The 70595-nt window shown below is 46.2% G+C and overlaps 6 protein-coding genes across 6 annotated transcripts; 4 read left to right on the top strand and 2 right to left on the bottom strand.

Moving 5' to 3' along the window:
* The first annotated feature begins 24861 nt into the window (after window positions 1–24861).
* Window positions 24862–29010, top strand: LOC127327272 (sulfite reductase [ferredoxin], chloroplastic). Its single transcript, XM_051354051.2, has 8 exons — window positions 24862–25142; window positions 25585–26364; window positions 26462–26758; window positions 27082–27279; window positions 27538–27672; window positions 27768–27884; window positions 28009–28167; window positions 28675–29010. Exons 1-8 carry the CDS (start codon window positions 24975–24977, stop codon window positions 28732–28734), a joined length of 1914 nt encoding a protein of 637 aa, XP_051210011.1. The 5' UTR covers window positions 24862–24974; the 3' UTR covers window positions 28735–29010.
* Window positions 29011–37668: 8658 nt separating this feature from the next.
* LOC127338634 (protein ALP1-like) lies at window positions 37669–39605 on the bottom strand. The gene is made up of 3 exons (XM_071825116.1): window positions 38985–39605; window positions 38674–38899; window positions 37669–38593 (listed from the first exon to the last, which is right to left on the bottom strand). Exons 1-3 carry the CDS (start codon window positions 39483–39485, stop codon window positions 38136–38138), a joined length of 1185 nt encoding a protein of 394 aa, XP_071681217.1. The 5' UTR covers window positions 39486–39605; the 3' UTR covers window positions 37669–38135.
* A 1417-nt stretch (window positions 39606–41022) lies between these two features.
* Window positions 41023–42687, top strand: LOC127338644 (protein ALP1-like). Its single transcript, XM_071825114.1, has 3 exons — window positions 41023–41719; window positions 41805–42030; window positions 42111–42687. The coding sequence occupies exons 1-3, from the start codon at window positions 41219–41221 to the stop codon at window positions 42566–42568; spliced, it is 1185 nt and encodes a 394-aa protein (XP_071681215.1). The 5' UTR covers window positions 41023–41218; the 3' UTR covers window positions 42569–42687.
* On the top strand, window positions 42645–43727 carry LOC139834210 (uncharacterized). The gene is made up of 2 exons (XM_071824646.1): window positions 42645–43050; window positions 43176–43727. Exons 1-2 carry the CDS (start codon window positions 42742–42744, stop codon window positions 43725–43727), a joined length of 861 nt encoding a protein of 286 aa, XP_071680747.1. The 5' UTR covers window positions 42645–42741.
* A 1669-nt stretch (window positions 43728–45396) lies between these two features.
* On the bottom strand, window positions 45397–46718 carry LOC127327273 (uncharacterized). Its single transcript, XM_051354052.2, has one exon. The coding sequence runs from the start codon at window positions 46487–46489 to the stop codon at window positions 45659–45661; it is 831 nt and encodes a 276-aa protein (XP_051210012.1). The 5' UTR covers window positions 46490–46718; the 3' UTR covers window positions 45397–45658.
* Window positions 46719–60111: 13393 nt separating this feature from the next.
* On the top strand, window positions 60112–69205 carry LOC127327275 (secretory carrier-associated membrane protein 3). Its single transcript, XM_051354053.2, has 12 exons — window positions 60112–60293; window positions 63577–63675; window positions 64189–64248; window positions 65171–65204; window positions 65688–65810; window positions 66919–66981; window positions 67078–67171; window positions 67262–67307; window positions 67410–67477; window positions 68298–68346; window positions 68655–68720; window positions 68831–69205. The coding sequence occupies exons 1-12, from the start codon at window positions 60240–60242 to the stop codon at window positions 68915–68917; spliced, it is 843 nt and encodes a 280-aa protein (XP_051210013.1). The 5' UTR covers window positions 60112–60239; the 3' UTR covers window positions 68918–69205.
* Window positions 69206–70595: the final 1390 nt, after the last annotated feature.

Raw genomic sequence — 70595 nt, 5'->3', positions numbered from 1 at the left:
AGTGTATTAGGTGTGTTGGGGACACAAGAGACTTCTTGCTTTGTGGTTGCAGGGTTGCTTGAGAGGGATATCTTTGACCTCTTCCTCCCTGAGATCGATAAACCTTGGGTGATCCACTTAAGGGAAACTTGCTGCTATTCTACAAACCTCTGCTCTTGGAGGCCCAACACTGTCTACAAGAATAGAAGCTCCCGTAGACATCAACGCGCTCCGAGAATATATTGTCGAGTGCCTTTTGTTCGGCTGATGGAATGCTCCATCCTTTGTGTTTGAACCATTTCTTCGGGTTGCTATCTTTTGTCGAATAGGATCTTGATGCTCCTTCTATATTGACTTGCTATATTGAATTTTATTTCTTCGGGTGCGCGACCAGCGCTCCCGATGGGAGTAGCCCCGAGGCTACAGCCGAGTGTTTGCACTTGGGTGTGGGCTGAACTTTCTTTATCGACTTCCTTGAAGTATGTTTTTTAGTTCCTCCTTGAAGAAAATTTCTTCGGGTCCTCCTTGAAGAAGATTTCGTCGGGTCCTCCCTGAAAAAGATTTCATCGGGTTCTCTCTTGATAACAATTTCGCCGGGTCCTCCCTGAAGAAGATTTCTTTGGGTTCTCTCTTGAAGATAATTTTGTCGGGTCCTCCCTGAAGAAGATTTCTTCGGGTTCTCTCTTGAAGAAATTTTTGTAGGCACAGTTCTTCTTTTGTCAACCTGAGATGTATAGTGAAGAAGTATGGCGCAGCCCCCGAGTGTCGGGTACGGCGAAAGTAAATGATAATCAACTTTATGTAAAACAAAGGAACACTTAGCTTATTGGGCACGACGAAGTCGATGTGATGGAGTCTTCGAGTGCCGAGAAGAAGTCGAGCTGAAGTAGAAACCACCAGATAGCGAAAGTAAATGCCGCCATATTGTTGATGAAGAAATAGCCGAGCCCCCGAGTGCTGCTAGGGTGACGTCATTATTGTTGCTTAGACGTTGTGTCACAGTTGTTACTCGAGACGAAGTTGTTATTGAGCCCCCGAGGGTTAATCGTGACGTTGGAAGAATTTGACGGAGTCGCGGCGTCATATAAGGTGAAGCCATTTAGGATGACCATTGACAATAATATAATATGAATCCATTGGAGATGAATCCAAGATGAATCCACATTGAAGATACGCTAGTAAACATGAAGCATATATTGAAGATGAATTCACTGATATCATAAAGGATGAATCCGTTTGTCGTTGCCTATTCGACGGTACCTCGGAGGAGGGATCCTCACGAGGGGGAGAAGAAGTAGGGGCCATAGGGCGGAGTGCACACGGGACGGTGGTACGCGATTTACCCAGCTTCGGAACACCTGCACGATGACAGGGCCTACTGCTGCTTGTCTGGAATTATCTGGGCGCTTTCGCGTTATTACAATGAGTTGTGGTTGTGCCTCTAGGGCTCCCGGGATCCGGCTTATATAGGCGCACGGATCTAGGGTTTACATGGAGAGTCCTAGCCGGAATACAAGTTACCTAACTACGGTACAATATCTTGCCGTGTACGTCAAGGATCCGCCTTCCTTCTAGGCCGTGCTGGATCCGGATACTTTATGGGCCTCCACGGATCGGGCCTCCTTCGTAGGTCGGTTAAGATCCGGCTCCTCGTTCCTGGGCTGGACTTCATCCTTCACGATCAATAGCAACTGGGCCGCCCGATGGGCCACATGCCACCATCACCGTCGGTGGGCCACCCTGGCTTGCCGGATCCAAGCCATGTCGTTGATATACCCATAAAGTATACCCACAACAGTAGCCCCCGAAGTTCTCCGAGATTCATCATTCCTCCGACTTCATTCAGCTCGGAAACGAAGAGAATCTTGAAGAGCTTCAAAACTTTTTACTTGATTCCGGGTTCATTCATTCGGAAATCCTTCGTCTTCAGATTAGGTATTGCAACGGAGACTCTGTTTTTCCCGCGCACACCTTCCTTTTTTCCCGCGCTAAATTTTCGCAGATGCAAATCTTTAGCCGGAAATCTCGGGAGTGCATGGTTAAGTTACCTCCACGTCATTTTACCGCACTTGACCTAAGACACGTGTCATCCATCCAACGGTGCGACCGTTCCGTTTCCACCGTTGGATCCGAATCCCGAATCTCCGCGCGTGGCCTATATATAACCCTCGCCCGCGGTAATTTCTCATTCTTTCACCTTCTCACCCACGTCGTCTTCTTCCTCGCGCCGCGCCGCCCGACAGATCTCATCTCCGGCGAACTTTGCCACGGTGAGCTTCACGCGCTGCCAGCTCAAGCCTCTCCTCGCGCCAAGATTCCCTCGGTTGAACGGGAAATCCTTCCCGCCGCCGATTTGTGGTCACGCGAAGCGATTCCCTGCAAGTCCGGCGACCTCGACTCCACCGGAGCTCCGTCGAGCCACCGCGCCATTAACGGTACGTGCGCCGGCCTCGTAGAAGATAAACTTAGTGTAGATCCGGATACTCAACTTAGCTCGCATGGGTGCAGCCGGAAGCATGTCTCACGGTTCTCCTCACTGCACTGGTAGTTCTCCGAGTAGCCCGTATCCCAGTGCCGTGGAACCAATTTGCCCGGATCCCATTGTGTATCTACCACCATATGTTTCCGACGTTAGACTTGCTCAACCGTTCTCCGCCTCTTCCGGTACTTTACTAGGCCGGATCCCATCAGCCCAAGAGCTCGAAGAGGAGCTACAAGGCCAAGCTAGAATGGCAGCCAAGGTACAAGAAGTGGAAAACAAGAAAGCTTCCAAGGCCCGGAGCCGTGAAGGGGTGCGGGGTCAATGGTGGCCCTGCGAGACAACTGACGCGGAGCTCCGGGAGCTTCAAAACGAAGGCATGATCTCCGAGCATTGGAGTTTCACGCGCGACTCCGACATTCCCAAACCCGACGCGGATGAACGCGTTATGACAAAGGCGTGGGTCGAGCGCGGATTATCACTCCCTTGCTCGGAGTTCTTCCTCTCCGTCCTCGACACGTACGGGCTCCAGCCCCACAACATCTGCCCCAACTCCTACCTCCTGCTCTCGAACTTCGCAACTCTTTGCGAGGGGCATCTCGGAATCCGACCCGACATCAAACTATGGCAATTCTTTTTCCGGGTGAAGAAAGAGACGAAGGACAAGGCCATGCTAAACTGCGGAAGTATGATGTTCATGCTCCGCTCTGGTCGGATGTATCCTCCTCACGACTCCCACGAATCCGTCCGGTACTGGAACGACGGATGGTTTTATGTGAAGAACGCGTCAGTTCCGAGCATCCACGATGGACTCCCGCCCTTCAGCAACACGCCTCCGGAAGAATTGGCGAGCTGGAGCTTCATCCCCACGCTTGCCCAAACACCCATACTGGAGAAGGCCGCGCGGAGGATTTCCTGGTTAGTTCATGATGGACTAACCGGGGCCCAGCTCACCCTCAGCTGGTTTACCCGGAGGATCCAGCCCCTGCGCTACAACGCACGCCTGATGTGCGCTTACACTGGGGCGGACGATCTCCTCCGAGTCACTCGCCACGATCTTCCGGCCGACTCCCTCAAGAGAAGGTTCAAGACGTTGGTGAAAATTCCTAGGGGCCAACAGGTCCCGGAACTGATTAAGGATATTAGCACACACGACAAATGTCCTCCGGTAAGCACTTAATCCTTCGCATTCCTTTATCCTTTCACAATTTTCTAAGTGTTTAACTTGTTCTGCTCACCCTTTTCGCAGCTTGACTCTTTGGCGGAAGAAAACCTACGCACCATACTCCGAGTTCCCGTTAGCGGTGACTCGGTGGAAGAGGATCCGGAAGACCCTGAGGAGGAAGAAGAACGAGTGCCCCGAAAGGCTGCTCCTCGACCTACAAAGCGTTCCCGCGCCAAAGTCTCTGGCTCCGACGCCGGAGGCAGCGGCGAGGCTTCCGCCAAGAAACCCAGGGTGGTCAAACCACCTCCGCTTGACTCCAGGAAGGCGGAGCGCCAGCGCCTGAAGATGCTTTCGACAGCAGGGAAACCCTCACGTCCCAACATTCCGGGCGCAGCGTAAGCTTCCGAGTAACATGCGTTGTTTATCTTGGTAAGCTGTGTTATGTATACTTTTCTTTTACTTGCTCACAGGAATCCGAACCCTACCACCGCGCGGACCAATGTTCAGGAGCATATCACTAAGTATATGCAGAAGAAATCTCCCGCCGTTGGTCCTTCGACGCCAGCTCCGCCGAGCGCTCCACAAGCCCCCCTGCAGCCTTCTCCTCCTCCCGCGGACCAGTCTCCAACTCCTGCCGCACCCACTCCACCGGAAGTAATTCCGGTTAGCAGCGACAGAGCGAGCGGAGATGGTTCCGGCGGCAAGGGTCCCATCAACGACGAAACTGAAGGACGAAACCAGGGGGATGCAGAAGTTAATTCCTCTGGCAAAGCTGAAGCCACCACAGGTGATATGGTCCTTTTCCCCAAAAACTTTGGAGATCCGGCTGATCTTACTTCCACCCCAAAAGCCTATGCCACGAAGTTTTTTAACAAACTAACGGAGGCAGAGAAGTGGGAGCTGGAGCAAGATTTGCTCAATGCTATGCTGAACAATGCCTGGGGCAAACCGGACGTTGAAACGTCGGAGATCCAGGACGTCAAGAAAAACATTGGCGAATTCTTCGACAAGCTTGTTTGCAAGCAAAAGGTAACTCCCCAGTAGCCCCCAAGTATTTAGGCGGAAACTTTATCATTTAGCGTCTGAATACTTTTAGAGAACTCAATCTGAAAGGAAAGTTTTAAATGTCGTGGTAGCCCCCAAGCATGATGGCGAAAAGAATTTCCAGCGACAATGCTTTAGAAAGACTTAAACCATGATGGCGGAACTCACTCCATTTCTGACTGTGTTTGCAGGAACAAAAAGCCCTGCATTACGAGTTGCACAAAAACATTGCGCTGCAGCGTCGTGTGACCATCAGCCAGGCGGAGAAAATCCAGCACTTTCAGGCGGAGAATGCGGATCTGAAGAAACAACTTTCAGAAGCTCAAGGTTGGTTTCCGACTATCTGACGGCTGTGGGTTATGTTCCGCATTTTCCGACCTTGATGCTTTATATAACTATGAGTAGGTGCCTCCTCTTCTCTCGCTGCAGCTTCCTCTGAGTTGGAAACTCTACGTGCTTCACAGAAGAATCTTGAAGCAAAACTCGCAGAGGCAGAACAGAAAATTTCTGAGAAGAACTCGGAGCTTGCTCGAAAAACTGGTGAGTTTGAGCTGAAAAGACAAACTGACAGCGACATCATCCAGAAGCAGCAAAAAGAAATTGGAGGTCTTCGCAAGTATATGAAAACAGCAGAGAGCTGCTGGGACCTGCTCAACTCCGACGTCATGGGTACGTCCTCGAAACTCATACGACAGCATATGTGTAGCTTGTTGTATTTAACAAAATTTGCATCTTCCAGATCCACTTGGATATGATGAGAAACGTCGGAGCCAGTTCCCGCGCGATGACCTGCTTCAGCTGGCCGGAGAAGACTGCAAGGATCTCATCTCCGCCTCCAGGAAAATCTGTCACAACCTCAACATCAAGAAGAGCCGAACCTGCGATGTGCGCAAGCTCATCAAGAGGATGGATTTGCTTCCGGAGCTGGTTGTGGACCTGCAATCCTCTTCAGCACGGGGTGCAGCTGCCATGTCCTTGGCTATGTGCTTAGCGCATAATTCGAGTTTAAACCTGGACCGGGTGACTTCTGGCGTTCCTCCGGAATGTGATGTCAATGCGCTGCTTGACGCGGTTAGCGGCTATGATACACGCATTGCTCGGAGGATCCGCCATGATGAATTTTATGAGAAGGTGGTTCTTCCTGCTGACGAATCTCTCGAAGCTGAGCTTTTGGAGGATCGCGAAGCGGAAAACAGGCCCGCCCAATCCGGAAGCCAGTATACGTGGACAAGCTCCAAGAACCAAGGTGGCGCTGCTTCTCCGACTGCAGCTGGAGCGGAAGAAGATGAAGATGTCTCTTCGCCCGCCAAAGACGCAGAGAAGGAAGCTCCGACTGACGCAGGGGGAGCTGATGCCAACGTGGAAACTTCTCCGGTTAAGGAGAAGTAAAAACTTAGTCCTGCGGAAAAACAATGCATCATTTTGGCCCCAGCGAGGGTTTGTAATATAACTTTAATTCTTAAGTATCTAGGGACGAAACAATTATGCGTGGGCGGAAAACTTATCCTGCTATCCGGTAGAATTATTTGCATGTTTCGTTTGTTGAAAGCAAGTGCTGGTTTGTTAATTTTCCGGCTTGCTCGTTTGACCTTCCACGAGCCGGAAAACCTTTGGCCGGAAACGCTCACCTGCGGCGACGAAACCCAATGGCATCCGTCCATAACCGCGGAAACAAGCCCCCAGCCTAGGTGCCGGAAGTCGCTACCAGGAATCCACGAGCTCGCAACAAAAAAAATTTCCACCAGAAAACTTAGGCTTACGTCTTAAAGGACGATTTTGAAAATCACAACTTTTATACACGCCTAGGCGAAAACATCCAGCTCTGCGGTTTTAGTCGGAAAAACATACACGATCTAAAATGAACAAGTAAAGGAGGTAAAAGACTCAAAGAGTGAACCATAAGCTTTATTTCATTGATCATGTATAACTATTACAGAGTTTGTAACTCAGAAAAAATATGCTAAGTGTAGAAAGGACGTAGCTGTGCGATGTTCCAAGGGCGATCTGTCTCGTCGTAGATGTCATCCGGATCCTCACGCTTGCGTTTCCGGTGCCAATTAGCAGGTCTATCCTTCAGCTCGCGGAAATCAACAAGGTAGTACGACCCGTTATGAAGCACTTTGCAAACGACGAAGGGTCCTTCCCATGGAGATTGCAGCTTATGGTCTTTCACCTGTCGAAGGCGGAGGACCAGGTCTCCTGCCATGAAAGAGCGATTCCGAACTCGACGGCTGTGATAGCGTCGGAGCTTTTGCTGGTAGATGGCGGAGCGTTGGTCAGCTAAGTTCCGAGCTTCCTCGATCAGGTCCACAGATAGCTGTCTGGCCTCGTCAGCTGTTTCTTCATTGTAGGCGGAAACTCGCGGTGAATCGTGAATGATGTCGGAGGGAAGCACGGCTTCGGATCCATATACCAGGAAAAATGGGGTAAACCCTGTTGACCTGTTAGGGGTAGTTCGCAAACTCCACAAGACAGCTTCCAACTCGTCAGCCCAAGCTCCAGCTGCTCGTCGCAGCGGTTCTTCAAGGCGTGGCTTAATTCCTGATAATATTAGGCCGTTAGCCCTTTCAACTTGACCATTGGATTGTGGGTGAGCCACAGATGCAAGGTCCAGCCGAATCCCTACTGTCTCACAATAATCCCTCAACTCTCCTTGAGCGAAGTTTGTGCCATTATCTGTGATTATGCTGTGTGGGATGCCGAATCTCATCACGAGGCTGCAGACAAATTTTAGTGCCGTAGCACCGTCGGCTTTTCTCACTGGCTTAGCCTCGATCCATTTGCTGAACTTGTCAACAGCGACCAAAAGGTATTCAAAACCGCCAGGAGATGATCTTTTTAACTTACCAACCATATCGAGCCCCCAGACCGCAAACGGCCAGGTGATAGGTATGGTCTTCAGCTCTTGGGCTGGAGCATTTGGTTGAGTAGCTGATGCGTGTGGTTGACACGTCCGTTGGGAACCCCAAGAGGAAGGTGTGATGCGCACAGCGGCAAGTTTCCCTCAGTAAGAAACCAAGGTTTAATCGAACCAGTAGGAGTCAAGAAGCACGTTGAAGGTTGATGGCGGCGGGATGTAGTGCGGCGCAACACCAGAGATTCCGGCGCCAACGTGGAACCTGCACAACACAACCAAAGTACTTTGCCCCAACGAAACAGTGAGGTTGTCAATCTCACCGGCTTGCTGTAACAAAGGATTAACCGTATTGTGTGGAAGATGATTGTTTGCGAAAACAAGTAGAACAAGTATTGCAAGAGATTGTATTTCAAGATAGAGAATTGGACCGGGGTCCACAGTTCACTAGAGGTGTCTCTCCCATAAGATAAACAGCATGTTGGGTGAACAAATTACAGTTGGGCAATTGACAAATAAAGAGGGCATGACCATGCACATACATATTATGATGAGTATTGTGAGATTTAATTGGGCATTACGACAAAGTACATAGACCGCTATCCAGCATGCATCTATGACTAAAAAGTCCACCTTCAGGTTATCATCCGAACCCCCTCCAGTATTAAGTTGCTAACAACAGACAATTGCATTAAGTATTGCGCGTAATGTAATCAGTAACTACATCCTTGAACATAGCACCAATGTTTTATCCCTAGTGGCAACAGCACATCCATAATCTTAGAGGTTTCTCACACTCCCAGCATTCACGGAGACATGAACCCACTATCGAGCATAAATACTCCTCTTGGAGTTACAAGCATCTACTTGGCCGTAGCATCTACTAGTAACGGAGAGCATGCAAGATCATAAACAACACATAGACATAAATTGATAATCAACATAACAAGTATTCTCTATTCATCGGATCCCAACAAACGCAACATATAGAATTACAGATAGATGATCTTGATCATGTTCGGCAGCTCACAAGACCCGACAATTAAGCACAATGGGGAGAAGACAACCATCTAGCTACTGCTATGGACCCATAGTCCAGGGGTAGACTACTCACTCATCACTCCGGAGGCGACCATGGCGGCGTAGAGTCCTCCGGGAGATGATTCCCCTCTCCGGCAGGGTGTCGGAGGCGATCTCCTGAATCCCCCGAGATGGGATTGGCGGCGGCGGCGTCTCTGGAAGGGTTTCCGGATCGTGGCTCTCGGTACTGGGGGTTTAGCGACGGAGGCTTTAAGTAGGCGGAAGGGCAGGTCAGGGGGCCACACGAGGGCCCCACACCACAGGTCGGCGCGGCCAAGGGCCAGGCCGCGCCGCCCTAGGGTTTGGCCGCCTCGTGGCCCCACTTCGTCTCCTCTTCGGTCTTCTGGAAGCTTCGTGGCAAAATAGGACCCTGGGCGTTGATTTCGTCCAATTCCGAGAATATTTCGTTACTAGGATTTCTGAAACCAAAAACAGCAGAAACAAAGAATCGGCTCTTCGGCATCTTGTTAATAGGTTAGTTCCAGAAAATGCACGAATATGACATAAAGTGTGCATAAAACATGTAGATATCATCAATAATGTGGCATGGAACACAAGAAATTATCGATACGTCGGAGACGTATCAGCATCCCCAAGCTTAGTTCTGCTCGTCCCGAGCAGGTAAAACGATAACAAAGATAATTTCTGGAGTGACATGCCATCATAACCTTGATCATACTATTTGTAAAGCATATGTAGTGAATGCAGCGATCAAAACAATGTATATGACATGAGTAAACAAGTGAATCATAAAGCAAAGACTTTTCATGAATAGTACTTCAAGACAAGCATCAATAAGTCTTGCATAAGAGTTAACTCATAAAGCAATAATTCAAAGTAAAAGCATTGAAGCAACACAAAGGAAGATTAAGTTTCAGCGGTTGCTTTCAACTTATAACATGCATATCTCATGGATAATTGTCATCATAGAGTAATATAATAAGTGCAATATGCAAGTATGTAGGAATCAATGCACAGTTCACACAAGTGTTTGCTTCTTGAGGTGGAGAGAAATAGGTGAACTGACTCAACAATGAAAGTAAAAAGAATGGTCCTCCATAGAGGAAAAGCATCGATTGCTATATTTGTGCTAGATCTTTGATTTTGAAAACAAGAAACAATTTTGTCAACGGTAGTAATAAAGCATATGTATCATGTAAATTATATCTTACAAGTTGCAAGCCTCATGCATAGTATACTAATAGTGCCCGCACCTTGTCCTAATTAGCTTGGACTACCGGATCATCGCAATGCACATGTTTTAACCAAGTGTCACAAAGGGGTACCTCTATGCCGCCTGTACAAAGGTCTAAGGAGAAAGCTCGCATCGGATTTCTCGCTATTGATTATTCTCAGCTTAGACATCCATACCGGGACAACATAGACAACAGATAATGGACTCCTCTTTTATGCATAAGCATGTAGCAACAATTAATTTTCTCATTTGAGATTGAGGATATTGTCCAAAACTGAAACTTCCACCATGGATCATGGCTTTAGTTAGCGGCCCAATGTTCTTCTCTAACAATATGCATGCTTAACCATAAGGTGGTAGATCTCCCTTACTTCAGACAAGACGGACATGCATAGCAACTCACATGATATTCAACAAAGAATAGTTGATGGCGTCCCCAGAAACATGGTTATCGCACAACAAGCAACTTAATAAGAGATAAAGTGCATAAGTACATATTCAATACCACAATAGTTTTTAAGCTATTTGTCCCATGAGCTATATATTGTAAAGGTGAAGAATGGAATTTTAAAGGTAGCACTCAAGCAATTTACTTTGGAATGGCGGAGAAATACCATGTAGTAGGTAGGTATGGTGGACACAAATGGCATAGTGGTTGGCTCAAGGATTTTGGATGCATGAGAAGTATTCCCTCTCGATACAAGGTTTAGGCTAGCAAGGTTATTTGAAACAAACACAAGGATGAACCGGTGCAGCAAAAATCACATAAAAGACATATTGAAAACATTATAAGACTCTACACCATCTTCCTTGTTGTTCAAACTCAATACTAGAAATTATCTAGACCTTAGAGAGACCAAATATGCAAACTAAATTTTAGCATGCTCTATGTATTTCTTCATTAATGGGTGCAAAGTATATGATGCAAGAGCTTAAACATGAGCACAACAATTGCCAAGTATCACATTATCCAAGACATTTTAGCAATTTACTACATGTATCATTTTCCAATTCCAACCATATAACAATTTAACGAAGAAGAAACTTCACCATGAATATTATGAGTAAAGCCTAAGGACATACTTGTCCATATGCTACAGCGGAGCGTGTCTCTCTCCCACAAAGTGAATGCTAGGATCCATTTTATTCAAACATAAACAAAAACAAAAACAAACCGACGCTCCAAGAAAAGCACATAAGATGTGACGGAATAAAAATATAGTTTCAGGGGAGGAACCTGATAATGTTGTCGATGAAGAAGGGGATGCCTTGGGCATCCCCAAGCTTAGACGCTTGAGTCTTCTTGATATATGCAGGGGTGAACCACCGGGGCATCCCCAAGCTTAGAGCTTTCACTCTCCTTGATCATGTTGCATCATACTCCTCTCTTGATCCTTGAAAACTTCCTCCACACCAAACTTAGAACAACTCATTAGAGGGTTAGTGGACAATAAAAATTAACATGTTCAGAGGTGACACAATCATTCTTAGCACTTCTGGATATTGCATAAAGCTACTGGACATTAATGGATCAAAGAAATTCATCCAACATAGCAAAAGAGGCAATGCAAAATAAAAGGCAGAATCTGTCAAAACAGAACAGTTCGTATTGACGAATTTTATCGAGGCACCAGACTTGCTCAAATGAAAATGCTCAAATTGAATGAAAGTTGCGTACATATCTGAGGATCACTCATGTAAATTGGCATAATTTTCTGAGTTACCTACAGAGAAAACAGCCCAGAGTCGTGACAGCAAAGAAATCTGTTTCTGCGCAGTAATCCAAATCTAGTATGAACTTTACTATCAACGACTTTACTTGGCACAATAAAACACTAAACTAAGATAAGGAGAGGTTGCTACAGTAGTAAACAACTTCCAAGACACAAAATAAAAACAAAGTACTGTAGTAAAAACCATGGGTTGTCTCCCATAAGCGCTTTTCTTTAACGCCTTTCAGCTAGACGCAGAAAGTGTGTATCAAGTATTATCTAGAGATGGTGCATCTACAGCGGGATGCGGAGTTTTCTCAACCAGGCATAGTATATTAGATACATAAGTTTTAGCGTCCCCCTTTTCATTAGTCTTGGGCTTGCTACTCTCATCAAACAAATTTTCAGGAACAAGCCAAGCATAATTATTTTCTAGTGCATCATTCATCGCTAGGAGCTTACATGGTATTGGTGCTTTGATCTCCCCACCATCATTAATATTATTAGTGTACTTTATTCTATCCATATCCATCTTTTCAAGGAGACTAACAAAATTGGTATAAGAACCAAGCATATTATATTTAGCAAAGACCTTTCTAGCCTCTCTTGCTATACCACCAAATTCTCTAAGAAGGGTTTCTAAAACAAAGTCTTTCTTTTCCCCTTCTTCCATATCACCGAGTGTAAGAAACATGTGTTAGATTATAGGATTGAGGTTAACAAATTTAGTTTCCATCATACGAACTAAAGCAGCAGCGGCAATTTCATAGGTAGGAGCAAGTTCTACCAAGTGTCTATCTTCAAAATCTTCAACGGTACTGACATGATTGAAAAATTCTTCTATATTATTTCTCCCAATTATAGACCCACGTCCTACCGGTATGTCTTTCGTGGTAAAATTAAAAGGAAACATGATGAATCAAGTAAAGTAAATGCAAGTAACTAATTTTTTTGTGTTTTTGATATAGCAAACAAGATAGCAAATAAAGTAAAACTAGCAACTAATTTTTTTGTATTTTGATTTAGTGCAGCAAACAAAGTAGTAAATAAAACTAAGCAAGACAAAAACAAAGTAAAGAGATTGGGAAGTGGAGACTCCCTTGCAGCGTGTCTTGATCTCCCGGCAACGGCGCCTTAAATTTGCTTGATGCGTGTGGTTGACACGTCCGTTGGGAACCCCAAGAGGAAGGTGTGATGCGCACAGCGGCAAGTTTCCTCAGTAAGAAACCAAGGTTTAATCGAACCAAAGTAGGGAGTCAAGAAGCACGTTGAAGGTTGATGGCGGCGGGATGTAGTGTGGCGCAACACCAGAGATTCCGGCGCCAACGTGGAACCTGCACAACACAACCAAAGTACTTTGCCCCAACGAAACAGTGAGGTTGTCAATCTCACCGGCTTGCTGTAACAAAGGATTAACCGTATTGTGTGGAAGATGATTGTTTGCGTAAAACAAGAGAACACGTATTGCAAGAGATTGTATTTCAAGATAGAGAATTGGACCGGAGTCCACAGTTCACTAGAGGTGTCTCTCCCATAAGATAAACAGCATGTTGGGTGAACAAATTACAGTTGGGCAATTGACAAATAAAGAGGGCATGACCATGCACATACATATTATGATGAGTATTGTGAGATTTAATTGGGCATTACGACAAAGTACATAGACCGCTATCCGGCATGCATCTATGCCTAAAAAGTCCACCTTCAGGTTATCATCCGAACCCCCTCCAGTATTAAGTTGCTAACAACAGACAATTGCATTAAGTATTGCGCGTAATGTAATCAGTAACTACATCCTTGAACATAGCACCAATGTTTTATCCCTAGTGGCAACAGCACATCCATAATCTTAGAGGTTTCTGTCACTCCCCCAGATTCACGGAGACATGAACCCACTATCGAGCATAAATACTCCCTCTTGGAGTTACAAGCATCTACTTGGCCGTAGCATCTACTAGTAACGGAGAGCATGCAAGATCATAAACAACACATAGACATAAATTGATAATCAACATAACAAGTATTCTCTATTCATCGGATCCCAACAAACGCAACATATAGAATTACAGATAGATGATCTTGATCATGTTCGGCAGCTCACAAGACCCGACAATTAAGCACAATGGGGAGAAGACAACCATCTAGCTACTGCTATGGACCCATAGTCCAGGGGTAGACTACTCACTCATCACTCCGGAGGCGACCATGGCGGCGTAGAGTCCTCCGGGAGATGATTCCCCTCTCCGGCAGGGTGTCAGAGGCGATCTCCTGAATCCCCCGAGATGGGATTGGCGGCGGTGGCGTCTCTGGAAGGTTTTCCGTATCGTGGCTCTCGGTACTGGGGGTTTCGCGACGGAGGCTTTAAGTAGGCGGAAGGGCAGGTCAGGGGGCCACACGAGGGCCCCACACCACAGGTCGGCGCGGCCAAGGGCCAGGCCGCGCCGCCCTAGGTTTTGGCCGCCTCGTGGCCCCACTTCGTCTCCTCTTCGGTCTTCTGGAAGCTTCGTGGCAAAATAGGACCCTGGGCGTTGATTTCGTCCAATTCCGAGAATATTTCGTTACTAGGATTTCTGAAACCAAAAACAGCAGAAAACAAGAATCGGCTCTTCGGCATCTTGTTAATAGGTTAGTTCCATAAAATGCACAAATATGACATAAAGTGTGCATAAAACATGTAGATATCATCAATAATGTGGCATGGAACACAAGAAATTATCGATACGTCGGAGACGTATCAGTAGCATAGTACTGGCAACCTCGGCAGGTTTTTACCAACTTGTCAGCATCTTCTTTAGCTGTGAGCCAGTAAAATCCTAGCCGGAAAGCTTTGGCAACGAGGGACCTGGGGGCAGCATGATGCCCGCAATCCCCTGCATGGATCTCTCTGAGGATTTCAATGCCATCTTGATTGGAGACGCATTTAAGAAATACCCCTGTTGCACTTCGTTTGTAGAGCTGTCCATCAACAATTGTGTAGGATCTTGCTCGTATGACGATCTGTCGCGCGAAGACCTCGTCCTCTGGCAACTTCTGATCGATGAGGTAGTCCAGGAAAGGCTGGGTCCAAGCCGGAATGATAACCATCACTTCCTTTGCCGGAGATACTGCCACCTCTGGGTTTTCCGGGTTAGCGCCCTTAACTGAGGGTATCCGTAGGTGCTCCAGGAAAATGCCAGGCGGAATTTGCTTCCTGCCGGATCCGAGCTTGGATAGCATGTCTGCCGCTGTGTTATCGTCTCTCCTGACGTACTTGACTTCGTATCCGAGGAAGCACTTGGCGATCTCGTCAACTTCGTCTCTGTAGGCCGCCATGACGGAGTTTCTGGCGTTCCAGGTTCCGGCTACTTGTTGTGCCACCAGGTCAGAATCTCCACAACATATAATGTGCTTGATCCCGATTTCCTTAGCGATGCGTAGACCGTGTAGTAGAGCCTCGTATTCCGCCATATTGTTTGTAGCTTCGAAGTGGATCTGCAGAACATACTGCAGTTCTTCTCCGGTAGGGGACTTCAGGGTGACTCCGGCTCCTGAGCCTTGATGCTGCTTGGACCCATCGAAGTGCATGACCCATGTTTCTGGTTCCGGCTCCAGACTTGCATCCGGAGCTTCTGTCCAATCTGCGACGAAATCTGCCAAGACTTGGGATTTAACCGCAGTCCTAGGCTTGTAAGCGATGTCGAAGGCGGATAATTCGATGCCCCATTTAGCCGTACGCCCTGTTGCGTCAGCGTTGTTGAGAATTGTTGACAGCGGAGCCTTGCTCACAACTGTTACTGGGTGCTCTTGGAAGTAATGTCTCAGTTTCCGGCTGCCTAGGAACACTCCATAAGCTAGCTTCTGAAAGTGAGGGTATCTTTGCTTTGACTCCGTCAGTACCTCGCTAATGCAATAGACAGGTCTTTGGACGTCATATTCATGACCTTCTTCCTTTCGCTCCACCACGATGACGAGGCTGATGACTTTGTTGGTAGCCGCCAGATAAAGGAGCATTGGCTCTGACTCTGCTGGGGCTGCCAAGATAGGTGGGGAGGTGAGTATTTCCTTCAACCCCCGAAGAGCTGCGTCGGCTGCGTCGTCCCAGACGAATTTGTCTGTTTTCTTCAGCAGCTTGTACAAAGGTAGCGCCTTCTCGCCAAGACGGCTAACAAACCTACTGATTGCTGCGACGCAACCCGTTAGTCGTTGCACATCTTTAAGACAAGTTGGCCGTTTGATACACATGATTGCCTTGATTTTTTCCGGGTTAACCTCAATACCTCTGTGAGAGACTATGAAGCCAAGGAGTTTTCCGGCTGGCACGCCAAAGATGCACTTCAGCGGATTCAACATCATCTTGTACCTGCGGAGGTTGTCGAAGGTTTCTGTGAGGTCGCTGATCAAGTCGGATCCTTTCCGGGTCATGACCGCGATGTCGTCGACGTAAGCGTGCACGTTTCGGCCGATTTGGTCCTTCAGGCACCGCTGCATCGTACGTTGGTAGGTGGCACCTGCATTTTTCAAACCAAAGGGCATGGTGACATAACAGTAAGTGCCGAAGGGGGTGATGAACGAAGTTGCCTTTTGGTCAGACTCCTTCATCCGGATCTGATGATACCCGGAATACGCATCAAGAAAACACAAAAGTTCCGCCCCCGCCGTCGAATCAATGACTTGGTCAATGCGCGGCAAGGGGAACGGATCCTTCGGGCAATGCTTGTTCAAGCCGTAGTAATCGATGCACATTCTTAGTATTTCAGTGTTCTTTTTGGGTACAAGGACGGGATTTGCGACCCAATCTGTGTGGATAACTTCTATTACAAAACCTGCCTCTAGTAACTTAGCTAGTTCCATTCCTATGGCGCGGCGCTTCTTATCTCCAAAGCGTCGCATAGCTTGCTTCACCGGTTTAGCCCCCGGATTTATGTTGAGGTAGTGCTCGGCGAGTTCCCTAGGTACTCCGGACATGTCAGAAGGTTGCCATGCGAAGATATCCATGTTAGCGCGGAGGAACTCGACGAGCGCGTCTTCCTATTTGGGGTCCATGTTGGCTCCGACTGAAACCTGCTTGGAAGGGTCGCCTATGATGAGGTCGTGCTTCTTGGTTTCTATCGCTGCCTTGAAGGAGTTTTTGTGCTCGGAGATCTGCTTCTTGGTGGTCTGCATCTCAGTCGGATCCACCGCGGCTCTGTAGCCTTTCAGCTCTTCTCCAGATATCACAGACTCTGCGAAGGCGGCTTCGCCTAACTCGCACTCATGAGCCTTTTTGTAGTCTCCGGATACGGTAATCATACCCTTAGGACCCGGAATCTTGAGCTTGTTGTAGATGTAGCACGCTCTTGCGTGGAACTTGTGGTAGGTGGGCCTGCCGAAGATAACGTGGTAGGAGCTCTTGAAGGGCACAACTTCAAACGTGATCTTCTCTTCGCGGAAATTGTGAACATTGCCAAAAGCCACGGGAAGTGTGATGCTGCCGAGGGAATTAGCCTTCTTACCCGGAACCACGCCATGAAACTCAGTTGTGCTGTGTTTGAGCTGTTCCTTGGTGAGGTTCATCCGCTCTAGAGTCTCCAGGTACATGATGTTCAAGCTGGCTCCACCATCCATGAGGCACTTGGAGAAGTCATACCCGTCTATGCGGGGACTTACAACCAAGGCGTAGCATTCTTTTGGCACAATGACAGGATGATCCTCCCTGTCAAATGTGCACGGGACTTCCGACCACCTGACATACTGCGGCACAGCCGGAACTATGGCGTTCAGGATCCGGGTAGCTGACTTGGTAGCGCGGACTGTTGGGGTTCCGAGGAAAGTGTGGTAAGCCCCCACGCTCTTTTTCTCGAATGGGTTGGATTTACCTGTGGACCCTGCCTTGGGATCCGGCGAGTTATCATCCTCATCCATCGCCTCGGAGCTATCTTCCTCTTTGTCCTTGTTCTTGCCCTTGCCTCCCTTGCCGCGTGGGCGGTGCTTCCGGGCTCGCTTGTATCCTGCCTCCGGGTCGTTTTTCAGATCATTGACCCACTTGCAGTTGCGGTTGGTGTGAGTGGACTTCCCTGTAACCGGATCCAGGTGGGCCAGGCAGGGCATGTCTCTGTACTCCTCGTAGGTTTGCGGGGCGCGGGATCCGCCAGCTGTGACCTCAGTGCCGTGCTGCTGACCCCTGCCGGCTCCGCTTCCACGGCCGCGTCCTCTTCCGCCTCCTGAACCTCCGCGTTGAAACGCCATGGCGACCATCTCGGATCCGCCACTCTTCTGGTCATCAGGGTTCTTGCGCTTATGGCTGCTGCTGTTGCCGTTATCACGATTCTTCTTTTGCTGGTGCAGGGGGATTGCTGTGGCTGCTAGATCTCCGCCAGCGTCGTCATCGGCGGCAGTATGATCACTGGCGACGGTGATCATGTCATCCAAAGTCAGCTTGTTTGCATTGACCAAGCAGGTCAGCTTGTGCCGCAGCAGTCCTCCTCGCTGCAAGCCACCAATGAAGGCGTGCATTGCTGTGCGGTTATCAACGTTCTCGCACTCATTTCTGCATGCCAACCATCGGGTGAGGAAATTTCTGGACGTTTCACCCTTCTTCTGGATACATGCCTGCAGGTCGCTAGTTGTGGCAGGTCTCTTGTAGGTGCCCCTGAAGTGTTTCTCGAAAGCGGTCTTCAGGTCAAACCAGCAAAAGATGGAGTTCTTCTCGAGGTCGCCGAGCGTATCCGGCTGGACCTACAAGGTACAACTGAAGCATGCGGCAGGCGATGTTAGGGGTTCCTCCGGCGAAGGTTACAGCATTATAGTAATCCTCAATCCAGGTATCCGGCCTTTCCGTGCCATCATAATTCTTCAGATTTCCGGGTAGCTTGAGATTCATCCTTGGCTTTGGTTCCTCTCGAATCATCCTGCCAAAGCATTTTGGACCGATGTAATCGATTCAGATTCGTTGAGGCGTTCCCGCGCGTCGCGCGAACCGTGGCGAGGAGACTGTGAACGAGAGCGAGATCTTCGGCCGCCGCCTCCGCCTCCACCTCCGCCGCCACCGCTAGGTGGTGGTGAGGGAGACCTGCGAGGGGGTCGATCTGACTTCTTGCTTCCGCCTTCAGATTCTCCGCGACCTTCCCGGTGCTGGCTCCGGCTTCTGTGGCTGCCTTCGTCATGGCGTTGGCTGCCCTGGCCGTTCCGGCTCCGGCGAGGCTCCGGGTCGCGTTCCTCATTCCGACTCCTTCTGGGCTCGGGCTCACGATCGTTGTTCTGGTTCCGGCGAGGTTCCGGCGAGCGCTCTCTGTTTCTGTTTCTTGGCAGCACGTTGTCGCGGATAACAATCCCACCATGCCCTGGGGGCCTGGTGTTTCCGGCTGGACTACGGTGGCGAGGGGGTCGCGGGTAACCATTAGGCGGAGGAGAGGGGTTGCGGTACTTGTCCCGTCCAGAGTACATTGCATCCTTTCCCTTTCTTGGATCTGACGGAGGCGTCTTTGACGGCACGGGGATCGGATTTGGGTGTTCCCTGGCTTTTCTTCTGCGCTCCGAGGATCCGGTGTGTGATTTATCGTCGGGATGTCGATTGGCGCGAGCATCCTTCTGCGCGGTAGATACACAGTTATCCGGATTGGATTCTAACCTGCGCGAGGTATCCGCCTTGCTTTGTCGTCGCATTGTCGAAGCGACAAGTTTACGGAGGTAGTTGATATCAACCTCTTCGTCCTTCTTTTTCAATAGCTCCGCAGCTTTTAGCATGTTGTCCTTTGGGGTTTCCAGTGGCAGCTGCTCTGCGGGCGTGGCGAAGTTGATTCTGCGGGGCGGAATTGCTTCTCTAACGATTCGATCGGCCTCCGCCTGCGCATAGGTCATCTTTACTTCCCACTCTTGCCTCATGCTCTTGACATGCTCGAGTGTGTCAGCAATTTCGCGATCCTGTCTTTCGAAGTGGTCCATCAAGCTTGCAGCTTCTGCCCTTTCATCCCTTATTGCGGCTGCGGTATTGGCGAGCTTCTTGGCTGTGGCCAGCATTTCCTTTCTCGTGGCCTCTAGAGCCTCCGGATCTGCGGCGTCGCCCGAGGTTATAGGTTTGTTAAGAACTGCTCGTGCAACCATCTCTTCAGGTGACAGGAGTTCCTCCGAGGAAGAATCCCTGCGGGGTCGCTCCCGTGACATTGGAGATCCTTGGCGGGATGGCTGAGGGTCGGATTGGTTGGTTGCCTCTTCTGATCCAGGTTGTCCCAGCGCTGCTACGGTTGCGAGAACCTACTTAGGCTGGGCGGATTCAACTTCAGGCTGATCACCGTATCCGTATTCCCTTATCTTGCGATCGAACTCTTCAGTATCCATGGAGGGAGTATCTCCGGAAATTGGGCTTAGATTGCCCAAAATCGACTCTTCAACCGGAGTTTCGCTTTCTCCGACAGGCTCAGCCTGATCCGGAACAACGTTGTTTTCTGGTACCCCCACCTGCTCCGGACCAGCTCCGTCTTCTGGAGGGGCGGTTCCGGCGGTGTGGGCCAAGAAGTGTACGAAGTGGCACCTCTGCTTTTCCAACACCTGGGAGACCCAGGCGGATTTGCATTGGTCTTCCACCGTTATTTCCTGCTCAGGGGTGGATTGGGTGGGCGTTGAAATTTCCAGATCCGAGGCGGAATCTTCCTTGGGAAGCTCCTGCATCTCAGATCGGATCTTCACGACTGCGTCCAGCTCAGCGGCGGTCGCGTCTGCGTTACTTACCAGTGGGTTTCCGTCGGAATCTACGGTTTCCCCGATGAAGATGTGTATGCCGCCAACTGGGACGATGGAGAGCTTGACAGGGTTTGTCCTAGCCGGAATCCAACACTCGTCCGGAGGGACGATCGGCAGATTTCCGGCGTAGAGGACGCGCCCCACAGCGATGGTGTCGTCGTAGCTTCCCATGGCGGAACCCTCCCGGTTCCGGCCTCCAGACGCCGCAGGCCCCACGGTGGGCGCCAACTGTCGTTGCCTATTCGATGGTACCTCGGAGGAGGGATCCTCACGAGGGGGAGAAGAAGTAAGGGCCATAGGGCGGAGTGCACACGGGACGGTGGTACGCGATTTACCCAGCTTCGGAACACCTGCACGATGACAGGGCCTACTGCTGCTTGTCTGGAATTATCTGGGCGCTTTCGCGTTATTACAATGAGTTGTGGTTGTGCCTCTAGGGCTCCCGGGATCCGGCTTATATAGGCGCACGGATCTAGGGTTTACATAGAGAGTCCTAGCCGGAATACAAGTTACCTAACTACGGTACAATATCTTGCCGTGTACGTCAAGGATCCGCCTTCCTTCTAGGCCGTGCTGGATCCGGATACTTTATGGGCCTCCACGGATCCGGCCTCCTTCGTAGGTCGGTTAAGATCCGGCTCCTCATTCCTTGGCTGGACTTCATCCTTCACGATCAACAGCAACTGGGCCGCCCGATGGACCACATGCCACCATCACCGTCGGTGGGCCACCCTGGCTTGCCGGATCCAAGCCATGTCGTTGATATACCCATAAAGTATACCCACAACACCGTTGACCCGAAGATGCGTCGGGTAGTATTATATTAGAGGAAACCAATGATAACCTTATAAGAGGAATCCGAAGAAGACAAATCTAGTAAGCCTAAGAAGATAAATCCATTGAGCCGAAGAAAATAAATCCACTAAACCGAAGAAAATAAATCCAATGAGCCGGGGGGAGATATATCCACTGAGGCGAAGAAAATAAATCCACGAAGCCGAAGAAAATAAATCCACTGAGCCGAAGAAAATAAATCCATTGAGCCGAGGAAGATGTATCCAGAGCCGAAGAAGATAAATCCACGAAGCCGAAGAAAATAAATCCACTAAGCCGGGGGAGATATATCCACTGAGGCGAAGAAAATAAATCCACGAAGCCGAATAAAATAAATCCACTGAGCCGGGGGAGATATATCCACTGAGGCGAAGAAAATAAATCCACCGAGTAATCTAGTGTATTTGCGGTAACGATGTAATGACGCAGCCCGAGTGTTGGGTGAATTTTATGTAATATTGTAATGGCCCGGCCCCCGAGTATTGGGGTGTGACGAAAGTAAATAATAATTGACTCTCGGAAGAGGGACACTTAGTTTTTTTTTCGGTTGCGGTGGAGCTGACGTGGAAGGAAGTCATGTGGCGGACACAGTCGATGTAGTCGCGCGGCGCCTGGCCGGAAGTAATCGATGAAGAAGATGCAGTCGATATGGCAGATCCACGGCAAGCGAGCCCACAAGTGTGTCTAGTGCGCGATGTCGAGTCCAAGATGGCGGATGCGCGATGGTGCACGGAGTCGACAAAACGAAGTAGTTGAAGCTTATTTCGATCTGATAATTCCTGCATGCTTTGTGTTTGCAAGCCGATCAACACGTGATGGTGCCGGCTTTGGAACTTGATCCGATTCTCCAACAGCCGCGTTGTGGCACGATGATGGTATCAGCCGCACATCTTTTTAGAATAGATCTTTGTGTATAGCTGAACATTGCCGCATCGAGATGGGCCGCGAAGTTCAGCGACAATGCTGCCGTTTTGAAGTCGCCGATGAAGTCGATCATGTTGAAGAAGCCGAGAAAACCAGATGCAATCTGGTCGTGGTTATTGATGGTGAGAGATCTCGCCCGGATCACGAAATCCATTCGTCATAATTCCCACAAACGACGCCAATTGACGAGGGATCACCTCGGCAATGCCTACGTATTGTAGACTTGGGTTTCGAGAGAGAGCGACGATGGAGATTCCGTGAGCGAGATTAGGCACACAACGTACCCAACTTCGGGTCCCCTCGGTCGAGGATCCCTACGTGCTGCTAGCAATCCAGTATATGATCATATGTCTGTTTACAGGGTGTCGCCATAGGCGGAGCTATGTTGTTTATCTATTGTCCTCTCTCTATCGGGTGCCCTGGCTAGCTTTATATATGCAACCATCCTAGGATTTTACAAGAGTCCTAGTCGACTACTTTTTCGGGTTGCCTTGTTGGGCCTTCTCCATATTGGGTCTTCTCCATATTGGGCCGAGCCAGGTATACTAATAATGGGTATCCGAAGGGTATGCCCATGTCACCGAGGCTGGATGGCGCGGTGCAAGTCATTTGAGGCATAGCCGGACGATCGCACTGTGTAGGCGCGAGCTAGGGCCACATGACCAACTCCTACAAGTAAGAGGCCTGGAGGCCCCCCTCGTCGTCTAACTCGGGCCGGCTGCAGGAGAAGCCTTCCTCCTGCTTGACTTTCTCCAATTTGATGAGGTCCGCGAAGTCCTCCTCCTCGCCCCGATCCTCCCGTCGTTGCTCACGCTCCTTGTTGACGTCCATCTATGGGGGGGCATGTCGCCCGCAAAGTACGTGTGGTTTCACATGTCATCATCTAGCTCGATCCACTTGTGTCACAGGACGGGGTGGGACCGTCTCGTATCTCTGGCAGGAGGAGAGCTTGTTGGTTGTGGATCTGGGTGCGGTGTGTCGTCCCTTCTTTCGGCACGGTTGAGATAGGGACCTGGACCTGTTCAGATATTACCCGTGAGGGAGGTGCGCATCTGGCCATGACACATACTGCTTGTCCTCCCAGAAAGTATGGGCCACCTCCATGATGACGTATGTGCGGTCCCGCCCGTGCGGCAGTGGTGGCGATGCTCGGTTGCAGCGTCTGGATGAGGATTTAGAAGATAGTGCCCGTGCACGCACGCGTGCCCCACTTGGCCTCCCAGGGCTGCCAGCCAGTGGCAGACATACGACTCCACACCCACAACTCCACACCCAAATCTAGCACCTCCCTCTTTACTTCAGCACCACCGCATGCGGCACCCGTCGAGTTTGTTGATATCGTATGCTTCGATCGCTGCTCGTCGAAGGTCGGGCATGTTGCCGACGTTGTTGTGCATACTTGTCGCCGCCATTACAGGTCCACTTCTCCATCCGACGGCTGGGACCCACCCACCAGTTGCGTCGTCGCGGCATGTTCGGCCATTTGTGCGACCGAAGTTGAGGTATAGATATTGACATATTGACCATTATATGACCATTGTGTCATTTTGTACATAGATGGATAGTAGATCGATCGAGGTTTTCTACTAGAATGACATTGATACATCATCGGACAATGACTCTGATGGTGATACCAAACTAATGATGGTTGTGGCAACCCCCTCATACATGAGGGCAACAAGAGGCAATTGCCATGGAATTAAGCTGGCAATATCCGTGTCTTCAAAAACTCCACCGTATCAATACACTCTTCCTTGAGCACATATTCGGGCGCCGCTTTCAACTGTCAAGAAAGTTGTTCTTGCATATTCTCGATGGCGTGAGGGACCACGGCTCGTACATCGAATGCAAGACCGATGTTGACGGTAAAATCGGCTTCACTTCTTACTAAAAAATGTCTTGTTGCTATTTTGTTGGTGAGTACATGTGCATGAGCGGGACCACATGTCTTGAATCGATGTACAAGTTATATTGATGTAGTGACCGGGCGATGTTTAACAGCGAGAGCTAAATGTTGCCGACACTCCCCGGTTGTTGTTGATTGACGAGTGAAGAAGATTTTCGATTATGTTTGGAAGCATAGATTGCGAGGTCTCCGGCTTATTCACGAGCCAAGCTATGCACTAGTATTAGAGCAAAGCAGAAATATTTGGAGAGCTTGCCGAACGTACAGTACGTGTTTGCGTTGAGGTGGTGGTGCTGTATTTTCCATGTCCGACCACGTCACTGTTGAGGCGATATTCCGTTGCCCGTCGCTTCGACCGGATTTAATCCGAGAGCAGGGGCCACTGTCGCACTAGAAACAGAGGCAGCCACACAGGCCACAGGCCACACGAGATTGGGAGACACGATTGTCTTTCCCTGATCTCATATCTGACCTCACATCGTGCGGTGCGGCTGCTCCGCTACCAGCCGCCTACACAGGGTGCGTGGGGAATCGAGCTTTTTTCTCACGGAAAAAGACGTCCAGGTTCAACGTACCCACACACACGAACCGGGGTCAATCCACCCGTCGCGCATCTTGCATTTGCCCGCGAATATACAAGCCCGGCGCTCGGCGGCCACGGGCGTTCGTCCCATGTGTCACCGACATGTGGGCCATGGTAGGTGCCGGTCCCACCTGGCAGCCCATCGCGGTAGACGTGTGGCCGCCACAGTCGTCAGGTGTGATGCTCGCCGCAGCCGATCCTGTTTTTACCTCTCAACCTCACCAGCACGCACCTGGACCAAGTGCATACACCGGGGAACCATCCGGCCCCACTTTGCAGTGCTGCCGTTCCTGTAGTTGGTATGGTCTACGATAGACACGGCACACGCAGATGTATTCAACTCACATTTGTCAGTGGGCCAGGGCGGTCGTGGCCGCACCCATAAAGCCCCGCGGCCCGTCGTCACGCCCTCTCGACCCTGCGAAGCGCCCGCAGCCAGCAACAACAACAAAAATCTCTATCGCTCGCACTCACTCCGCACACGCATCTCCCCAGGCCAGGCTCCGACCGATTCCTGCCCCGGCCATGTCGGCGGCGGTGGGCGGCGCCGAGTTCCACGGCTTCGGCGGCGCGGCGCAGCTGCCCAGGTCCCGGATGCTCGGGCGGCCCCTCAGGGTGGCGCCGCCCGGAGCGTCGCCTGCTGGCGGCGGCGGCGGCAACGCATCGGCGGCCAGCATTCGCGCAGTCTCCGCGGTGAGTTATGCCTTTTTTAATGGTTCGCGCGTACGAGTTTAGGGTTTAATGATTTTTGGGGGCGTTTGGAATGGAATTAGTTTTCTAAGGACAGTTTAGGCGACAGTGGATTGCTGGAATTGATGCGATTAGATTTCGAAATAATAATAGTATGTATAAGCATCGATATTTTGGTCTGTTCTATCGTGCCTAACCAGTAGTGTGAAAACAGACCAGTCCCCCAGTCCAGTGCCGATTCCAGAATCTCCATCATCCCTCAGGCGAACACGGATGTCACCGATAGGCACTAAATTCATTTTAAATAAACCATATAGAAATGTTTCTCTTAATCAATTACCCCTGGAATGCTGATTACAACATAAGTCAGCATATTATTATTGCACATACACTACCTGCTTAATAGAAAATGCTATGTTCTGAAACCTGTTGCCGTTTCGTGCAGCCTCTGAAGAAAGACGCCACAGTCAAGCGAAGCAAGGTTGAGATAATCAAGGAAAACAGCAACTTCCTGAGGTACCCACTGAACGAGGAGCTGGTCTCGGACGCTCCCAACGTCAACGAGAACGCCGTGCAGCTCATCAAGTTCCACGGGAGCTACCAGCAGAGCGACCGGGAGGTCCGCGGCCAGAAGAACTACTCCTTCATGCTCCGCACCAAGAACCCTTCCGGGAAGGTCCCCAACCAGACCTACCTGGCCATGGACACGCTGGCCGACGAGTTCGGGATCGGGACGCTCCGCCTGACCACCAGGCAGACGTTCCAGCTGCACGGCGTTCTCAAGAAGAACCTCAAGACTGTCATCAGCACCGTGATCAGGAACATGGGGTCGACCTTGGGTGCCTGCGGGGATCTCAACAGGAACGTGCTTGCGCCTGCCGCGCCGTATGTGAGAAAGGATGTTCTGTTTGCGCAGGAGACGGCGGAGAATATTGCGGCGCTTCTTGCGCCACAGTCAGGGGCTTATTATGACCTGTGGGTAGATGGGGAGAAGATCATGTCGGCAGAAGAACCTCCTGAGGTCACTGCGGCCCGGAATGACAACTCACATGGGACAAACTTCCCTGATTCCCCTGAACCTATCTACGGAACCCAGTACCTGCCCAGGAAGTTCAAGATTGCCGTCACAGTTGGTGGTGATAACTCGGTTGATATTCTGACCAATGACATCGGTGTTGTTGTCGTTTCGGATAGCGCGGGAGAGCCAGTTGGCTTTAACCTCTATGTAAGGGCCTCAGAAAATTCTGCTGCACATGCAATTCGTTATACCAAAGCCTATCTTTTAAATTTATCCCTCAACGTTTGCTATCCGTATTTTTCAGGTTGGAGGTGGCATGGGAAGGACACACCGAGTGGAAACCACATTCCCTCGACTGGCTGATCCACTTGGTTATGTTCCTAAGGAGGATATATTATATGCTATAAAGGCAATAGTTGTCACACAGAGGGATAATGGAAGAAGAGATGACCGCAGGTATAGCAGATTGAAGTATCTGCTTGACCGCTGGGGAATTGACAAGTTCCGGGCTGAAGCTGAAAAATATTATGGAAAGAAGTTTGAAGAATTCCGTCCGCAGCCAGAATGGCAATTCAACAGCTACCTTGGCTGGCAGGAACAGGTATAATTCCATGACAATGTATCTAAGACTAGCAATGTCAGTTCTTTTTGAAAAGGAATAACTTATCTTGTTTAGGGAGAGCACGCCAATTTTTTACTAAATAGTTTTCCATTTTCATCATTAAAAACAAACTTCCCTCGGTACTGCAATGTTGACATGACTTGCACATTTATATACGTTCTCGCTCTAATATACTGTACAAAAGAGTGTTCGGTTCATCCTGCCTTATCTGTTAAATGCTAATTCATTCACAAGATCTATTTTCAATGGTTATTTCTGAAAATCTGGTTTTCATTTATTTTTCTCTTTGTTGTCTATTTCAGGGTGATGGTAAATTATTCTATGGAGTGCATGTTGACAATGGTCGTCTCGGCGGGCAAGTAAAGAAAACTCTGCGGGAGATAATTGAGAAGTACAACTTGGATGTTAGCATTACCCCAAACCAAAATCTTATCTTATGTGGGGTTGAACAGGCATGGAGAGAACCCATCACTGCAGCTCTTGGTCAAGCTGGTCTGTTGGTAAGATTTCTTTTCTCCATATCATTACCCCTGTCCTGTAATGTGGATTGTACACCTTTTTAGTTGATTTAGGTCCCTGTAAATTATTTGATCTGGCAGCTCTCCTTGCTGTATCTCCTGTCCAATTCATAATGTTGATCTTATTATTACTCACATTGAAAAAATAAATAAATAATTGCAAAGTTTTTCTTTATATATTGTCTGCTTAACAACGAGCTCTTTTTCTGCCCACTAAAAGGTTGGTATTCATGTCTGTAGGAACCGAAGGATGTTGATCTCCTGAACATAACCTCCATGGCGTGCCCTGCCTTACCTCTGTGCCCTCTAGCACAAACAGAAGCTGAACGAGGGATCCTACCAATTCTTAAACGAATTAGAGCAGTTTTCAACAAGGTATGCATCTGTCATCTTGTCAAAAGTCAGCTTCGGACTTTAGAATATACCTGTCTTGCCACTTGGGAATTGAGATAATGTTGCCTGCTTAATAGGTTGGCATCAAGGAAGAGGAGTCTGTAGTGGTGAGAATAACTGGCTGCCCTAATGGATGCGCCAGACCATACATGGCAGAGGTTGGTTTCGTTGGTGATGGCCCAAACAGTTACCAGGTAAAAAAACAATGTTGAAATATTTGTCGTGTTTATGCAAATTTGTCACTTCCTTTTTTGTTTTTCAAGTGTGATTGTATATTTTACTATATCTCGATTGAGCTTTTCCTTACTGTGACCGTAGATTTGGCTTGGAGGAACACCAAACCAGACCACCTTGGCAGAAACGTTTATGAATAAAGTGAAGCTTCAAGATATTGAGAAGGTTTTGGAACCACTGTTTTCCTATTGGCACAGCACACGTCAGGAAGGTGAATCTTTCGGGACCTTCACAAACCGAATGGTGAGTTTGTTCTTCAAATACTATGACAGTTAGTGATCTGGGAATGGAGCACATTTGAACTGAGTGCACCTTTCTTCTGATGCTGCTTACTAATTGGTAGAAAACAGCTATTACCTCTGTTCTATAATGTAAGACGTTTTGGAAGGCCATTTCGCCTACCAATTAGTGCAGAGGCTGGGGCTACCCTATTTCGAAAAAAAAATAGCTACCGAAACATCTTATTATATTTAGGAACGGAGGTTGATTGTTAAATTGCAACTTCTCATGAGGTAGCTCTCATCAATATGAGCACTACATGAACGTGGATACAAATTCAGAGTTACTGCACCTGAATGTTTAGTTTGATACTGGAAAATGTCATTCCAGAATCAGATGTGGTGACATAGCCTCTAGGTGCTAGTGTGCTTGTTCCCCCAAGGCCACAACAAACCAGAACACTTGCCGTAGTGCTTTGGTTACTCTGGAACTGGCTTTTACTGACTGTCTTACCCGTCTCTTGCATTTCAGGGTTTTGACCAACTGAAAGAGGTGGTCAACAAGTGGGCAGAGTCAGCAGCAGCCGCATAAGAGCTTTTTTTGTTGGACAAGTCCCAGCACGGTTTTTGCTGGGTGAATCTGGTCGTGGTCAAAGGACTCTACAGACAAAAACAAGAGGAAAGAGAAAATCTGTCAATTCCGTTGACAGGCAGAGGACGAAGACTCAGTTCTGGACTTGCGATGGATGATCTTTTTTTTTTCCGTGTGTGTTTGTATGGATAACTCGGTTGGATTTCTTTGTTTAACTCGAGAATAAATTCCTTGCAACAAAATAAACTTGAGAATAGATTTGTTGAACTTGTCTTTTGCCCTTTGTTCTGGGCTTCTGGCTACCACATTGTTAAATTATCTCAGGTAGCTGACTTGTGGGCTTTCATGCTCTAGAATTCTTGGTGTGCCTTGATCTGCATGGAACACCGACCTGCTCTGTTCTTGCGTTAGAGCATACTTATACTAATACTTCCCTAGAAAAGAAAAAGAAACTTCCCGGGCTGCTTTAAGCATCTCAAACGGACCAACCCATTTCCGGCACCAAAGGCCTCTTTGATTAATACGAAGGCCTCTTTGATTCGTAACTTCGTAAGGATGCTTGAGGAAAAACATAGAAATAGAAGAAAAAAATGCTGGAGGAAAAACATAGAAATAGGGGAAAATCTGCTGGAGGAAAAACATAAAATTAGGAAAGAAAATCCTTCGATATATCCGTTTGATATAGAGGAATGGAGCATATGGCAAGTGTAGAAATTTTCCTTTGGTTTAGGTTTTGAAGAGGAAGCAAAGGAATCCTAAGTTCCAATCAAACCTCTTTTTTACATTCCTATGCACCAAGAATGGAGCAAAGGTCGCAAATTGCATGATGATAATCTAATCTGACCATTACATTTATTTTAACAATGATTTGATTATGATTTTAATGGTACCTGTGTTTTTATATTCCTAACAATCAAACACCAAATTTCATAAATTCATGTGTTTTTACAATTTTATGGTTTGCACATGCATTCCAATCATATTTCTATGTATATTTTTATTTGTACGTATTTGAAATTTTGCGGATTAAAGAGACCCCGAATATATGTGTTATGATCTGTTTGATCCGTTTGGGTTAGCACGTGGACAAAATTTGGGTTGCGGTCCAGCCTGCCAAGCCAGTGCGTCGAGCGACGTGATCCATTGTGGCTGCGCTAGCCAAGCTTAGCCAGTTGGCCATTGCCATTCAAATATTTTCATGTTTTACCATAAAATGATAAATATTGTCCATAAATATAAATAGACAGAACCATATAGTTTTACAAACAAGAAAACTTAAATCAAATATCAAATGAGACTATTCAGGTTGGTTTCCTACATGACTCCACATATGCTCAATTAAATCGGTTTGAAGGCGGTCATGGGTGGTTCGATCTCGCAACAAATTATGCATATGCAAAAAGTATTCCCATGATGCTACCCCAGGTTGTGGCTCAACCAATTCACGCTCAAATTCTCAGTCACCGTCATAGATGATGTCATCTCACTCGTACTGAACGATCATGTTGTGAATGATGACACATGCTGCCATCACCTTCCACATTCTCTCGGCGCTCCAGATTCTAGCAGTGTGCCAACAATTTCCCAACGTGATTGCAGCACACCAAATGTTCGTTCTACATCCTTTCGAGCAGCCTCTTGCTTTTTTGTAAACCTCTTGCATTTTTCATCTTCGGGGTTACAAATTGTCTTCATAAAGGTGGCCTAGAAATGTGGTTGGTGAGCAGCACGAGTCGCTGGCAACTACGTTAGCAATGTCAAGCCAAAGCGCAGACGGCGGTGCTTGTCAACACCCGGATTTTTAAGTCCAGATGCCTATTATGCCGTACATCGCAATCCCAGGAATAATGTTTTTGCGAGACATAATAGTAAGTAGCATAGAGTCATCATTTATTACAACACATATTGTCTTACAACCATAGATCACATGATCCAATATTACACGAATATATTGATCAACATCACAAATATTAGCGGAAGCGAGGTAGTAGTGGACTATCTATTCCACAGGCAACGCTTGACGTTTAGAAGACGATCCTAGTTATCGTAGACGTCCTGTTGTCCGTCATCCTGATACTGTTGCTCTCCTTCATAGTCTGGCATTTGAATAGCCAGGGCAAAGCCATGAGTACTTTTAAAGTACTCGCAAACTAACTCTACAATAATTATTCATTAAGTGTAATAAGGGGGTGCTAAGCTCTAGGTTTATTTGCATAAAGCCAAGTTTTAGTTTGATAAACATTTAGTAAAGCCTCATCATGTGCTAGACTAACTCGAGTGGGAACATTAGTGTCATTCCCACAACTCATATTGATTCACCTCAATATCACATTTCAATTCATCATTCCTTTTTAAGATCAAATTTATGATAACGGAGATAGTATGGCCTTTCCAATTGTCCGTAACCGTGGACACGGCTATTCGAATAGGTTTAACAATCTGCAGAGGTTGTACTCTTGTGCCACAACTTTTGATTTCATCCGTCGAGGATAACCCCGAATCATCGTAACACAGTACGCGGATCATCAACCATAACCTTTCACTTATATATGCAAGTATGAGCACCTCTCCCCATGAGCTTGGCCTCCCGGTGAAAACCGCAGTTAACCCGGGAACTGCACAGGGCTTGGGCCGTACATTCACCTCATTTTAACATCATTCCACACTTAACGGAGGCAGCCTCGGCGTAACCCCTATGATGCTTGTTTAGAGGGAACCCATACTAAAATACACAAGTTTCTAGTTAAGCCCTACCCATAATCAGGTATTGTGGGGGTACTTGTATAATCGGAAGGGTATCGCATTCAAGCCCAATCATCAATTTTATCAAAAATCACCATCTTCTCTTGTTCAAATCCACCTCCACTTTACTTTCTTTCAAAGTCATTTCACTTCACCATGTTCCCATCTAGAGTAGTCAATTTTAATTGATTAGCACTAGCAACTATATGAGGGGTGCTATCTAGCTTTGAGTTGTGCTAATCTAACTTCAAGTATTGTTCTACTCTAGACCAAGTGAATCATAAATCAAAAGTACTTCGAAATAAATAAGCAAAAGTAAAAGTAAGTAAAAACATGGGATAGGTAATACATAAAAGTAAAGTGTGATGGTGCCTTTGCTCTTGTAGAGCTAAGCACTTGTGTTTAGCAAGGGTTAGCTTGCCTTGAGCTGAGTAGTTATCGAAGTTCTCTTCTTCTTCCTGAGAGTAGGCCTCCTCCTCTTGGTATTCCTCGTTACTAGCGTCTATATACGAATTCGAGGTATAAATACTAAACCAAGCTCACATACTAAACTAGGAACACTCAAAAGAGTTCACACACTAATCCTATCATCAATCAAACATGGCATGGTAGATTATTTGATTAGTTCTTATTTAAGAGAAAAATAATTTTCTCTCATTATTCCTATTTCTCTAATTTGCTATTTAGATCCTTAGAGAAATTAATTTCTTCTCATTACATCTTAATAAGATTTAATCTCTTCATATAATAATCAGGTATGAAATATAGGTTGACTAAAGTCAACATTCCATATCTATTACATGTGAGTAATTTTGAATAGAAGTGCTATACTTCACATAGTTTTATACTAACATTTAAATGAATTAAAATCTCTAAGTAATACTTATCTAGGGTTCATTAGACTAAGTCATTCCCCCTGGTTATATCACTTAGGATCAAGATTTAAATGAGAGGGTAGCTCTCATATTATTTGTTGAGTTTGAATTCCAAGATTAGTTTCACTAGTATTGACTACATAGCTATTTTATTTGATCTAGTCCATGATCATACAAATAACATATCTATATTATTGCATAATCAATTAGAGGACATCATTTGTGATTTATTAGAGTTGGAATCAATTCAAAATCTATTATGGTTGAATTTTAAATAAAGTTTGAAAGTACAAAAGTCCCTGTCTTGTTATTTTTATCAGATTAATTCTACTTGGAAAATAGAGGTGGGACTAGTGGCATTTGTTAGATAATTTCATGGGCTTTCCAACGGTATAAAGTTTGCTAAATTTGGTTTGGCAAATTTCAAACTATTCAAATTTTACTAAACCATCTGCAGAACAATTTGAATTAAGATTAAAACCAAACTTGAATCGTGGGCTTAGGCGGGAAGAGTTACTGGGCTGAAACGGTATTTAAACCCACTGCGCAGCCCAGCAAGCATCTGGTGCGCTTGGGCCGCACTGACGAGGTGGGGGCCACCCGTCAGTGTGATTCAACACAGCGAAACGGTATGAGCAAATTAGGCCGTAGGATTAGAAAGGAGATCGACGGCGAGCCTAGGGGGTCGGAGAGCCTACCAGGCCGTTGCAGGTGTCTGGCAGGGTGCTCGGGGAAGTGGTTGTCGACGAGGAACAGCTTGGTGCAGCGGCGGCGCTCGGGGAGGCTCCAGGCGAAGCAGAGCTTCCGCGAGCTCCGGCGGACTTGAGCTTGCGATTCGGGCAACTCCGGCGGTGGGTGGTGAAATTGAGGGGAGGAGGAGGCTCAGAGAGGAGAGGGGAGTGGATTGTGTGAAGAAAGGAGGAGCCGATCGCCTCTATTTATAGAGGGAGGGAGGTGGCCGCGGGGTGCTGAGAAGGAACGGCCATGGCGCGGCTCCTGTGGCGAGCGAAAGGGCAAGGCGAGGACGGCTACGGCTAGCTGGTGTCCTGGCGATGCTCAACCCGTAGCTGGCGAGGCCAAAGCATGACGAGACGGCTCGGGCGCTTGCAGGGTCTGTGACGGGGCGTGCGGCAGAGAAATGAAGGGGACGACGGCGACGGAGCAGGGGCAGGCTAGGGATGGTGTCTGGCGTGTAGAGGGCGGGGAGGCGATGCTCGACGCAGGCGTAGCTTGGCCAGGGAAGGACGGAGGTGCTCGAGCGCGTGGCGTCCTGGCGATGCCAGAGCGCGGTCACCGCGCGTGCTGGCACGTCCTGGCGTGTTTTGGGCGAGCGCGTTCTGGCCAATGCCGTGCGTTGGAGTTACTGGGGCGTGTACCATCGTCGTCCTTGAGTGTTGTAGATGCTCCATGACAAGAGGAAACGGTGAGAGGAGGGCCAGAGATGGAGATGCCAAAGGTGGACGGGTGTGCATGGCATGGAGCATTTCCTCTAACTTTTCCACTTTAACCAGCCATGGCAAGTACTGGGCTAGAGGCAGGGATCATAGAGAGGGCTGATGATCACAAGGTAGAGTTGGTTTAGGCAAGAAACCACTGGATAATAGCATGTAATACTAATTGAAAACAATGCCTGCCAAGTGTTTGATGAAATGGCCGCAAGAACTTTTTGTTTGAATTTTGGTTTTCTTTTTGGTGGATCTCATTTATATAATTAATGAGTTGGATTGGTGGTGGTTTGGTTCAATTTGAAGTTGTTTTGCAAAATGGCAAAAGTGACATGATCTTCTCTTTAATTCAGCATCACTACTTGTCACATTGCTACTGGTCAACCTAGTCAACTCTAGCCATGGTGGTCAACATCAAAGTTACTCACCTTGACATGGTCTTGGATGACGTGGCTTTGGTTGACCCAGTTTAGTTTAAGAAAAGAGAAAACCAGAGGGGTAAAGTAGTGAAGAAAATATTTTTGGGCCAAATGACCATTATCATATGTATGAAGAAATTTTGATTTCCTTGTGTTTGATTCTTGATCCAATGGTGCAATTGTGTTAGTTTATCATATCTAAGTATTTTACAAGCAAGGGAGCAAGCAATTATGGCCTAGGGTGAGGATTTGCAATTTGGCATAAAGTGTATGTAAGTGAAATATGGGTTTTTCCCATTTTCTTCATTTCTCCTTAATTTAGGGTTTGATGATCTTGGTTGAGAGTTCCATAGCAATGGTTCAACATACTAACACTCATCATGGCAATTGCACAAAAGAATATCACTCAAATGCATGAAACTATATGTGGCACTATATGCATAGAAAAAGTTTTTGTTAATTGCAAATTTTGAGTTTGGGAAATTTTCTTTCTTATTTATTATTGTTGAAACTTGGGATGTTACAGTGCTGCGTGGGGTGGCGGCGGAGATGGAAGGCAAGGGGTTGGGGATGACGAGATCCTTCTGTATGTCTTTCGTCCCACTTTCATCCCACTGGTGGAAGGCCCAGGCTGGACAAAAAAAAGACAAGGGAGTACGTACTCACTGTCCCCCCCTCCCCCCGATGCATTGGTGACCTAAATTTGAAGAACGAATGAAGGGCGCGTTTGGTAGGTTGCATGCAACTTGGCTCGCATCGGCCCAGCAATTTTCAGAACGTTTTGTTGCCTAGGTCGAGTCACGTTCTTGCAGGAACCGGTTCTCAAAACAGTATTGGGCCAGGCCCTGGAGGAACGCCCGGAATGACAGTTTCCAACGGTGTAGGCAAATCTTGTACGGAGCCCATGCAAAAGGGAATCTTTCCATGCAACATGTGCACGTGTTCCTGCTTAAGCACACTCTCCCTCCTTATAGTACTCCACACACCCTCTCCTCAAATCAACACAAACATAGTTCAAATCGAAATAAACTGTACATGAAAAAGATGTGTGTTGATGATAGGAATCAATTCCCACAATCGGATTCGAGTTTCATCAGTCGTAAATCGTCAATTTCATGTATGAAGTTTTGATCGAATTTTGCCAAATTCGTCGCACGCACTCAACCATTTGAAATTTCCTTTGAGGGGTGAGTTCACCTCACCATTCCGCATGACTTTGATGTTGAAAGGTTTTCGTTTTGGTGGACATAGACGAATAAATAAATGACTCGCTAGTATACTGTAATGTGTATGTATGTGTGAGTATAGTTTGGAGTACTTTTGCTCAACTTCTCGCTTGCCATCTTCATAGACGGCGGCGTGGTGATGATATGTGAGAAGAAAGAGGTGATAATCCATGGTGGTGGCGGCATGGTGATGTTCATCTTCGTGGTCGACGATGTGGTGATGCTTGTGACCAGCGTGACCGACGGTGTCATGGTGGTATTCAGCTTCGTCATCGGCGACATGGTTATGCTTGTCAATGGCGTGAACGGTGGTGTCATGGTGGTGTTTGTCTTCGTGGTCGGCGACGTGGTGATGCTTGTGACCGGCGTGACCGACGGTGTCATGGTGGTCTCGTCTTCGTGGTCGACGACATGGTGATGCTTGTGGCCGGCGTCACTGACTGCGTCATGGTTGTCTTCGTCCTCGTGATCGGCGAGGTGGTGATGCTTCTGGCCGGCGTGAACGACGGTTGCATGGTGGTCTTCATCTACGTGGTCGGCGACGTGCTCATGCTTGTGACCGGTGTGACCGACAATGTCATGGTGGTCTTCATCTTCGTGGTCGGCGACGTGTCCATGTTTGTGACCGGCGTGACCAGCGGTGTCATGGTGCTCTTCGTCTTCGTGGTCGGCGATGTGGTGATAGTTTTGACTAGCGTGATGGCGGTGCCATGGTGGTTTCTGCCTTCGTGGTCGTCGACGTGTCAAAGAGGTGAGAGATCACCATGTGGATAAGTGGTGAGGCTAGAACTGGACTCGTATGTAACTAAACATACTGAGCACTACTTTTCTGTTGGGCCAATAATGTCGGCAGGCCACCAAACAATAGCCAAAACTACACCGTGGCTCATCCGAAAGAGATGAAGATTTGTTCTTATTGTGCTAGTGATGCAAAAATCCGGTGCAGGTAACCAAAGGCGCCCAGACTGATCCTCCCGAGTCGGTCCATTTGAATGGCGGCGCCACTAGGGGGCTGTTTGGTTGAGGGGATATCCCCAAGTGGTTACAGGTAGCCACTAAGGGGCTGTTTGGTTTAGAGGGTATCCTTCAGGGGATGAGGGCACCCCCAACCTCCTGGTTAGGGATAGCCATATTTCTTGTTTGGTTGAGTATGATGGATGAGCCATTTTTTTGTTTGGCTAGCATGTTAAAATGTGGTTGGGGCCAAGGGATGGGGAGTGGATATGGTGTAGTGGTGACATATTTGCCTGTATGGTGAGATCACCACCACAAGAATATAAGGAAACAGTAGCAATTTCGAAATAAGAGATATTTTGAGAAATTTCAAAGTCTAATATCATAATTCGATAATGTACTAAACATTACTTACCTAGGTGCAACTATTACATGCCATAGTTCAACAAGTTCATACAACACATAGTTCAACGTTTGCTTGTCATCAAAAGTCACAAATCCATATAGCCATATGTCCAACTCGTAGCCTAATGCTTGGTTGTCATCAAAAACACAAGTCAGGTACCACACACAAACAGCCTTCAACCTTCGGCTCCTCCATCAGTTGGATCAACACTTTGAACAAAATCTGGGAATGTATTTTTCACATACCTAGCAACCCATATCATCTTTTGCTCATTCTCCAACACTTGGAATGTTGTTGCAGTGCGAGGATTCTCAACCAAGTAGGCATAGTAATGAGCAAGGAAATCCAAACCAAAACCGGGGAGTTTTTTCATGTTCTCCCAAAGCTCAAGTGTAGAGTTGTTGTTGGTGTCAGCCGTCTTCTCTATAGCAATAGCAAGTCTTTCACTACAAGCTAAGAGAGTTGCTTGCAGCCCCGCATCCGCAGAATGGTTAGTTTTGGCCTTTTTCTGTTTGGGAGCTGAGGACTCGCCCACATTCTGTGATTGGCCAACTTCGTCGGGTGTGGCAGCTACCTCTTCATCAAGATGAACCACATTATTTGATGCTAGAGGCTCACTTGAGCCTCTAGCAAATTGCCCTGTGGCCATGCTTCCTCCATGAATTGTAGCCATCTCTTCAAAATGCTCAATAGGCTTGTTAAGGAAAGGTTCATCCTCCTTGTGATCCTACAAAAAAAATCCAGCAACATATATGCATAAATGAACTAATTCCAGCAATATATAGGAATAGAAGGCCATATTCCAGCAACTAGTAATGCATTTCAGCAAGTACATAGGCATAAAAGACATACCAGAATATGGTTTGTGTAATGCTCATGGTCAAGAACAATAATAAACTTCTCTTCATCCCATCCTGCCCCACTCAATTGCTTCAGTTTCACTATCTTCTGATATTTCCTCCTCCATGTCCTATTGTGATTGCTGATCTGTGTGTCAGTCAAGCTAAGATGAAAATGATCATTCAACGCTTTGGCACAAGCAACATAGTGACACTTCTTGAAGCCGGTAGATGTTCTAGTGCCCTTTGCCACAACATCACACAAGTTAGCAAGCATGTATGCTGACATGGTGGGTGTCCATGCAACTTGCTTAGTTTCCATATTCCTACAATGTTACAAATAATAGAACACATGAAGATGTCATTTCAGCAACTATATGACATAAAGAAAAGCAATCAGCAAATAAAATGTCATTACATATACCATTTCAGCAATAAAAGTATGTCATTACAAATACATCCCAACAATAAAATAGTTCAACACAATAAACCAAATTACATATCTTGTTGCTGCATATAGTTTTGTCGATCTTCCCACATTTGATCAGCAAGTTCTTGCCTAAAGTTTGTCATGTATGCAAGTTCTTGTGCTTGGCCACTTGATGTTGAGGCATGAGTAATGTTTGGTGTCCACTCATCCTCGGGTATGATAAATTCATCTATTCCATCATTTATAACCCAGTTGTGAATAATGCAACAAGCTACAACAATGTCTACTTGGGTAGGATAACGGAAAAATGGTGTGGCATCACCTAGGATTTTGAATCTTCCTTTGAGTGACCCAAATCCACGCTCTACACCCACACGTAGAGAAGAATGCCTAAGGTTGAACAGCTCCTTCTCATCTTGCACGGGATTGCTTCCCCACTCATTCAAATGGTATCTCACACGTCGAAAAGGAGGCAAGAACCCGGGTTTAGCTCCATATCCGCCATCAACTAGATAATATTTTCCTAAAGTGGGAAACATTTGGGTTATTTGGATGTATATCAATATTAACATAAAAAATTGTTCTACTTACATAACCTATTACCTTGTGGGACACGTAAACCATTCTCGCGTTCTAAAGCATCACATAATACAAGTGCATCATGTGCCGTCCCCTCCCAACCAGCCAATACATATGTGAACCGAAGATCAAAATCAACGGCTGCCATCACATTTTGAGTAGTATTAGTCTTTCTACCACGAAAGGAGGCCTCCAAATCCTTTGTAACGGAGGCTCGCACATGTGTACCATCAATAGCTCCAATACAATCCTATTGGGTGGAAAAAAATAAAACCAAAGTTCATTATCTAGATATATCAGTGCATAGAAGGACCTGTGGACACACATTCTCATACCTTAAAGTATGGATCCCACCGATAGTTCCCTTCTATTTTCGCAGGGGTCTCCAATGATGGCTTCCTAATAAGCTCATCTCGTAGCTCACCGATGGCATGGAGGACTCTTTTAAAATAACGGCTAACAACTTCACCGGATCTACCATAGTTCAAGCTAATTACTCTATTCCTGACGTTGTGCCCAACTGTGTGCAGGAACATTGCTACTTGTAGCTCAATAGATGTATGTATTGTGTCCTTTAACAAGTTGCGGTCCCTAAATAGTTGGCAAAATCGGAAAAATGGAGCTTTTCTCATTCTAAGCATGTTTAAACAAGTAGTGTCATTCTTCCATACTTTGTTTTCTAGATACTCTCTCCTCATCCTATCCGTTTCATCTATTGGACCATAAGTAATGCTTTCTCTCTGTTTTCTTTTCCTAGAATTCACAACCAAAGTGAACATTGACACAAGCATATATGCCACTGATGTATGAATCAACATCCTTTTCTTGTTGTCCATCTACAATAAAAAGTACCATGGAACAGTACTTGAACAATTCAGCAACAACACATGTACGTAACATTCAAGATAGTATACAATGTAGACTGTAAGGAGAAGTTTATACCACTAGTTGAAGTGAAAAATCCACAAGTCTGCTACTTCAAGATATTCTCGTTCACCTTGTACTCCTGTGCAAACAGAGCTCAGTTTAGGCACAGAACATAGAGACATCAGAGAAAGGATACTAATTCCTGGCCTGGTCGCCCCTACCGCCCATTCCAGGCCTAGTTGCCTCATCTCTCATCCCTTGCCCGTCCCCAATCTCTGCCCCCTCATCTCTACCTCCCTCCATCCCAGGCCTAGCTAACTCGTCGCCCATCCACGACCTGCACGCCCTCGTTGACCCTCCCCAACATCTGGTACTTCCTCTCACCAAATCCCCATCCCACAACGTCAAATCCAAGTCAACCAAGCCAGGTAGGAGCTGCGGCCAAGGGGATATCGAGGGAGGTACCTGCTGTAGTGCCGTCGATCTCCTGATTAATCTCGCCGCCGAGCCCGATTATAAGCAGCCGCCGGTTTGATTGCTTGCCGCCGCCACTGGTTCGTGAGAGGAGTGGGGAGAGGCAGGGAAATAGATAGGGTTGGAGCCTTTTCTTTTCTTTTGTTGGACGGTGAGCGAGAGAAACGGCGCGAATACTGCTTTTCGGGTGAGTCTAGCGCGGGAGACGGAAGTGGTTGGCGCCGTCCACCACATTTTGCCGGTCGAGGATAGCCACCGTTTTGGACGAATATACCTCGAATCTGGTTATCCTCAGCCTCTCCCACCCTCTAAACCAAACGTCCGGTAACCAGTTTTTTAGGGGCTGTTTGGTTGAGGGGATATCCCCAAGTGGTTAGAGGTAGCCACTAAAAAACTGGTTACCGGACGTTTGGTTTAGAGGGTGGGAGAGGCTGAGGATAACCAGATTCGAGGTATATTCGTCCAAAACGGTGGCTATCCTCGACTGGCAAAATGTGGTGGACGGCGCCAACCACTTCCGTCTCCCGCGCTAGACTCACCCGGTGCAGATTCGCGCCGTTTCTCTCGCTCACCGTCCAACAAAAGAAAAGAAAAGGCTCCAACCCTATCTATTTCCCTGCCTCTCCCCACTCCTCTCACGAACCAGTGGCGGCGGCAAGCAATCAAACCGGCGGCTGCTTATAATCGGGCTCGGCGGCGAGATTAATCAGGAGATCGACGGCACTACAGCAGGTACCTCCCTCGATATCCCCTTGGCCGCAGCTCCTACCTGGCTTGGTTGACTTGGATTTGACGTTGTGGGATGGGGATTTGGTGAGAGGAAGTACCAGATGTTGGGGAGGGTCAACGAGGGCGTGCAGGTCGTGGATGGGCGACGAGTTAGCTAGGCCTGGGATGGAGGGAGGTAGAGATGAGGGGGCAGAGATTGGGGACGGGCAAGGGATGAGAGATGAGGCAACTAGGCCTGGAATGGGCGGTAGGGGCGACCAGGCCAGGAATTAGTATCCTTTCTCTGATGTCTCTATGTTCTGTGCCTAAACTGAGCTCTGTTTGCACAGGAGTACAAGGTGAACGAGAATATCTTGAAGTAGCAGACTTGTGGATTTTTCACTTCAACTAGTGGTATAAACTTCTCCTTACAGTCTACATTGTATACTATCTTGAATGTTACGTACATGTGTTGTTGCTGAATTGTTCAAGTACTGTTCCATGGTACTTTTTATTGTAGATGGACAACAAGAAAAGGATGTTGATTCATACATCAGTGGCATATATGCTTGTGTCAATGTTCACTTTGGTTGTGAATTCTAGGAAAAGAAAACAGAGAGAAAGCATTACTTATGGTCCAATAGATGAAACGGATAGGATGAGGAGAGAGTATCTAGAAAACAAAGTATGGAAGAATGACACTACTTGTTTAAACATGCTTAGAATGAGAAAAGCTCCATTTTTCCGATTTTGCCAACTATTTAGGGACCGCAACTTGTTAAAGGACACAATACATACATCTATTGAGCTACAAGTAGCAATGTTCCTGCACACAGTTGGGCACAACGTCAGGAATAGAGTAATTGGCTTGAACTATGGTAGATCCGGTGAAGTTGTTAGCCGTTATTTTAAAAGAGTCCTCCATGCCATCGGTGAGCTACGAGATGAGCTTATTAGGAAGCCATCATTGGAGACCCCTGCGAAAATAGAAGGGAACTATCGGTGGGATCCATACTTTAAGGTATGAGAATGTGTGTCCACAGGTCCTTCTATGCACTGATATATCTAGATAATGAACTTTGGTTTTATTTTTTTCCACCCAATAGGATTGTATTGGAGCTATTGATGGTACACATGTGCGAGCCTCCGTTACAAAGGATTTGGAGGCCTCCTTTCGTGGTAGAAAGACTAATACTACTCAAAATGTGATGGCAGCCGTTGATTTTGATCTTCGGTTCACATATGTATTGGCTGGTTGGGAGGGGACAGCACATGATGCACTTGTATTACGTGATGCTTTAGAACGCGAGAATGGTTTACGTGTCCCACAAGGTAATAGGTTATGTAAGTAGAACAATTTTTTATGTTAATATTGATATACATCCAAATAACCCAAATGTTTCCCACTTTAGGAAAATATTATCTAGTTGATGGCGGATATGGAGCTAAACCCGGGTTCTTGCCTCCTTTTCGACGTGTGAGATACCATTTGAATGAGTGGGGAAGCAATCCCGTGCAAGATGAGAAGGAGCTGTTCAACCTTAGGCATTCTTCTCTACGTGTGGGTGTAGAGCGTGGATTTGGGTCACTCAAAGGAAGATTCAAAATCCTAGATGATGCCACACCATTTTTCCGTTATCCTACCCAAGTAGACATTGTTGTAGCTTGTTGCATTATTCACAACTGGGTTATAAATGATGGAATAGATGAATTTATCATACCCGAGGATGAGTGGACACCAAACATTACTCATGCCTCAACATCAAGTGGCCAAGCACAAGAACTTGCATACATGACAAACTTTAGGCAAGAACTTGCTGATCAAATGTGGGAAGATCGACAAAACTATATGCAGCAACAAGATATGTAATTTGGTTTATTGTGTTGAACTATTTTATTGTTGGGATGTATTTGTAATGACATACTTTTATTGCTGAAATGGTATATGTAATGACATTTTATTTGCTGATTGCTTTTCTTTATGTCATATAGTTGCTGAAATGACATCTTCATGTGTTCTATTATTTGTAACATTGTAGGAATATGGAAACTAAGCAAGTTGCATGGACACCCACCATGTCAGCATACATGCTTGCTAACTTGTGTGATGTTGTGGCAAAGGGCACTAGAACATCTACCGGCTTCAAGAAGTGTCACTATGTTGCTTGTGCCAAAGCGTTGAATGATCATTTTCATCTTAGCTTGACTGACACACAGATCAGCAATCACAATAGGACATGGAGGAGGAAATATCAGAAGATAGTGAAACTGAAGCAATTGAGTGGGGCAGGATGGGATGAAGAGAAGTTTATTATTGTTCTTGACCATGAGCATTACACAAACCATATTCTGGTATGTCTTTTATGCCTATGTACTTGCTGAAATGCATTACTAGTTGCTGGAATATGGCCTTCTATTCCTATATATTGCTGGAATTAGTTCATTTATGCATATATGTTGCTGGATTTTTTTTGTAGGATCACAAGGAGGATGAACCTTTCCTTAACAAGCCTATTGAGCATTTTGAAGAGATGGCTACAATTCATGGAGGAAGCATGGCCACAGGGCAATTTGCTAGAGGCTCAAGTGAGCCTCTAGCATCAAATAATGTGGTTCATCTTGATGAAGAGGTAGCTGCCACACCCGACGAAGTTGGCCAATCACAGAATGTGGGCGAGTCCTCAGCTCCCAAACAGAAAAAGGCCAAAACTAACCATTCTGCGGATGCGGGGCTGCAAGCAACTCTCTTAGCTTGTAGTGAAAGACTTGCTATTGCTATAGAGAAGACGGCTGACACCAACAACAACTCTACACTTGAGCTTTGGGAGAACATGAAAAAACTCCCCGGTTTTGGTTTGGATTTCCTTGCTCATTACTATGCCTACTTGGTTGAGAATCCTCGCACTGCAACAGCATTCCAAGTGTTGGAGAATGAGCAAAAGATGATATGGGTTGCTAGGTATGTGAAAAATACATTCCCAGATTTTGTTCAAAGTGTTGATCCAACTGATGGAGGAGCCGAAGGTTGAAGGCTGTTTGTGTGTGGTACCTGACTTGTCTTTTTGATGACAACCAAGCATTAGGCTACGAGTTGGACATATGGCTATATGGATTTGTGACTTTTGATGACAAGCAAACGTTGAACTATGTGTTGTATGAACTTGTTGAACTATGGCATGTAATAGTTGCACCTAGGTAAGTAATGTTTAGTACATTATCGAATTATGATATTAGACTTTGAAATTTCTCAAAATATCTCTTATTTCGAAATTGCTACTGTTTCCTTATATTCTTGTGGTGGTGATCTCACCATACAGGCAAATATGTCACCACTACACCATATCCACTCCCCATCCCTTGGCCCCAACCACATTTTAACATGTTAGCCAAACAAAAAAATGGCTCATCCATCATACTCAACCAAACAAGAAATATGGCTATCCCTAACCAGGTGGTTGGGGGTGCCCTCATCCCCTGAAGGATACCCTCTAAACCAAACAGCCCCTAGGTGTTTGAGACGGTGATAGAACGGGTCGCCCCGCTGGCATGCTGACATGTAACATGACGGTTGCTGTATGCCAGATTCCGAGAAGCGGCCGACAAGTGTACGCGAAAGCTGCAACGCACAGTGCACGAGCGAAAAGTCCGAGCCTGACGAGAGCTCCATGCGGCTGCCTGCATGTCGGCGTGCGATCGTCGCCTTTGGCCAACTTCGGGGATCGAGAAACTGGAAGGCTCAAAAAGCTGGCCCCGGTGGCGGCAGAAAGCACAGCAGCCTCGCAGGTCGCAGCACGCCGGCCTCGCGTCGGGGCCGCTGCAGCACGCACGGCGACGGTACCGCACGCCCCCACCGTTCCCGGCCGCGAGATCCGCCGGGATCTCGCCGTACACCCCAAAGCCACCGTGAAAAGAAGGCTCGTTCCCGCGCCAGCGCAATGGGCAAAGGCCAGCCGGTGTGTGTAGCATCGTGTGCCGGCGTGGGCACCCTCGGTCGTGGTACTATAATAATCGGTGCGGGGACGCGGCCACGGGGGTGGCGACAACGGCGAGCGGCCGACAGGCGGCGGGCGCCGCTGGGCGCGGCGGTGGTGGGCGCGCACGTCAAACAGCGTGGAACAGTAGGCGGTGGCGCGAAAAGGTAGCCCTGGCCGGTCCCCGTTCCTGTCGCGCGCGTGCCGATGCCGTCCCTCCCAGTCCCGGCCACGGGCACCATCGCGTCGCGGTTCATGGGGGCCGTCGCGCGTGCCGATGTCGGTTCGAGCGTCGTGTGCGTGAGCGGAGACAGCAACGCGCGCCAAACACTTCCTGCCATGGATCCACTATGGATGCTCGTCGCCTACTTCCTCTGTTACACAATAGATTAGCGGACGATCGACACTACCATGGATCTGAACCAACAGAGCAAGCACTACAGTTCAGTTGCGCCTCCATCGTACCGCATGTGATTATACGTCCCCCCCCCCATTGAATACAGAGGCAAGGATCGGCACAGCAATTCAGTTACACGAGACGCGCCTAGCTTGTGTGCCGCTGCAAATGCAATGCCGTTGAGCAGAGTTATTGAGCTGCATGCGCAAATGCAGAAGTGCCATTGAATGCCGAAGCGAACCGATCGTGATGGACCATCAAGGAAGAAGCGGCAATGGATGGTCCATGGCCAAGCACAAGTGGTAACTCTAGCTTTGCAGAGGAGAGATCGGAGCGGAATTAATGGATACTAGGAAGGAAAGAGATAGTACAGTTCATTACAGAGCTACAGTCTACGGATTACATAAGTCATCAACCATGGCAGCACAACCAAGCCAAGCCATCGGGTTTCAACCAGACGGCGGCGCTAACATGTACAGGACGGACAAAATTACCGACGGGATTGCCTAAATGTCACTCGCCGAAATGAAGTTCCTGAACCTGGTTACTCCTAACGGTAACAATGCAGTACTTACCTGCGGATTAGATGGTGCTACAGGAAGATAAAGCATTCCATGGACACCAGGGGGTTCTCCAACGACTCCTTCCCCTCGCCGTCACCGTCAGCACCCGAGGCGCCGCCGTCGCTGTCTTGGGGAGCATCCTGCTGCACCGGCGCCTGGGGCGTCGGTGGTGACGCACAGCCGTGTGACAGTGACTGCGCCGGCGTCGGCGATGGCTGGGGAGGCGCCTCCTGCGCACGCCGCGGCGTTGGCGCGCGGCCGCACGGCCTCGCGGGCACAGGCGGTTTCCGCTGCGCGCAGGAGGCCGCGGCGTCGCGGGGCTGGTCCTGCGACCGCTTCGCCGCGGGCGACGGCGACCTCCGTCCGGGCTCGCGCCTCGGCGGCGGCGGCGACGGAGACGCGCGCCCGCCAGGAGCGGCGGCAGAGCGGTCCCGCCTGGCGCGCCTGGGCTCGCCGGACGTGGCTCCCTGCCTGTACCTGGGCGGCTTGGACGGCGACCGGTCGGGCCCCGTCGCCGTGGTCGCGGCCGACGACTCGGACGCCGCCTCCGACTTCTCCTCGAGGGAACGCGCAGGCCGCGCTGCCCTGCGGACCCTGTCGCCGCCACCACCGTCCTTTACCCTGGCGACGCCGTCCTTCGCGTTGGCATTCTTCTCCGCCGACGGCGCCACTACGGCGCTGGCGCCAGCGACTCGCTTGGGCTTAGGCCGCGGCTTGACCCGCGGCGTCTCCGAGAGCACCTCCTTGACCTTCTCCTCCTCCGGCGGCGGCAGGTCGCGTGCCTCGACGACCTTCCTCCGGTGTTCTTCGCTGGCCGCGCCCGGCGGCTCGCGGAGCTTCTTGCTGACACAGCAGCCCATGCCTCCGCTGTCCTCCTTGCTTCTTGCCGAGCTTAGCTAGGCTGTCCTCTTTGCTTCTTGCAGTTGGAATGGAAGAGACTGTGGGGAGTGGCTTTGGGTTTCCCTCCGTTGTGCTTTGATTTGTGCGAGCAGAGGAGCCGAGGACGAGCTGTGGACTGTGGTGGGAGACCGGGAGTCAAAAGGGCTGAGCTCCAATTAGCTCTGCCTTCTGATCTGATGTGCGAGCTTAAAATACTCATCAGGTCATGTGGAAGCCAGTATAAGTGACCTGTTTGACACCGTGTAAAGGGTGCACTGCCAACTAGGGCCTCTCTGATTCAAAGGAGTTTTGCAGTGACTTTTGGAGGATCTGCAAATCTTTGAAATTTTTGCTATGCTATTTGTTTGATTTGTAGGATTAAATATCAAAAGATTTTGTCTAAGGAAATCCTTTGCCCTACATTGCGTAGCAAATTTCTTTGTAATACTTTTTCTTTTCTTTTCATGTGGTGACCCAAGCACAAAGTTTGGTTTGGTATGACTGGATTGGATGAGACATTGCAATCCCTGCGTTTTTGAAATCCTGCGAATCAAACGTGCCCAGGGCTCCTTTAATTCGTAGAATTTTGTAAAGAATTCGTGTAGGGTTTGAATCCTATGAAAAATTTCTACACAAGTTATTTGATTCATAGGAACATAACCCATAGAAATTAATCCTATATAAATTAATCCTATATAAATCTTGTAGTGTAAATCTAGATCATATCTAATGGAAAATTCCTTTGTTACAATCCTTAAAATACTCTATATTCCCATAAGATTCAAGTAGACACGACATCACAAACATATGCATTTCATATGTCTATGTTTTTTCTATCCTATGAATTAAAAGAACCCTTGGTGTTTCTAGGGCCCCAGATAGTTTTAGGGTTTTCGTTTCTTATAAGTAGTTGATATGTGTGTTGTTTGATGTTTGATAGAATGGAATTCTTAGAGTGATATTTTTGTAATGATTATTTAGCACTACATTTGATGCGAAAATTTTCACCCATGCATACAAACCTCTTGGAAGAGATTCTACTTATTCCTCTAAGCACCAAACATTTGTTGAGAGAAATTCATGGGGTTTATGAAGTCTTGTAGAATTTAGGAATGTGTGATGCCACTTTAATTCTAGAACTTTCTAATTCTTGGGTTTTTCAACCAAATGCCTTAGCTTATGTTTGAAAGTATAGAGATGGTAAACCTAGAGGGGGGGGGGTGAATAGGTTTCTACAAATTTTAATTTTTTCTTTGCAATATTAAGCTTTGCGGAATATAAAGATGAGCCTAATGCAAACTAGGTGAAGCAACCTATATGAAGATACAACTATCTCGAGCACGAAGGCTCTCTCAGGCAGTTTAAATCACAAGTAAGGAGTTCGGTTAGAGATAACCGATAGTACGCGGAGACGAGGATGTATTCCCGTGTTCCCTTGCTTTGCAACAAGGTACGTTACGTTTGGAGGGGTGGAGGTCCCACGAAGGATTCCCCACGTCACGAAGGCTCACCCTATTCTCCGGAGCCTATCCCACGAAGGAATAGCTCACTCACTTGTGGTAGACTTTGAGGTAGCCTCCAAACCTTCACAATCTTGCCCGGAGCAAATCCACAGCCCGGATGCTTCCGGACTCCTCTTGCCCACCTAGGGTTTCCAAGGAACCCTAGGAAGCAAGCTTCTCGATGAATACAAGGGGGAATGAGATTTGGCTTGGTAGAACAGTAGATCGGGTCCTCCTCTAGTGATTCCCCGGAGGGATTTGAGTTTGAGTGGAGGAGGAGGGAGATCGGAGGCTTTTGGTGTTTCTAATAATGGAGTGAGAGAGAGAGAGCTCAAGAACAGCTTAGAGTATGTTGCCTAACCCTTCCAAGGTAGAAGAAGGGGTATTTATAGTGTTCTTCAAAATCTGGCCGTTGCCACTTGCCACCTCAGCATTTTTCCTCGACAAACCCGGTTGGCCAAGACGACCGGACAGCCCGGTCGTGAGGCCGGTCAGACGGATCGGTGACCGGGGCTCCTTTGCGTCGTCTGGCGCTTCTCCGGTTCTGCCAGTCCGACCGGACGGAGCGCCGGACCAGCCGGTCAGAGCCGGTTGACCGGCGCAAACCGGATCTGTGGCTCCTCCTTTGGAGCCCGGTTGCCGCCGGTTGACCGGCCAAGACGCCGGACAGCGATTCTTGCCGGTTGGACCGGGCTGTAGACCGGATTTCTCCTGTAACCCCTTTTTGATTGTTGTTGAAATGGGGGGTCTCCTTTAGCCTTCTTGTTCCTTTGATACACCATTTACGCCTCATTGCCTAATACCTGAGATTATCCTTATAAACATATTAGGCCAAATACTTTAGCACGGTGTCATCGTTACCAAAATAATGGATAAGGGTGAAATACCCTTACAATGTTGACCTTGAATCCTTGAGCATCTTGCATTTTCAAAGAGGACATTGATACGTCTCCAACGTATCTATAATTTCTGATGTTCCATGCTTGTTTTATGACAATACCAACATGTTTTGTTCACACTTTATATCATTTTTATGCGTTTTCCGGAACTAACCTATTGACGAGATGCCGAGAGGCCAGTTGCTGTTTTCTGCTGTTTTTGGTTTCAGAAATCCTAGTAAGGAAATATTTTCGGAATCGGACGAAATCAACACCGAAAGTCTTAGAAATACGCGAAGCTTCCAGAGCACCGGAGAAAGGCCAGAGGGGTGCCAGGGGGGCCCCACACCCTAGGGCGGCGCGGCCCAAGGGGGGGCGCGCCCCCCTATGGTTTGGGCAGCCCGTGGCCCCTCCGACTCCGACTCTTCGCCTATTTAAGCCGTCGTGACCTAAAACTTCGACACCAATTGACGAAACTCCGTAAAGACTCCAGGCGCCGCCGCCATCGCGAAACTCCAATTCGGGGGACAGAACTCTGTTTCGGCACCCTGCCGGGACGCGGAATTGCCCCCGGAGCCATCTCCACCGCCGTCTTCACCGCCATCTTCACCGCCATCGCTGCCTCCATGATGAGGAGGGAGTAATCCACCCCCGAGGCTGAGGGCTCCGCTGTAGCTATGTGGTTAATCTCTCTCCCATGTACCTCAATACAATAATCTCATGAGCTGCTTTACATGATTGAGATTCATATGAGTTTTGTATCACTACTATTCTATGTGCTACTCTAGTGATGTTATTAAAGTAGTTCTATTCCTCCTGCACGATGTAATGGTGACAGTGTGTGCATCCGTGTTAGTACTTGGTTTATGCTATGATCATGATCTCTTGTAGATTATGAAGTTAACTATTGCTATGATAGTATTGATGTGATCTATTCCTCCTACATATGCATGAAGGTGACAGTGTGCATGCTATGTTAGTACTTGGTTTAGTCTTTTGATCTATCTTACACTATAAGGTTACTAAAATATGAACATTAATTGTGGAGCTTGTTAACTCCGGCATTGAGGGTTCGTGTAATCCTACGCAATGTGTTCATCATCCAACAAGAGTGTAGAGTATGCATTTATCTATTCGGTTATGTGATCAATGTTGAGAGTGTCCACTAGTGAAAGTGTAATCCCTAGGCCTTGTTCCTAAATACTGCTATCGCTGCTTGTTTCTTGTTTCTTTGCGTTACTACTGCTGCAATACTACCACCATCAACTACACGCCAGCAAGCTATTTTCTGGCACCGTTGCTACTGCTCCTATTTATTCATACCACCTGTATTTCACTATCTCTTCGCCGAACTAGTGCACCTATTTGGTGTGTTGGGGACACAAGAGACTTCTTGCTTTGTGGTTGCAGGGTTGCATGAGAGGGATATCTTTGACCTCTTCCTCCCTGAGTTCGATAAACCTTGGGTGATCCACTTAAGGGAAAACTTGCTGCTGTTCTTCAAACCTCTGCTCTTGGAGGCCCAACACTGTCTACAGGAAAAGGAGGGGGAAGTAGACATCAAGCTATTTTCTGGCGCCGTTGCCGGGGAGGAAAGGTAAAAGGTACTCACACTCCGGACCTCGGCTACCAAGCTATTTTCCGCATTGTAAGTACTCAAAGCTATTTCCTTTAGATCCTGCAATTGCATCTTTTTGTTTCTTGTTTACACTAGTTAGGCATAATGGAAAACAACAAAAAAATTGGTGAGCTTTTTAATCTTTTTCCTGATTTAGAATTGTTTAATGCGAAAATTAAAAAACCTATGGAACCTTATTTGCATGCTAGTAGCGATGTTATTAGTATGAATGCAATTACTGCTAATACTATGGATAAGTCTAAGCTTGGGGAAGCTAGTTTATATAAAAATAATCTTTTTTGCTCCTCAGCTTTGGAAGAAATATTTTGCTCTGATAATGCTTTATCTCCCATATGCGATAACTCTAATGATGCTTCTGATATTTTAAATCCACCTGCTGAAAGTATTCCGTATAAAATACCTATGAAAATTATCGAACGTGTTATGGATAACCACTATAAAGGGGATGGAACTGTCCATCCTAGAGATCATTTACTGTTTTTGCACGAATTATGCGGGTTATTCAAGTGTTCAGGTATCTCTATAGATGAAGTGAGGAAGAAGCTATTCTCTGTTTCGCTGTCTGGTAAAGCGGCGCATTGGTATAAATTGTTGGAGAATAGACATTCTCTTGGTTGGGAGGAAATTGCATCTCTCTTTTATTCTAAATTTTATCCTCCTCATGAAGTGCATATTGATAGGAATTATATTTATAACTTTTATCCTCGTGATGGAGAGAGTATTTCTCAAGCGTGGGGGAGACTGAAGTCACTAATGCTCAAATGTCCCATTCATGAGCTCCCTCGTAATGTTATTGTTAACAATTTTTATGCGAGGCTTTCAGGACAACACAAGGACTATCTGGATGCCTGTTCGGAGGGATCTTTCACAAGCAAGGAGGTTGAAGCTAGGTGGGATCTTCTTGATCGGATTAAGGAGAACGCTGAAGGATGGGAGAACAATGAAGGTAAAGAGTCAGGTATAAATTATGATTATGAATGCATTGAAGCTTTTATGGATGCCGATAAATTTCGAAATATGAGTGCTACTTATGGCCTTGACTCTCAAGTTGCTGCAAATCTTTATAAATCCTTTGCTTCTCATTTTGAATTGCCTAAGAAGAATTTTGATAAGTATCATGAACCTTTTAAAGAGGCTTGCATGAAGAATCAAATTGTTGTTAATTATTGCAATAAGCATGCTCAAACTCCTAAGAATGCTATTTCTTATAAGCATGTTAATTTTTGTGGAATGCATAGACCTTGTGGAATTAATCAAGTCAAAGATGAATATTGCATCCATCATATTAATGAAAAAACTAGAAAGTGGTTTAGGGCTCTAGATGATCTTGGTAAAAAAGTTTGTGCCCTCTATCCTTTTATTTGTGAAGTTTGCCATGAAGTGGGTCATTTTAATTTTCAATGCTCCTCCGATGATAATTTGAACCCAATGAGTGATGCAAATTTGTATTGTGATGGTGAAATTACTCCTAATCAGCATGATGAACTTACTTTATTTTTGGGGTGTGAAGAACTGTCGAGAAAAATCTCTTTGTTACATATGAGTGATCTTGATATTGATGATGTCCTGCATGGGTGTTTTTCTTATTGCATTGATAATAGCCATGCAAATACTTACATACAAAATATTTTAGAAGATGACACCTTGCCAAAATATGATAGGACCGCTGTGTGTTTTCAACTAATTAATGAAAAGGAGGGATCCTCCCAAGTTTCTTCTATTGTTTCTGAAAATAAATCAGGTTATGCGGACAAGCTACCCTTCAAGCCTCTTCCTCCTAAAGAAGGGAACGAGGAGAAGGAAGAGAAGAAGAACAAGAAGGGAACGAAGAAGAAGAAGAAGAAGAAGGAGAATAAAAAGAAAGAGGTAACGGCGTATCCCCGCGTGAATGAGATAACGCTAAGTAACCGTAAGTATGTTGCTCCTAATGATTATTGTGATAATGAATCTGAATACGATGATCTTCCTATGCCCTTTACATATATTAGCAATCATGATTTGAATGAGCGCACTACTTTTGATATTGTAAATCTCTGGGAAACTAATTCTGAAAATGATGATGATAATAATTGCCATAGTATCAGTGCTATCCATGCTTCCTCCCATAATGATATAGAAAGCTCTAAGCTTGGGGAAGAGGTGTTTGAAAATCCTTTTGCTACTGGTCATTATGTTCTTGATATATCTCCTTCTAATAACGATGATGGTATGGACACAGATAAACCGACTGTGAAAGATAACTATTATATTTCTTATGATGACACTGTGCCTCCGATCTTTGATGATTATTATAAAGAATGCTATGATATAGGTTATAACTATCCTTATGAAACTTGTCATAGTCATGATTGGATTACCAAAAACAATTCCCTTAATATGCAACTTGTTTACCATGTTCAAATTCTTGATAATAATCTTGCTCCAATTACTATTAATGAGAATAACTCTTCTTATGCCAAAACTAATGATACTTCTATGCATATGAACCATGATAAGAATGTTTTAAGTGATGGGTATATTGTGGATTTCATCAATGATGCTACTGAAAGTTATTATGAGAGAGGGAAATATGGTTATATGCATCTTAATAATATTAAGTTTCCCCTCTTTATGTTGAGAATCTTGAAGTTACTCGTGTTTTATCCTCTTATGCTTGTCACTTTGTTCTTCATGAATTCATTTGTGTACAAGATTCCTCTGCATAGGAAGCATGTTAGGCTTAAATGTGTTTTGAATTTGCCTCTTGAAGCTCTCTTTTGCTTCAAATACTATTTCCCGCGAGTGGATCATTAAAACTGCTGAGCCCATCTTAATGGCTATAAAGAAAGAGCTTCTTGGGAGATAACCCATGTGTTATTTTGCTACAGTACTTTGTTTTATATTTGTGTCTTGGAAGTTGTTTACTACTGTAGCAACCTCTCCTTATCTTAGTTTTGTGTTTTGTTGTGCCAAGAGAAGCCTCTAATCGAAGGTTGATACTAGATTTGGATTTCTGCGCAGAAACAGATTTCTATCTGTCACGAATCTGGGCTGTTTTCTCTGTAGAAAAATCAGAAAAATATGCCAATTTACGTGCGTGTTCCTCAGATATGTACGCAACTTTCATTAGTTTTGAGTTTTCTGATCTGAGCAACGGAAGTATTTATTAAAAAATTCGTCTTTACGGACTGTTCTGTTTTGACAGATTCTGCCTTTTATTTCGCATTGCTTCTTTCGCTGTGTTGGGTGGATTTCTTTGTTCCATTACCTTCCAGTAGCTTTGAGCAATGTCCAGAAGTGTTAAGAATGATTGTGTCACCTCTGAACATGGGAGTTTTTGATTATGTACTAACCCCTCTAATGAAGTTTATGAGAAGTTTGGTGTGAAGGAAGTTTTCAAGGGTCAAGAGAGGAGGATGATATACTATGATCAAGAAGAGTGAAAGCTCTAAGCTTGGGGATGCCCCGGTGGTTCACCCCTGCATATATCAAGAAGACTCAAGCGTCTAAGCTTGGGGATGCCCAAGGCATCCCCTTCTTCATCGACAAATTATCAGGTTCCTTCTCTTGAAACTATATTTTTATTCGGTCACATCTTATGCACTTTACTTGGAGCGTCTGTATGTTTCTTGTTTTTGTTTTTGTTTGAATAAATGCTTGTGTGGGAGAGAGACACGCTCCGCTGGTTCGTATGAACACATGTGTTCTTAACTCATAGTATTCATGGCGAAGTTTCTCCTTCGTTAAATTGTTATATGGTTGGAATTGTAAAACGATACATGTAGTAATTGCTATAAATGTCTTGGGTAATGTGATACTTGGCGATTGTTGTGCTCATGTTTAAGCTCTTGCATCATATGCTTTGCGCCCATTAATGAAGAAATACATAGAGCATGCTAAAATTTGGTTTGCATATTTGGTTTCTCTAAGGTCTAGATAATTTCTAGTATTGAGTTTGAACAACAAGGAAGACGGTGTAGAGTCTTATAATGTTTTCAATATGTCTTTTATGTGAGTTTTGCTGCACCGGTTCATCCTTGTGTTTGTTTCAAATAACCTTGCTAGCCTAAAACTTGTATCGAGAGGGAATACTTCTCATGCATCCAAATCCTTGAGCCAAACAACACTATGCCATTTGTGTCCACCATACCTACCTACTACATGGTATTTTCCGCCATTCCAAAGTAAATTGCTTGAGTGCTACCTTTAAACAATTCAAAATTTATCAGCTCTGATTTGTGTCAATGTTTTATAGCTCATGAAGAAGTATGTGGTGTTTATCTTTCAATCTTGTTGGGCAACTTTCACCAATGGACTAGTGGCTTCATCCGCTTATCCAATAATTTTGCAAAAAGAGCTGGCAATGGGATTCCCAGTCCCAAATTAATTAACAAAAATAGACACTCCTCCATGGTATGTGATTGTTGGACGGCACCCGAAGGATTCGGTTAGCCATGGCTTGTGTAAGCAAAGGTTGGGAGGAGTGTCATCATAATAAAACTAAAATAAAAAGGCACTCCTTCATGGTATGAGATTGTTGGCAGGCACCCGAGGATTCGGTTAGCCATGGTTTGTGAAAGAAAGGTTGGAAGGAGTGCCACCCAAAAATAAAATAAAATGGGAGCCGCTCTTTGAAGGTTTGTCTGGCAAGGGGGTTAGAGTACCCGCTACCATTCGTTGACAACAACATACACCTCTCAAAACTTTATTTTTATGCTCTCTTTATGTTTTCAAAATAAAAGCTCTAGCACAAATATAGCAATCGATGCTTTCCTCTTTGAAGGACCATTCTTTTACTTTTATTGTTGAGTCAGTTCACCTACCTCTCTCTACCTCAAGAAGCAAACATTCGTGTTAACTGTGCATTGATTCTTACATACTTGCTTATTGCACTTGTTATATTGCTTTGCATTGACAACTATCAATGAGATATACATGTTACAAGTTGAAAGCAACCGCTGAAACTTAATCTTCCATTGTGTTGCTTCAATATCTTTACTAAGAATTTATTGCTTTATGAGTAACTCTTATGCAAGACTTATTGATGCTTGTCTTGAAAGTACTATTCATGAAAAGTCTTTGCTATATGATTCAACTGTTTACTCATTGCATTTACATTGTTTCGAATCGCTGCATTCATCTCATATGCTTTACAATAGTATGATTAAGATTATGTTGGTAGCATGTCACCTCAGAAATTATCTTTTATCGTTTACCTACTCGAGGACGAGTAGGAACTAAGCTTGGGGATGCTGATACGTCTCCAATGTATCTATAATTTCTGATGTTCCATGCTTGTTTTATGACAATACCAACATGTTTTGTTCACACTTTATATCATTTTTATGCGTTTTCCGGAACTAACCTATTGACGAGATGCCGAGAGGCCAGCTTGTTTCTGCTGCTTTTGGTTTCAGAAATCCTAGTAAGGAAATATTTTCGGAATCGGACGAAATCAACACCGAAAGTCTTAGAAATACGCGAAGCTTCCAGAGCACCGGAGAAAGGCCAGAGGGGTGCCAGGGGGGCCCCACACCCTAGGGCGGCGCGGCCCAAGGGGGGGGCGCCCCCCTATGGTTTGGGCAGCCCGTGGCCCCTCCGACTCCGACTCTTCGCCTATTTAAGCCATCGTGACCTAAAACTTCGACACCAATTGACGAAACTCCAGAAAGACTCCAGGGGCGCCGCCGCCATCGCGAAACTCCAATTCGGGGGACAGAACTCTGTTTCGGCACCCTGCCGGGACGGGGAATTGCCCCCGGAGCCATCTCCACCGCCGTCTTCACCGCCATCTTCACCGCCATCGCTGCCTCCATGATGAGGAGGGAGTAATCCACCCCCGAGGCTGAGGGCTCCGCTGTAGCTATGTGGTTAATCTCTCTCCCATGTACCTCAATACAATAATCTCATGAGCTGCTTTACATGATTGAGATTCATATGAGTTTTGTATCACTACTATTCTATGTGCTACTCTAGTGATGTTATTAAAGTAGTTCTATTCCTCCTGCACGATGTAATGGTGACAGTGTGTGCATCCGTGTTAGTACTTGGTTTATGCTATGATCATGATCTCTTGTAGATTATGAAGTTAACTATTGCTATGATAGTATTGATGTGATCTATTCCTCCTACATATGCATGAAGGTGACAGTGTGCATGCTATGTTAGTACTTGGTTTAGTCTTTTGATCTATCTTACACTATAAGGTTACTAAAATATGAACATTAATTGTGGAGCTTGTTAACTCCGGCATTGAGGGTTCGTGCAATCCTACGCAATGTGTTCATCATCCAACAAGAGTGTAGAGTATGCATTTATCTATTCGGTTATGTGATCAATGTTGAGAGTGTCCACTAGTGAAAGTGTAATCCCTAGGCCTTGTTCCTAAATACTGCTATCGCTGCTTGTTTATCGTTTTTTATCGTTACTACTGCTGCAATACTACCACCATCAACTACACGCCAGCAAGCTATTTTCTAGCACCGTTGCTACTGCTCCTATTTATTCATACCACCTGTATTTCACTATCTCTTCGCCGAACTAGTGCACCTATTTGGTGTGTTGGGGACACAAGAGACTTCTTGCTTTGTGGTTGCAGGGTTGCATGAGAGGGATATCTTTGACCTCTTCCTCCCTGAGTTCGATAAATCTTGGGTGATCCACTTAAGGAAAAACTTGCTGCTGTTCTTCAAACCTCTGCTCTTGGAGGCCCAACACTGTCTACAGGAAAAGGAGGGGGAAGTAGACATCAGACATAAAGAACCATTTAGAAGGACATTGCTATGTGTTGTGAGAAAAAGATCCCAAAGTTATAAAAACTCCAAAAATACAATATATATAATCTTAGTATGTCATGGTTCATGAAATCGGGGTGTAACATTATCTTTCTAAAAAAATACATTCCTAATAGGTGGTACATTAATTAGAGTGGTGATAAGCTGCCGACTTATATATTGCAACTACAAACTCAAATGCACTTGAGAACAATGGATAGGGAGAGATGGTATACAATCACTATTCATGATACTTGAAAATTCACGTGTCTATGGGACATCATAGCCATTGACATGGCTCTCTCCATAACTAACCTAACCACATGAAGTGGCAATAAACAAAGAGTATAATGTACCACATGTCCTAAAACTGCTTGGTGAGTGCTAAGTTAATCCCAAAACTAACAAAATCACATGTGAATCCTAAAAGTTTGTTAAGCATGCCATCTGAGGTCGTACCAACGATGCATTGCCTTTCACTTACACGCATGGCGGATTGACACTGCCATGTGGTTATATTTTCCACATAGCACCCCAAAAATCATATCTCTGATTTTGTGGCCCCTCTCCTTCACACGTGTCCTCTTTCCTGCTTGTCTCTCTGGGGTCATCTACCGTATCGATATCAACCCAAGAAATTAAAATGGGAGTGACCAGCACGTTAAATTTCCAACTAGGCTAGCTCAACAAGGAACTCCAACTCCATGTACGCCGCCAATTGAAGAAACAAACATGGCCAATATGGGATGGGGTGGATGATTTAGATGCCCAAGTTGCAGATTTTACTAATTTCCTACTGAATCACGAGAGGCTATGGAAGAATATTTAGGAAAAGATCGCAAAAGAATATTACGGAAAACAACACATTATAGCGAGATGGCAGCCGATAGTGACGGTGGTGAAGAAGGAATGGAGGGACACATGTGAAGGAGATGTGCCACAAATTAGAAGATGACCGTTTTTTTTTGGGGAGTGGGGAGCTTTGTGCAAAATATTAACACACGTCTACGGTAAGACTGCCACACATACAAGTCAAAGCTAATGCAATGGGGGTAGGACCCCAAATGAAACATTTAACAAACTACTAGTACTCATATGTGCATTTTTCATCGTATTAGGACTAACTTGGAACCCCTCAAAATAGTTTTATGATTTGTCGTGCATTTTACTCCTAAACGAATAAGTGATCAGGTTAATAGCGCTAGTGTAACCTTATAACCCTACTGGCAATTTACATGTTTTTATCTTTGTTGTTGATTGTACTCATGTGCCATGTTGAGGGAAGCCGTAATTTATTTTTGCACTAAGAAGAAATGAATATTCAATATTTTTTACCGACAATAATGAAAATGGGCGGTATACTCACAAATATCCAATGTCAGCACAAAGAGAAGTTTTACATAGGTTTAGTGTCGGGGGTTGAACCCTGGTAGGCTAAGGGTATGGCCTAACGGCCGAGTTAAGTCTGTAATGCCGGCTTATCAAGGTAAGTCTTTTCTATGTATTACCACATTATGAAAGATCAACGTAACAACGAGGGGCATGACTAAAAACTCTTAAATTATAATTTCTACACCAAAAACATCCCACCATTTGTAGGTGTGTAAAAAGATATAGTGACTAGTTTGATGGAAGATGTTCATCATGTTATAGGTTGTACGATATTTGAGGTATCGTTGGTCAATAAATCTTCAAATGGACTATTTTTTTTAGAAGAAAAGGGCATAGCCCGGCTCCATCACTGAAACCCGATTAATTATGGACTAATTATTCCCCTAAAGAAAACCAAGCAATGCTAGTCATAAAACCTCCGTTTTTTTTGAGACATTTTTTTATTCTTTTTTTGCGGGAAACCGCGGACATTACAACAAGGCTTTTACAGAGAGGACCTCCAAGAAGAACAAAAATACACCCAAGTCCCTCTGCATAACAGAGCCACCGATACAGAGCATCACGTTCCGGCGGCGCGCCGCCGCCGCACCTTCACAGCCGCCTTGGAAACGAAGATGACCCCTGACGGACGGGAAGTCGCCGGTCCTCGAACTCCGAAGAGCCTCCATCAAACTAGTCAGCACGCCTCCAACTCCACGACGCAGCCGACCAGGCACCCTACAACTCCTACGCTATAAACAACTGGGAGCGGCTGGCGGAGGGAGTGGGAACCGGCGGTTCGCCGGCGTCGAGGTGGATCTGCGGGGGGAAGAAAAATCGCCTCTCTCTACTGTGCGGGAGGAGGAGAACGTCATTTTTTATTCGGTTTTGCTATGTCTCAGTCAACTGAGATTTTCTTAAGTCTAAGTCACTTGCAAAAAAGTACTTGAGTTGCACTTTTCTGTTAAAAAGTGCAATTGCACTTTTCTGGCAGAAATGTGCAACTGGACCGAGTTGCACTTTTCTTTGAACTGCAATTGCACTTTTCTGAGGTGACTGAGACTTAAGAAAATCTCAGTCAACTTAGATATAGACACCCTTTTTTATTCTAACCATGTAGACTAGGTAGAAGTTATGCTTGTATTTTGAGTATCCTTTTGACCAATAAATACGAGATCACCTTCGAAAAACAGCAGCTTGAGATGCAACTATGGATCAAAATTGTTTTTGAAACTTGGGGATCCAAATCCAAGGCAAAACCCGATGCAAATAGCGTGAGGGCAGCCGCGTAGGAGAAGATAACCTGCGACCCCAGTTTGCTCGCGGCCGAAAGGGACACCACACCACCAAGGCACCAACACAGCACCGCACCGTACGGCCAGGTTGGCGTCCCGCATTCCCGGGCCCACCCGGCAACCCCACCTGTCATCGACTACCTCACGCGTAGCAACCGCGTTTCCCTTTCCCCGTACCAGTAGAAAGCAACGCAAGTCGAGACGCGCAGCGAGCGAAGCACCACCGCTTGGTCGCCACCACGTCCCGCTGCCGCTGCCGCCGCCGCCGTCGGAGGAGGAACCCGGCTGCGCACCATGGCGGGGAGGGGCCGCAACGGCTTCGACGACGACGACGTCAACCCCTTCGCGGTGAGCTACTCCCCGCCTCGCTCTGCCCCGCCGCCACCACCCTAGCCGTCGGCACGGGCCGTCGGGAAGCTTCCTCCGTGCGCGTAGATCTCCGGGTGTGCTTTGCTGTTTCCGATCCGCGTAGGTTTTTTTTTGCTTGCTTGCGTCTGGGATCCGCCATTGTTTCGGTTCCCGCCGTGCTGGATCTGAGCGTGGGAGCGGGATGCGGTGGGAAGATGCGGATTCGCGCGGGTCGAGTTGGCGATTACGCTGTGTCGGTAGTGTCGGTGGATTGCTCTCGGAGCGGTTTGTTTGCCCTGGATCTGTGCTCATCTGGTGAACTAAGCTGCGTATCAGATAAGTAGCAGCCTGTGCTGGGCGATTTGAAGCGGGATGCATGGAGTAGCATATGTTTACTGGTGCTTGGGATTTCGGTATCGTAGCAGACTAACCAATGTGGTACCTTCGATGTGTGTGATGCTAGATCATCTCGCGCTTTCCTGTGTCTGGAGGACACGCCTCATATGCCTAGGCTCACTTGTTAGTTGTTATTGACTACTTCATTTTTTAGGAACGCCCTCGGGAACTGCTTTTACTGAGTTGTTTGTGAATACTGGAGTATAATTGTTGGAGCTCGGTTACTACCGTTGGGCATTTGTGACTTCAACAGTAGAGGATGGCCAGCTTTGCCGCCTTAGTTTCTTTATGCTGCTAGTGTTTGTCAGGTAGAGGATGAGACACTTGCCGCTGGTTCGGCAGATGCAATACCATGATGCTTACCTTAGAGCATCTCCAGTCGCGTCCCCCAAAGCGTCCCCCAAAGGGATTTGGGGCGCGCCGGACAAAAAAAGCGTTCCAGCCGCGTCCCCCAAAGCCCATTTTTGTCCGGCGCGGCCCGATACGGTGTCCGGCGCCCCGAGCCCGTCCCCGTCCCACAGGGGACGCTCCGGGGACGCCGGACACAACGAAAAGCGAGGCGGGGAGTGGCGGGGCCGACCCGTCAGCCGCACAGGAAGGCTAAAACCCCGTCGCCTACCTTTGGTCAAGCGACGTTAATGGCGTCCCTGTTTTCCCAGGCGACGCAGGGACGCGTCTCGTCGTGCATGGCCGCGTGGCCGTCCGCGCCGGAGTTATTGTGTGCAACCACCCGCTGCCGCCGCTGTTTTAAGACGCCCTGCAGTTCTCGCCGCTCATAATCCTTATCGTCGCCGCCGCCTCCCCCCTCCCAGATCTTCTCCTCGCCGCTCAAAAAATGTCGACCTCGTCCTCCCGCAAGATCGCCGCGGCGAACGGCTTCGGCCGCGGCAGCCTCACCGTGGCGGAGGCGTGGGCGCTGTACCACGCCCGGTATCCAGTCCCGCCGGACATGCGGCTGCCAAGCAGCGGCGGCTGGAAGATGGCCGTGAACGGCATTGGCGTTCCGCCGCCGCCGAAGCCGCGCACGGACCAATGGAGGGACGCCATCAAGGCCCGTCGGGCTCAACTCACCGCCGAGGAGCGGTTGGATCCGACATGGGCGGTCAACGACAACGACGCCTGGTGGACGTCGTACTTCCAGCGGCGTACGACGTCGAGATGCACGGCACCGACAACCTCGTCGGCGGCCCCAACAACCTGGAACAGGAAGGCCGCGCCTGTTCGGGGCGTTCCGGGGCGCACCCTCGAGAACGTCATCCGCGGCCTCCGCAACGGCGCTCCAAGGCTGGAGATGCCGTCGTCGCCGCCGCCGTCTCCTCAATGGCAGCCGAGGAGGACGACGTACTCGTCCTCCTCGCACTCTTCTTCCTCGGGACCGGCGCGATCGACGCCGTCCTCGCTGCATCGGTCGGCGCCCTACACCGTCCCCAAACGGGAGGTCAAGGAGGAGCCGGCGACGCCCGTCAACACGAGGCGTGGCGGCAGCGGCAGCGGGCGGCAGCAAGGGAGGCGCGGCGGCGCCCTCCTCATCCCGGCCGGAGGTGAAGGAGGAGCCGGAGGAAGCGTCGCGAGCGGCGGCTGGCGGCGGAGTACGAGCGGCAGCGGCTCATCGCCGGCCAGCCGACGACCCCGAGGACTGCCCAGGGCTGCGGGCGGCGTTCTTGGCGTCCATGGACGACAAGGACGCCTGGAGGGGCGACCTGGACGCGGCGAACGCCATGTCCATCCGCGACTCCGGCAAGCCGCTGGTGGACCTCACCGACGATGGCGAGGCAGGACCAAGCGGCTTGGTGAAGGACGAGCCCGTGGACGAGCCCGTCGACGAGCGCGTCAAGCAGGAGGTCGTCACCGACGAGATGTACAACTTCCAGCAGTACTACGACGCCTCCGGCCGCCGCAAGTGGTTCTAGATTAGGTTTAGTTTTAAAGTTAGTCAAATTTCGTTCGAATCTATGTAAGTTTGGACGAATCTAATCGAATCTAGTTAAGTTTAAAATTTGCGAAATTTTGTTTGGGGGACGCGACTGGGGAGCGACGTCCCCCAAACGCGGCACGAACGAAACACGTCCCCCAAACGCTCAATCCGGCGCGGTTTGGGGGACGGTTTGGGGGACGCGACTGGAGATGCTCTTACTTCTTTGGGGTCATTTTAAGGCAGCAGCAGTAACAGACCCACTGTTTTATGTTTTGTAATTCAAGTAACCTTCTAAATTTTATATCGACGTGCTACAAGGTTAACGTGATACCCAATGTATGGATAGTTATAATGGATAAAAATCCGAGGTCTGAGATATCTCCGTTGTACTGCTCTAGATGGGAAGTTGTAAAATTGAACTGTCCATGTCACAAGTTCTTTAGTACCACTTGATAGGTCTATTTGTTGGTGATGTCATCAAGCTGATGTAGATAATACCATGTTTGACTGCAATCGATTTAAACATACCTGCTCTTTGGTAACACACATATCATTGTTGTGGCGATCGCATACAAAACCAAATATGCCTGTGGACGCATTTCTGCATTGGCAGGCCATGCTCAATCACATGCCAAAATATTTTTGTTTTTTTTTATCGTCCATATTTACTGACTACTGGGTATATACAGTCAAAACCTCCATCTAGTTCTTAATAATCAAGTATAGACACTGGTATGCAGCAATTCTTGCACCCATCTCCAGTCAGTTTTTTTGGGTGTTTTTATATTATTAGATTTCTTTAATCAGTTTTTCATATTATGCTATGTTATGTTGATAGTTCATATATATAGAGTATTGTTGTTGACCAGCAGGTTAGACTTTTGGGAAAAAGAGATCATGCTATTATTAACTTGCTCATATGCTTCTAGTTTGTCTGTTCCTAATATCTTCCAAATGCTTCATATTCTACAGGGTGGGAGCGTTCCCCCGGCATCCAATTCTCGACTCTCACCTCTCTCCCACGAACCAGCAGGTTTTTATAATGTGGACATTCCAATGGATTCAACTAAGGTACTTCTAGTTTATAGAAGTTTTTATTAACTCCAGTATTTAACATATCCTATTGCTGTAGTTTGATAGATGCTATCTTCGCCATTGTCATGGTCAATTTTGTACGTATTATCAAGTACTTGTCATGATTATCGTAACCAGTTTTGATGAAAATTATAAGGCATCCATGCATAAAAAATATTGTTTTATTTCGGCCATTATTATTGCTTTATCCTTCTTAAACAATCTAAGCATGACCGACCAAAATAACCTCTGTCATCTACCCAAAGCAGTTAATGGAAGGGCACTTTAGTCATTCTGTCTGTCAACTTTCTCAGTTTTGGAGGTGTCTTAATCCATGTGCTAGAGCAAAATACATGTTATAAAATTTAATGTGTAGAGTAAAATTGTACAAGGAATGTAACATGTTATTTCTTTATTTACACTGTTCATGTGCGAAGTTAGTTTTGGTTATCCCTTGAATATTTTGTTGGTATGATTCCTTACGTTATGCATGCATTTATCTCCTGTTAGGATAAGAAAAAAGAGAAAGAACTCCAGGCGATGGAAGCTGATCTCAACAAAAGAGAAAAGGTATGTGCCTTAGCATTTTGCTGACTGATTTGGCAATTCTGCTACTCTTAGCACTAGCAGTTGTCTCATAAGTGGTGCAAAAGCATATGTAAAGCTAGAATCTACAACTTCATTGGGATTTATGATTTCCATATGCTACCTGCTGCATTGCTTTCTTTATCATTACAGCCATTGGACTAATCAAACCGTATTTATGTTGATTTTGGATTCCTGTTTCATTACTACCGCATATGGTAGCTATCTTAACCTAAAATCTCGACAGTTTATAGATGCTATATATTAATTATTTGCTGATCTGGCAATGTCTACCATCTGCTGTTCTGTATGAGTCTACAGAAGTTCCGTCTCGTCAACTTGTCAAACCTAATTAAGTAGCTGTCTGCTGTCAACAGGGTAATAGAGTTACAGAACACATAGTGTGTATCGAGTCAATGAGTATGAGATTTATGGACTACCAAAACTTCTCTGTTTGCTAATGATACAATTTGAGTCCCAAAGTAACATGGGCAGAAACAGGCATCATCCTGTACGGTTGGAGCGTTGGTCATATAACGGCTCTGCTTGAAAATGAAGGGTGCTTTTGCATGATAATTTATTTTAATCAGCCTCATTATTCCAGATAGGGGAATCTATGTCTCAGCTTGCTAAATTAGGTTGGCTATTGCTATGTATTTTTAAGTGATGAATGGTCTGCAATTTTGTTTCCCCAGTCAGAAGGGTTCATCTGGGAGAACCATGTTTCTTCAGGTTGATATTTAACCTGTTGAATTTTTACAGTGTTATGTCAGATTATTTAAATAAAAAAAGTTATTCTGTTTCTACTGCATTCCAAGTATATGGACACATGTTTAAGTATAACCATATGCAATGTTCCTTTTCCAAATGCTGATCTGGTTCCTCTTTTTTCATCTTCTTGCCATAGGAATTGCAAAGGAGGGAAGAGGCTGCATCACGAGGTATAACTCACATTCTTTCCTTATGCTGAATAGCTTTAATAGTTCTGTTTTGGTCACTTCACTAGCATAAAATATGAAGACAGAAGAAGCATTGATAAAAGCAATTTGTTCCCGGAAGTGTACCAAGAAACTGTTGCTTGCTCACTCATTTTGATTAGAGTGCCAGTGTTTCAGCATTGTTCACAGGAAAAGAACATAGCATTTTAGTGTTTAGATCATGGAATAGGGCATCAGGGTTATTATCAGTATATTACACTTTATGATTATTGGTAATTGGTAATATTTGGCTATTGGCTGATGATGTTCCTTTTCTTGATAACTTAGAATTGGTTTTTTCATGGCTCCAGTTTGGATGTCTGAAAATAAGCACTTGTCATTTCTTGTGGCAAGAGGAAATTTCGTTTCATACTTATTCTGCTTTTCCTATTGGCAGTATGTTTGCACAGTATATTTCTTCTAATCACATGTTTGTTTCATTTTCAGCTGGAATTGTCATTGAAGAGAAAAACTGGCCACCCCTTTTCCCTATGATTCACCACAATATTTCAAATGAGATACCCATCCATCTACAAAAAATGCAGTACCTTGCATTTTCATCATTTTTGGGTAAGCTCTGATAATGTAAAAATGTAGTGTTCGGTATGAATATGTAGTGCTACCATTGCATTTTTTGTGATTACCTGTACCAACCAGGCAACAACCATATGCCCCGTGCCATGATTGAGTTTTTGCTAGCGTATCAACTGTCAAGTACTTATGAAAATGGGATTGCCACCTCAATCTCTGCGTCATTTGATGCAGAAGCTGGGATGATTTTCTCTTCTCTAAAAAACCACGTCAAGCACCTTCAACAACAGGATCATGTCTAGCGATGCACTCCAACCCTGGCATCCACCGCCTCTCCCTCGAACCCCAAGTACCTGCCCTTTACCACCTCGACCCACTTGTCCCAAGCCTCGGCCTCCATGACTTCCCTCAGTCTTTGGCTCCCTCCACTCCGCCTCCTGCCTGCCTCTGATTGTACCACCACCAAACCTCCACAGCAGACGGAATTACCAAGCCTAATAACTGGACAAGCACGGTCAACAACCAACTTACCAGCATAGGGAAGCAGCACCACAAGTCCACTACATGGATCGCAACAGATCAGCCACAATAATATCACTGTCACAGGATCCATTTCAAAGATATCAGCCCATCGATCTGAATTGGGGTCCAATAGCAATATCACAAAAACATAGCCACAGTGCATCCTGTTGCCCCAGGAGCAACAAGCCACCGCTCCTTTCTCTCACTACTACCCTTCTCCTTGCATACCATGGCCATAACCCATGAGCAGTGAGTGGCCATATTCAGTAGCGACCTGCCAGCAACACATTTATAGCTCTTCTCAGTCTCTCTCAAGCAGCCTGACACAGGACCTGCACAGGTAGCTATTGGAGCCTAGTGGCGCCTGGATGCTGACCACCAATTTGAAGTAATACAAGTTCACCAACAAGTATTTCCAAGCGATATTGTCTCTTATTTCTTGCACCAATGAGATGATTATCAACATGAAATGAAACAATAAGTATGGATTCCTTGGCATAATGCCAAGGGATCTACATTTTCATTTTTATTAGTGGACCGAGAACTAATCTGGTAGATAAGTATTTCGATATGTTGAGCTACTATGGATTTTGTGTAATTTTTGTTAAATTTGGATCTCATGCAGGAATTGCTGCCTGCCTCTTCTTCAATATCATAGCGACTACAACAGCATGGATTAAAGGGGAAGGTATATCTGAAGTGTACCTTATTGTCTACACCTAATATATCAGTTGCTATCACACTACTTAACATGTGAACTAAAAATACATCTCTGCTTTAAAAGGTGTTATGATTTGGCTGCTTGCAATTATCTACTTCATATCTGGTGTCCCTGGGGCTTATGTGTTGTGGTATCGCCCTCTTTATAACGCAATGAGGTAAGACATATGGGTTGATGTTTTACTATAAATTCACCTTTCCAAATATTTCATGTGATCATATCTTGTTTTATTTAATGCCTGTCTCAGAACTGAGAGTGCTTTGAAGTTTGGGTGGTTTTTTCTGTTTTACATGGTAAGATACGCTGTATTAGGTTTCATGTGGCCACATCTTAACATTAAATGAAAGGCTCTGTACTCAACTGTTACCCTACTGTTCTTCTTTGTCCATTTCCAGATTCATATAATCTTCTGCGTGTGGTCAGCAGTGTCTCCTCCATTTCCTTTCAAGGGAAATTCTTTGACGTAAGTCTTGTATTCTTTTTCTTGTGCATCTACTTCTGGGATGCTGTGTAGGTTGTAAGTTGTAAATGAGTTTAGATGAGAGGGGTTATGCATTTCCTTTGTCACATTTTGTGTTTTGTTGATAAAAGATTATGTGATCACTTTAGCTGTTTCATCGAATGGTTTATCTAAACTCTAAACATGTTAGAAACATGCAAGAAATTACCAAGATAATCCATGAACTAGACGATTTAATGTGGAAAACCCAAATCGAGGAAAAAAAGGCCACACACAATTAGGTGCATTGCTAGCAGGGGAGTTTACAATGCGGCGTCAACAAATCGGTGCAGCTATAGAGGGTAATATTATAAGGGGTACATTGGCAAATCCAAGATGAATACGGGAAAATTATACACATCAGCATACTTGTGCTGAAGTAACAAATTCCTGAAACCATTGTTACCTTTTTCTTGAGCTGTGGTCCATGTTGACATCTGCAAGGGATCATGGTAGAAACATAATTTGTGATCCTGGAACTGAACATATAGGAATGCAATGTTATAACAGGTACTCCCTCTGTACCAGATTATAAGACGTTTAAGACTACTAAAACAGTGTGCTAGAACGTCTTATATTTCGGTACAGAGGTAGTACATGCTAATGCAGACTGCAATTGTCATGTTTCTTGTCAACCATGCCACTCAAAGTAGTGCTTACAGTGACTTCTAACTCTCCATGTTATCATATTTTACCTTTATATCATTACATTTGCTTTCAGTTTAGAATGCATAAACACTTTATTACTTGAATGACTAAACTTCGTTGCTTTCTAATGCTGCAGTGGGATTTTGCCTGCCATTGATGTCATAACCAAGAGTGCTATTGTTGGGGTAAGTCTAAATTACAAGTTTATCTAAATTATCAGAGGACTAATTTGTTTATGTAGCCTCATCTTCCACTCACCCAGTCCATGTTTTATGTGTTTTCCCCAAATGATTGAGCGCTTCATGCTGCCTTAGTTTGAGGCCCAGCAGAGTCCACTGACTAGACAAAAAAAAAACTTACATTTTGAAACAGATATCGTGCACTTTGCTTGGTAGATTTAACATCAATGCATTTGCAAGTGATATACTGGATCTACTAGTCTTATTCAATCCCTTACTGATGTTTATATTTTTGTGGCATTTTCCTTTGTCAGATATTCTACTTTGTTGGATTTGGACTGTTCTGCCTTGAATCACTGCTGAGCATAGCTGTCATTCAGGTGGGTGTGGTTTCCTCTTTTTTGTTGATTAAATGAAATGTTGAAATTCCATATGATTGTAACTCATGTCCCTGTATCTTGATCATCCAACTCTCTTACTCAACATGCAGCAAGTATACATGTACTTCCGTGGAAGTGGAAAAGCGCAGGAGATGAAACAACAGGCAGCACGTGGTGCCCTGAGTTCCGCGTTCTGATGAAGAAAACCAGCAGCCAGAGTAATAGGCAAGGTAGTGAGTGGGAAGGAAGACATGATGTCTGCCGATTGGGCATGGTAGTCTTGTACATCGCTGCACCGTGCGGATTTGGATCGTCGAAAGCATACACAGCTATATCTTTTTGCTCTTCTGTTCATACAAATATAACGAGCCTTCCTGCGTGGATACTTTTAACATGTTGTGTTGTTTCCATTTGTTGACATGGTTTTAGATGTAGCGAGAATTAATATCCTTGGTTGAATATATCTGCATATGCCGGTTCATTTCCTTGCAATGTTGATGCAGCCTGCTGCTGTGTCTGTCAGCTAAGACGATTCACTTATATGGTTTCTTTTCGTCTCTGATTGGACAGGGGTTACCTGTTAATATCAGAACATTATGATATTTTGGTATTCCCAGATGGTTAACCAACCTGTTGCATACTCCTACGTGCAATTTTGTTTCAAAAAGAGATAATGCAGTAGTACAACTTTGAAATACGCTCCGTGGAGTATACAGCCCAATGCATTTGAAGATTTCAGCAACCTTTTGCTGTAAAATTTACACATTTTGCCTAACGCTAAGGAACAAATATGATAGTCCCCCTCCTCTTTGCGTCGTGGCTTCTTCTGTACCTCCTCCAGATACGAGTGCTTTTCTTTTGGCATTCATTTGCTCCTCTAGCCCTTCACCCTCAAGTCCTCAACTGCTAGGTTACCTAAGAGAGTTCAACGATCCTTCAGGACATGGATAGCAGCGTTATATGCTTTCACGTTTGTCTCCCCAATCCTAACATTTCCATAGCCGGAAGGTAAGCTGTGAATGCCTGGAGCTGAATGGCTTTTATTAGCCCCCGGTTTTTCTGGGTCCATCTCTTCATGGTGTATGTACTTTGACGGGATCTCTTTGAGAGAAGTCCAATTTACCCCCCTAAACTCGTCTCAAAGTTCAGATTACAATCCTCAACTTTACTTTGGTTCAATTTTCAACCCTGAATTCTATAAACCGTTCAGAATTGGACCTTCTACCCTTTTTTGACATGTATTGAACTGGTTTTTCTCGCCAGTTAGCAGTTTTTCTTCCTATATACTGTGCCAACTCATCAACATACAACATACACAGTACAAGAAAAACCAGCTTAATACAATTTAAGGTATGATTTTGAACCGTTTTTAGAATTCAGGGTTGAAAGTTGAACCAAAGTAAAATTGAGGGTCGTAAGCTAAACTTTGAGACAAGTTTAGGGGGGTAAATTGAACTTCTCTCTATCTCTTTCACCCTCCTCTCCACCAGAACCTATCACGCAAATACAGACATGTTAACTACTTCGTCCGTTCCATAATGGAAGCTGTATTAGCAGACTATGTTAGTTTGCTAAGGCGGCCTATGTTATGAAACAGAGTGATATATGACAGTCAAAATGTTTATAGAAAATACACCACATATTCAATCAACGAGTTCAGTGAAGGGAAACTTTAAGGCATGACAAATTGGCAACACAACATGCCCATATGTTCATACATGCCACACTCGCAGGAGTAATAATCATCTGTAGCAAGTACCTCATGTACCACTTAACACCAATTCTCCTCCGGATCGCTGTCAATATACCTTGCTACATACCTCTCTCTTCCGCAGAAATCTCATCAACATCATAGTATCCCGAGTAAAAAAGCGC

Source organism: Lolium perenne, chromosome 1, assembly GCF_019359855.2.
Source record: "Lolium perenne isolate Kyuss_39 chromosome 1, Kyuss_2.0, whole genome shotgun sequence".
Taxonomy (NCBI): domain Eukaryota; kingdom Viridiplantae; phylum Streptophyta; class Magnoliopsida; order Poales; family Poaceae; genus Lolium; species Lolium perenne.
Note: the sequence above shows the minus strand (reverse complement) of the source record. Positions and strands in the feature narration are given on the sequence as shown.

Bases quoted from the DNA above. Each gene is read 5' to 3' on its own strand.
- LOC127327272 (XM_051354051.2), top strand. From the start codon at position 24,975: ATGTCGGCGGCGGTGGGCGGCGCCGAGTTCCACGGCTTCGGCGGCGCG. The intron at 26,365-26,461 runs GTAAGGGCCTCA...CGTATTTTTCAG, and splicing joins CAGTTGGCTTTAACCTCTAT to GTTGGAGGTGGCATGGGAAG. The intron at 28,168-28,674 runs GTGAGTTTGTTC...CTTGCATTTCAG, and splicing joins GGACCTTCACAAACCGAATG to GGTTTTGACCAACTGAAAGA.
- LOC127338634 (XM_071825116.1), bottom strand. From the start codon at position 39,485: ATGGACAACAAGAAAAGGATGTTGATTCATACATCAGTGGCATATATG. The intron at 38,900-38,984 runs GTATGAGAATGT...TCCACCCAATAG, and splicing joins GGTGGGATCCATACTTTAAG to GATTGTATTGGAGCTATTGA. The intron at 38,594-38,673 runs GTAATAGGTTAT...TTCCCACTTTAG, and splicing joins TGGTTTACGTGTCCCACAAG to GAAAATATTATCTAGTTGAT.
- LOC127338644 (XM_071825114.1), top strand. From the start codon at position 41,219: ATGGACAACAAGAAAAGGATGTTGATTCATACATCAGTGGCATATATG. The intron at 41,720-41,804 runs GTATGAGAATGT...TCCACCCAATAG, and splicing joins GGTGGGATCCATACTTTAAG to GATTGTATTGGAGCTATTGA. The intron at 42,031-42,110 runs GTAATAGGTTAT...TTCCCACTTTAG, and splicing joins TGGTTTACGTGTCCCACAAG to GAAAATATTATCTAGTTGAT.
- LOC139834210 (XM_071824646.1), top strand. From the start codon at position 42,742: ATGGAAACTAAGCAAGTTGCATGGACACCCACCATGTCAGCATACATG. The intron at 43,051-43,175 runs GTATGTCTTTTA...TTTTTTTTGTAG, and splicing joins ATTACACAAACCATATTCTG to GATCACAAGGAGGATGAACC.
- LOC127327273 (XM_051354052.2), bottom strand. From the start codon at position 46,489: ATGGGCTGCTGTGTCAGCAAGAAGCTCCGCGAGCCGCCGGGCGCGGCC.
- LOC127327275 (XM_051354053.2), top strand. From the start codon at position 60,240: ATGGCGGGGAGGGGCCGCAACGGCTTCGACGACGACGACGTCAACCCC. The intron at 66,982-67,077 runs GTATATCTGAAG...CTGCTTTAAAAG, and splicing joins AGCATGGATTAAAGGGGAAG to GTGTTATGATTTGGCTGCTT. The intron at 67,478-68,297 runs GTAAGTCTTGTA...CTAATGCTGCAG, and splicing joins TTCAAGGGAAATTCTTTGAC to TGGGATTTTGCCTGCCATTG.